Here is a 60,948-nt window from a genome sequence, read left to right on the forward strand (position 1 = left end):
TGGAAATAGGATAGGGCTTCAGTGAACCCTTGTGGCATTGGAGTCCAGGTATATTATTGGTTTTTTCAAGTGAAAGCAAATAAATACTGATTTTCCTTGTCAACTGGAATGCTATAGAAAGCAAAGATCCACTGCTGTGAGTTGTTTTGAGTGTGTAGATGCATCAGATAGCCAAGTATTGGGATTTGGACCTACATAAACTTAGTATCACAATTTTCTTTTTCTTTTTACTTTTATTTTCTTTGGCCCCACCGCATGGCTTGTAGGATCTTTGTTCCCCAATCAAGGATCGAACTTCTGCCCCCTGCAGTGGAAAAGCAGTCTTAACAGCAGTGCTGGGAAAGTCCCAATATCACAATTTTCTTTTCTTTTTTTTTTTAGGTCTGTTATGATTTTTGTTTCCCAACAATGACCAGGCTAATATAACATAATTTGCAAATATATTAGTTACAATTATAACTTCTAATATTCTGGGTATAACCTTTTTACATTTTATTTAACATTGCTCCACTTATTAGCTTTTTTCCTTGTTTTTTTTTTAATTATCAAAGATTACAACTGTACAATATTGAGAAGAATTCTTAATTGCCCTTAGATCATGAACAAATCGACAACCTTATCCATTTGGTTTGATCATGGGTAAGATCAGAGTGTTACCGGGACTAGTGCATGGAATTTCAAGTCCTTGTTTGTTAAGTCTTCTGCACTTGGCAGCCTCTGGATAGCTGAATTGGTAACTTCTGGTGCAGCTTCTCAGAGAAGGCAATGGCACCCCACTCTGGTACTCTTGCCTGGCAACTCCCGTGGACAGAGGAGCCTGGTAGGCTGCAGTCCATGGGGTCAGGAAGAGTCAGACACGACTGAGCGACTTCACTTTCACTTTTCACTTTCACGCATTGGAGAAGGAAATGGCAACCCACTCCAGTGTTCTTGCCTGGAGAATCCCAGGGACAGGGGAGCCTGGTAGGCTGCCGTCTATGGCGTTGCACAGAGTCGGACACGACTGAAGCGACTTAGCAGAAGCAGCAGCAGCAGTGCAGCTTCTGGCTTTAGCAGATGCTGAGGCCATTAGGCTAGTGTTTGAAATGATCTATTTGAATTCTTATGCATTCAGCACTCTTAATTCTGCCCATATCTGTTGAGGAAGAAATCCATAGGCATTCAGGAACCTTGGAAAGATTGAGCTTTCATGCATTAGAGCCTCAATTTCATCCATTCCTGCTTGCAGAGAGCAGAGCAGCTCAGGTTCAGGAAGGTCAGGAAATTCTATGACCATTTTCCCTCTGAGCTAAATTTTATATGACTCCTCAATTTAGAAAGCAAATCTCATCCTCACAGGTTTACTGGTGCAGGACCACATAGAGGGAAAGTATAGTTTTCCCAAAAATGGCCCTTGTGTTGTCCTGACTGGTTTAGACATGAATACACTAAATTTCATTAGAAACTCCCACTACAGAAAACCCCCATTCTCCGAACTCTGAGAGATCTGCCATTTTATGAAAATGGGGTTTAACATAGATAAAGTGGCTCCAATATTCATAATATTGTATAGGATTCCCCTTTTATTTTAAATCTTATTTTCCCTTTGCTATTTTAGAGATATCATGAGGAGGATCCCTCAGAGTCCAATCAATGTTACTTTTATTTCAGTAATCAAAATTTTTAAGACTTCCCCCAGGGAAAACCAGTCTGGATTAGTAGGTGGAGGTCTATTAAAGGGTGAGTTCAGTGGGGGAAATTCCCTTTCCCAGGACTCTGGTTGTTTACAGTGAAGGCAGACACTTCAGGCTACACGTTTTCTGAATGGAAGACCTCTGGGTCCTGGCTTGAAAAGTGTAGTGAAGGTCTCTCAGCCCTTGCAGCTGGTATAACTGCAGGATCATTTATGTTTATCAGCTTTTTGAATTTTACCTTGCTCCAGAGTTTTTTCAACATTCTCAGCTAGGATTATTCGTTCAGAAAGAGGGAGGGCTTCCCAGTCCAGCTCGTGTCTCTTTATAAGGCTCCCTAGTGTATTTTGGACAGGAGCCCACTCATGAATAAGGACATCAGGGCATTTGCTGTGCCTGCATTTAATAAAGAAAGCTTAGAATATTTCACACAAAAAAAGGTTTCCTGTCTGGTCTCACAGTCTAAGACTGGTTCATTCTTTTTTTTTGTTTGCAAGATTGAATGATAGACCAGTCAGTCTTCTGAGGAAATACTTTATCCATGCTCTCAATTAGGTGTTGGGTTATCTTTCTAGTGAATTTTGGGTCGTCCTTGGTGGAGTGGTTATTATGTGGGTCTTTAATGTCACTCCTGAGACCGTCCCACTTGGCTTCAGCCCTCCATTTTCAGGCCTCACCAGATTCTAATGCCACATGAATACATTGGGAGAGATCCAGGAGTCCCGGATCATAAACTCCAATTAGAATTCTAAACTCCTCATAAAATCTTTGAGGATTCTCTTTAGAGTTTGAAAAATCTTTGATGATGGACCTAAGTTCAGCCTTTGACCATGGAGAAAAGATGCTTACATCTGATTTTCCACACTTATTGAAAGACTTCACTTTTAAAAGCATTTGTTTAACCTCTGGCTCATCTTCAGTACGAAAGACAATTGAGTTAAGGGGATAATATAGTTCTGAATATTTAGGGGAAGGGAAAGGGAAAGAGCAGTCAGAGTGAAGTCAGTCAATGCACATGTCTTTTTAGATTCACCATTAAGCTTTTGCAAAGAATGTTTCAAGAGCCATTTTTTTTTTGTTTTGATTCATTTGGTTTCTTAAAGTTTTTGCGTACCACTAAAAAATGCATCCCATTGTTTTGGGGAAAATCAGAGCCCTGTTTTTTTTCTAGCAGTGAAGTGAAGTGAAAGTCGCTTGGTCATGTCCAACTGTTTTTGACCCCATGGACTATACAGTCCATGGAATTCTCCAGGCTGGAATACTAGAATGAGTAGCCTTTCCCTTCTCCAGGGGATCTTCCCAACCTAGGGATTTAACCCAGGTCTCTCGCATTACAGGCACATTCTTAATAGCTGAGCCACAAGGGAAGCCCAAGAAAATTGGAGTGGGTAGCCTGTCCCTTCTCCAGTGGATCTTCCTGACCCAGGAATCAAACCGAGGTCACCTGCATTACAGGAGGATTCTTTACCAACTGAGCTATCAACATCTCATAAATGGATAAGCTTATCTAGGTTAAAAGTGCCCCACTATGGCCACTGTAATTCTTGTATTAAAAATATTTATTTATTTGGCTGCAATGGGTCTTAGTTGTGGCATGCAGTATCTTTGATCTTCGTTTTGGCATGCAAGCTCTTAGTTGTGGCCTGTGGGATCTAGTTCCCTGACCAGGGATTGAATTTGGGTCCCCTGCATTGGGAGCACAGAGTCCTAGCCACTGGACCACCAGGGAGGGACATTCCAAGCCACTGTAATTCAAGGTTATCCTTGGTGAGGGTAGGGGCAGGAGAAAACAGAAGAATAAAACGAAAAGAGGGATGGAAAATGGAGGAAAGACAGGAGATCCCTGGGTCCCAGGTATTTGCTAAGCTCCAGAAGTTGGTGATGGACAGGGAAGCTTGGCATGCTGCTGACCATGGGGTCGCAAAGAGTTGTACACGACTGAGCGACTGATCTGAACTGAACTGAACTGAACTTGAAAGGCAGCAGCTCTATTTGGTCAGTGACCTAGAGCCTTTGATTGTGTGGATCACAACAAACTGGAAAATTCTTCAAGAGATAAGAATACCAGACCACCTTACCTGCCTCCTGTGAAACCTGTACGCAGGTCAAGATGCAACAGTTAAAACCAGACATGGAACAACAGACTGATTCTAAATTGGGAAAGGAGTATATCAAGGCTGTATATTGTCACCCTGTTTATTTAACTTATATGCAGAGTACATTATGTGAAATGCCAGGATGGATGAAGCACAAGCTGGAATCAAGATTGCCAGAAGACATATCAATAACCTCAGATATGCAGATGACACCACCCTTATGGCAGAAAGCGAAGAGGAACTGAAGAGCCTCTTGATGAAAGTGAAAAGGAGAGTGTAGAAGCTGGCTTAAAACTCAATATTCAAAAAAACAAAGATCATGGCATCTGGTCCCATCACTTCATGGTAAATAGATGGGGAAACAATGGAAACAGTGACAGAGTTTATTTTCTTGGGCTCCAAAATCACTGCAGATGGTGACTACAGCCATGAAATAAAAAGATGCTTGTTCCTTGAAAGAAAAGCTATGACTAACCTAGACAGCATATTAAAAAGCAGAGATATTAATTTGCCAACAAAGGTCCATCTAGTCAAAGCTATGGTTTTTCCAGGAGTCATGTATGGATGTGAGAGTTGGACCATAAAGAAGGCTGAGTGCTGAAGAATTGGTGCTTTTGAACTGCATTGTTGGAGAAGACTTTTGAGAGTCCCATGAATTGCAAGGAGATCAAACCAGTCAATCCTAAAGAAATCAATCCTGAATCTTCATTGGAAGGACTGATGCTGAAGCTGAAGCTCCAACACTTTGGCCACCTAGTGCGAAGAGCCAACTCATTAGAAAAGACCCTGATGCTGGGAAAGATTGAAAGCAGGAAGAGAAGAGGACGACAGGGGATGTCTCATCTTGGTTGGATGGCATCACTGACTCAACGGACATGAGTTTGAGCAAGCTCCAGGAGATGGTGAAGGACAGGGAGGCCTGGCATGCTGCAGTCCATGGGGTTGCAAAGAGTTGGACATGACTGAGCTCAGTTCAGTTCAGTCGCTCAGTCATGTCCAACTCTTTGTGAACCCATGAACCGCAGCATGCCAGGCCTCCCTGTCCATCACCAACTTCCAGAGTCCATGAAAACCCATGTCCATCGAGTCGATGATGCCATCCAACCATCTCATCTTCTGTCGTCCCCTTCTCCTCCTGCCCTCATTCTTTCCCATTCTTTCAGGGTCTTTTCCAGTGAGTCAGTTTTTCCCATCAGGTGGCCAAAGTATTGGAGCTTCAGCCTCAACATCAGCTGAACAAAAATAACTAGAGATCAGACATCAGAGATTGACCCCGGCTGTGCAAACCCTCAATAGACTGATGAATACGTCAGAATATCATAAGTTCATTAGTTCCAGAGAAAAGCATGACTTCTGAGAAAACCAGAATCTCATGTTCATGGGTGGGAGGCCAAGGTACAAGAGAAATGAATTATTTTCATCAGCAGCCTGCCTAGTAAGCACGGACTTCATGCCAGAGAGGAGCAGGATGATCTTAATGGCTCGTGTCGGTGAGTTATGATTGCCTGATGCTCCTGGTGTCTCTCGGGCCTGCCTCTCAAGCGGAGCGGATGTTTCTGTCAGCCAGAAGGGCCCCCTTGCTCTGAACAGTGCTGGAAAAACACTGACAAATCGCTGTTCCTTGGGGTCCCCTTCCTCGAAACGATGCACAGACCACCCCCCTTTAGCTATCACATTTGTTTCCCAGACCAGGCATGTTGTGATCGATAGTATTTCACAATTGATTAGGTTTCCCCATCAGAGATGCTAAACTCCATTATGCATGGATTCATCTTACTAGTTTTTCTCTCAGAGGACAACCAAGTTCTGAAAAAAGGAAGAAAAAACAGAAACACTACTCTGACCTTTAAATTGATTATATCTTATTCTCAGGCATGTCACTGCTTTTGGTTCCCAAGTTGGTCATGACGCCCCATCCCAGGAAAAGATCCCATTTGTGTCCTCAGAGTGTGAACATACCAGGACTGGTTGGAAGAGGAGTGTCATGGCATGGGATTGAAACCATGCCTGGAGTGAGCAGGCAAATGTTGATTCCAGTGCAAAGGAATAAATTGTAATTAAAATTAAAAACAAACCAAGTTGAGTTATTAGTAGAGATATGGATGGACCTAGAGTCTGCCATACAGAGTGAAGTAAGTCAGAAGAGAAAAACAAATATTGTGTATTAATGTATATATGTGGAATCTAGAAAAACGATACAGATGAACCTATTTGCAAAGCAGAACTAGAGACCCAGATGTAGAGAACAGATATGTGATCATGGGGCGGAAGGACAGGGGTATGGGATGAATTGGGAGATTGAGATTGACATACATACACTCCCATGTGGAACATGGGCTTCCCTGGAGGCTCAGCTGGTAAAGAATCTGCCTGCAGTGCAGGAGATCTGAGTTCAGTTCCTGGGTCAGGAAGATCCCCTGGAGCAGGAAATGGCAACCCATCCCAGTATGCTTGCCTGAGAAATCCCATAAACAGAGGAGCCTCCAGTCCATGGAGTCACAAGAGTCAGACACGACTTAGTAACTAAACTACCGTGTGTAAAACAGATAGCTAGTGGGAAGCTGCTTGAAATCTCAGGAAGTTCAGCCCAGTGCTCTGTGATGACCTAGATGGGTAGGACAGAGGAGGGTGGGGGGGAGGGCCAAGGGGGAGGGGATGTATGTAAACATATGGCTGATTCACTCCATTGTACTGCAGAAACTAACACAAAGTTGTAAAGCAACTATATCCCAATTAAAATACACATAAATATATGACTTCACTTAAGCAAGTCTGCTTTAATCCTGGCTGCTCATGAAGGCCTTTGATAGGCTGCCTAGCTTTCTACGTATAGGATAAGACCCCCTTATCCACGGCAGAATTTTCCAATACCACTGCTAAGAGCATTATTTAAATTTACTGAACATCTTCTAAATTCTAGAGGCTGTGTCAAGCTGTTGCATGCATGTATTAGTTACTCATTTCTGAGAGACGAATTACCCCAAGACTTAGCAACACACATATTGTCTCACAGTTTCTGCCGGTCCAAGCGCAATTTAGCTGGGTCCACTAGCTCTCATAAGCCCACAGTCTCATCTCAAGGCTTGACTGGGTGAATTCACTTCCAATCTCACTCACGTGGTGGTTGTCAAGACTTAGTTCTTCTTTAGCTGTTGGACCCTACTGCTCCTGGAGTCTCAAGTGAGAGGCCTCCACAGTTCCTTACCATGTGGACCTCTCCATAGAGTATCTCATAACACGGCAGCTTGCTTCATCAGAGCAAGCAAGAGAGAGGGCAGGAGAGAGTACCAGCAAGGTAGACGTCATAGGCTTTTATATCTAATCATGGAAGTGGCGCCCATATTCTCCTGATTAGAATCACATCACTAGGTCCACACACACTCAAAGGGAGGGGATACACAGGAGGAAATACCAAGAGGTGGGGATAATTGGGAGCCATGCCAGAGGCACGTGATCTCTGACACACATGGTCTCAGTGCCTGGTCTCCTCAAGGTAACCTTATGAGATAGATGCTGTTGTTATCCTCTGTATTTCACAGATGGTGGAAGCTGAAACTCAGAGAGGTTCAGTAAGTTGTCCAGAGTCACACAGCTTATGGATGGTGGAAGCAGAACTCAAACACAAATACACTTCCATAACCATTCATTGGAATTCAGTGTGATCAGGGAGGTTTCTGGAATGACAGTGGTCCCAAGATCCTGCCCCTCTAAAAGACCAGCTATTCTATCATTGGGTAAAGCTGGCTACCTCTAATTTGAAGGGAACACAAATAGTGGCTTTAGTGTCAAGACCAAAACCTGAATTTTCCCGTTCTAGGCTTTTAATCCCAGACTTGCTGCAGAGATGCAGACTTGTTCACGGTCCTTCACCCCAGCTGTGCCTGCACGAGGCGGCACACTCTTGGTCACTGCCTGCTTTCCCTAACCTGTCATTACTGCTTGTGATTGTTCGTCAACTTATTGTCCTTGGCAACCTGCCTAATGACCTGACTTAGCTCAATAATATTTCATAAACATTTATTAACCGCTACTCTGTGCCAAGAACTGAGTGATGCAGAGAGAAATCAGACACCATGCATATTCTCCAGAAGTCCGCAGAATCTCTTGAATCTAGAGCTGTCTGTCCAGGACAGTAGCTACTGGCCACATATGGCTAGTGAGCCCTTGAAATGTGGTTGGTCTGAAATAAGATGTGCTATTACTGTAAAATAAAAGTGGGTTTCAAAGACTTACATGAAAAAAGTTTAAATAGTTCATTCAGTTCAGTTCAGTTCAGTCGCTCAGTCGTGTTCAACTCTTTGCGACCCCGTGAATCGAAGCATGCCAGGCCTCCCTGTCCATCACCAACTCCCGAAGTTCACTCAGACTAACGTCCATCGAGTTGGTGATGCCATCCAGCCATCTCATCCTCTGTCATCCCCTTCTCTTCCTGCCCCCAATTCCTCCCAGCATCAGAGTTTTTCCCAGTGAGTCAACTTTTCACATGAGGTGGCCAAAGTACTGGAGTTTCAGCTTTAGCATCATTCCTTCTGATGAACACCCAGGACTGATCTCCTTCAGAATGGACTGGTTGGATCTCCTTGCAGTCCAAGGGACTCTCAAGAGTCTTCTCCAACACCACAGTTCAAAAGCATCAATTCTTCGGCGCTCAGCTTTCTTCACAGTCCAACCCTCACATCCATACATGACCACTGGAAAAACCATAGCCTTGACTAGACGGACCTTTGTTGGCAAAGTAATGTCTCTGCTTTTCAATATGCTATCTAGGTTGGTCATAACTTTCCTTCCAAGGAGTAAGCGTCTTTTAATTTCATGGCTGCAGTCACCATCTGCAGTGATTTTGGAGCCCAAAAAAATAAAGTCTGACACTGTTTTCACTGTTTCCCCATCTATTTCCCACGAAGTGATGGGACCAGATGCCATGATCTTCGTTTTCTGAATGTTGAGCTTTAAGCCTACTTTTTCACTCTCCTCTTTCACTTTCATCAAGAGGCTTTTTAGTTCCTCTTCACTTTCTGCCATAAGGGTGGTGTCATCTGCATATCTGAGATTATTGATATTTCTCCCAGCAATCTTGATTCCAGCTTGTGCTTCTTCCAGCCCAGCGTTTCTCATGATGTACTCTGCATATAAGTTAAATAAGTAGGGTGACAATATACAGCCTTGACGTCCTCCTTTTCCTATTTGGAACCAGTCTGTTGTTCCATGTCCAGTCCTAACTGTTGCTGCCTGACCTGCATATAGGTTTCTCAAGAGACAGGTCAGGTGCTCTGGTACTCCCATCTCTTTCAGAACTTTCTACAGTTGTGATCCACACAGTCAAAGCTTCGGCATAGTCAGTAAAGTAGAAATAGATGTTTTTCTTGTACTCTCTTGCCTTTTTGATGATCCAGCGGATGTTGGCAATTTGTTCTCTGGTTCCTCTGCCTTTTCTAAAACCAGCTTGAATATCTGGAAGTTCATGGTTCATGTATTGCTGAAGCCTGGCTTGGAGAATTTTGAGCATTACTTTACTAGTGTGTGAGATGAGTGCAATTGTGCAGTAGTTTGAGCATTCTTTGGCATTGCCTTTCTTTGGGATGGGAATGAAAACTGATCTTTTCCAGTCCTGTGGCCACTGCTGAGTTTTCCAACTTTGCTGGCATACTGAGTGCAGCACTTTCACAGCATCATCTTTCAGGATTTGAAATGGCTCAACTGGAATTCCATCACCTCCACTAGCTTTGTTCGTAGTGATGCTTTCTAAGGCCCACTTGACTTCACATTCCAGGATGTCTGGCTCTAGGTCAGTGATCACACCATCGTGATTATCTTGGTCGTGAAGATCTTTTTTGTACAGTTCTTCTGTGTATTCTTGCCACCTCTTCTTAATACCTTCTGCTTCTGTTAGGTCCATACCATTTCTGTTCTTTATCGAGCCCATCTTTGCATGAAATGTTCCCTTGGTATCTCTAATTTTCTTGAAGAGATCTCTAGTCTTTCCCATTCTGTTGTTTTCCTCTATTTCTTTGTATTGGTCGTTGAGGAAGGCTTTCTTATCTCTTCTTGCTATTCTTTGGAACTCTGCATTCAGATGTGTATATCTTTCCTTTTCTCCTTTGCTTTTCGCTTCTCTTCTTTTCACAGCTATTTGTAAGGCCTCCTCAGACAGCCATTTTGCTTTTTTGCACTTCTTTTCCATGGGGATTGCCTTGATCCCTGTCTCCTGTACAATGTCACGAACCTCCGTCCATAGTTCACCAGGCACTCTATCTATCAGATCTAGTCCCTTAAATCTATATATCACTTCCACTGTATAGCTCATTAATCATGCTTATATTGATTAAATATAGATGACATTCTGAGTATATTGAATTAAATAGAACATACTACTGGAATCAGAGAAGGCAATGGCAACCCACTCCAGTACTCTTGCCTGGAAAATCCCATGGACGGAGGAGCCTGGTGGGCTGCAGTCCATGGGGTCACTAAGAGTCAGACACGACTGAGCAACTTCACTTTCACTTTTCACTTTCATGCATTGGAGAAGGAAATGGCAACCCACTCCAGTGTTCTTGCCTGGAGGATCCCAGGGACAGGGGAGCCTGGTGGGCTGCCGTCTATGGGGTCGCACAGAGTCGGACACAACTGAAGCAACTTAGCACTACTGAAATTAACTTCACTTTTTATCTATTTAATGTGGCTACAATGAAATTAAAAATTGCCTATGTGGCTCATATCTGTGGCTTCTGTTTTATTTCCAGTGGGTGGTGCTGGTCTAAGAGGTAAGGAGCCAGATAATAACAATCACGTGTGTAGCATGCTCTACCCATGCTCTACACCGGACCCAAGTCATTTTATTCAACCCTCATAGTAAACTCATGCAGTGGGGGTCATTATCCCTATTACAGATAAGGCAGTGACCCACGAGTGAAACCACCGGCCCAAAGTCTCAAAGTGAACAAAGTCCCCATTGGTGGTGAGGGCTGTAATGGCGGAACATGACCAGGTGGGGGCGCCCAAGAGAAAGCGGTCACCCCGCCCCGTAAGGCGAAGCAAACAGTCCAGATGGAGATGACTGATGCTTAGGCTGAGTGAGCCTGGAATAAAGACATCCACGTAGCCAACAAGCAGAAGGGGTTTCCTGAGCAGAGGAAGAGCAGGTGTGAAATCTGAGAAGCATGAAACTGCATGAAGTGTCCAGGGAATGGCCGAGGAGGAGACAGCTTGAGCTCCGGGAGCAAGTGGAGAGAGGAGTCAGCAGAGATAAGCAGGAGCTTTGCAGGGAGAGGCCTGCATGCCACACACAGAAGTTTGAACTTTATCATTTGGGTCAGCAGTCTCAAGAGCATTGTAAAGATACCAATGCTTCCCTGGGTCCAGAAGGAGAGTTCAAACAAATGGTTCTCTCTCTCTCTCTCTTTTTTTTTCCCCTTCTTTTTCCTTTTTTGTCTGTACCACAGGGCATGCGGAACTTCCTCAACCAGAGATCAAACCTGGGACCCCTGCAGACCACCCGGGGAAGTTCCCCCATTGCTTCTTAATCTCAACCCTCTGTTCACCGTACACAAGCTGCCTCTGACTTCCTTCCCTGTACTTTCCCTGGGCAGTCTACACAGTCTTCGTGTTCCCTGGCCTCTGTGGTTTTCTCCACCCTGTTTTTTGTTTTTGCCCCTCTGTCCTTTTCCTCACACTCCTCGCTGGGCCTGGAATGTACTCTTCCAGCCCACTCTTCTCCTGGGGAAATCCTGTCCCTCCCGCGGGCAGGGGCTCTGTAGGAGTCACTCCCAGATGGACACACCCTTCATCTCTACCCAGCCTCCAAGGGTTGTGAACCTCTCTTCCAGTTCTCATCTTTCCAGCCTTCTGTTACCCTTCTCCCAGGCTTGTCTGATCCCTGCTACTAGAAGCGAGGACCACATGGGATTCCCTTTGGTCTCCCTTTCAGACCCGAGGCCTGTTACCTGCTCTGTAACTAGCATGATGGTTTCCCCCCCAAATGTGTTTGAACACCATGGCTGCTTTTTCCGGACTAAGGCAAATGAGCTGGCCCTGCTGTGAACTGCACCATCACCTAGCTGTTCTATTCTGCTGCTCCCTTAGATGCCAGAAGAAGAATGAGGTTTTCCTGTCACTGGAGTGAATGTCGTTCGTTGAGTCAGCCAAAGGGCAAACCGGCACCACACAACTCTATCGGGAAAACATGTTTAATTGGGAGGGTGCAAAATCCTGTAGTCATTTGCGGAGCCTCCAAAACGGAGTTCTGAGAATGGATTTCAACTCTGCCTGGATACCTCGGACCTGGGATGTTTAGGCGGGGCCTGGATCAGGCTGGAGTTCTCGACCCTAATGGGCAGAATATCATTTTCTGTGTTTTCATGAAAAGAAGAGGCTGAAATGCCCCCTTTGGGGATGTCAAATTCCTAGACCCCTAGGGCCGAATGTCGTCAGTTTGATCCTATAAAAGCTTAGACTGTCATAGGGATAAGCACCAAATAAAGGGATTTGTAAGCAAAATGAGAGAGGATAATAAGAAGGAGTCCAGATATGAATGCGCTGGTTGAAAATTGTGATGAAAGGTTGTTCTGAGTTCAGACTCAGTGACATAGATGAGAGGGGCTGAGCATGGAGACAGGTCAGATCCACATGAACTGTGGCACAGGGGGCGATGGGATAGAGAGGAGGTGGATGGGCTTCTTACATGCTGAGAATGGGATGGATACGGTAGGGAAGCCAGGCTCTTTCCAAAAGCCCAAGTGAGGCTTCCTCAGTGTTTCCTCTCCTCCATCCTCCCAGAATCCTGACAGGTAGCCAAGCACAGATGAGCCTTATTCCAGGTCAATGTCCAAATGATGTGACAAAATCAGTCCTGTCTGGTTGACTCTATGTAAGGCCATGTTTGTGATGGATCCAGCTCTGGAAAAGCCCATTTATCATGAAGATTCAATGCTTAATGGCCCACTCTCTCTCTCTATATATATATATTTTTTTTTTTGCTTTATTCCCCAACACTAAATATGACTCCAGCCTCCCTCTACTTTTAAATGCCCAGTGTCCTGTCATATTTCCATGCTGAGTTTTGTCCCTGCTCTCTCAGCCTTCCTGGGCTGCAAACAGCCACATGGATCTTTTTGCCAGTTCTTTTTTTGTTCCTGTTACCACGGGCCCTTCTGCCCTCCCATCTCCTCTCTCAGCAGCTCAATGTCCTTTCCAATTTAAGCTGAAATCAGACTCCCTCTCCCTTGCTTTTGCTTCCCCACCTCCCGTGGCCTCTCTTGTCATTTATTATTTAACTCAGTCACCTCATTATATATGCACAGGAACCATTTCTGAATATGGCTGCAGTGAAAAAAAAAAAATTAGGATCCAAACCAGAAGCAAACTCACCTCTTCTCAACCTGCCTCCAAAACTCACTGTCATTCTGCTCCAGGCCTGAGCCAAGGCCCCCAGAAGGGCCAACCAGTGAGCACAGATCCGCTAGACAAACCCTCAAGCCCAGTTAACAACTACTTAGGTTGGACATAATGGAAAATTTCCAGATGGCTACTTGCAGTTATCCTTCAGTTTATGTAAGTGATGTCTTCCAGAAGGTGGATGTTTGAATGAAATTTCGTACTTAATTCCAAATATTATAATAAGGGAGGTGGACAACACACAAGATGATTGGTTCAGGGGCCCAGGTTCTATTCCTTAATGTCCACCATTACATCGCTCCTGGACCTTTAGCCTCTCTAAACCTCAGTTTCCCCATCTGTAAAACAAGAGAGTTAGACCAAGTTTCCTCAAGTTTCCAGCAGGGTGAAAATTCTCACATCATTTCTACCCAATGATCCACATGATTCGATTGGAGATCCATCCCTATAGTTGAAATTCAGTTCACTCGGAGTCAGTAGGTAATAAGGACACTGGCTATGCTGCTGCTCTTCAGGAAGAGGGACTTTAGATTAACCCCTGAACCTCTTCCTGTGTACAGATGAAGAAGCCGGAGCCCTGAGAGGAGAAGCAGCTAACCCAAGGTCATACAGCATGAGAAGAGTGAGACAAGAAGTCAGGACTCCTGGTTGCTTGGATGGTGATTTCAGCATGACTGCAAAGATTTTGCCCTCTTTCCATTGAGTGGGGTCTATGTTCCCACTCTTCATCCTGATGCATAGGGTGTATGGAAGTGATGCTACGTGATTTCCAAAGTGAGGATTAAAATGGCCATGCAGCTTCTGCCTTGCCTTCAGAGATCTCTCACTTGCTCTTTTATCCCTGAGCCTCCAGTTCAGCAATCCTGACAACTCCATGCCCAAGAGGCCACGTGGAGACATTAGCCAGCCCATCCCGAATGCCAGGTGTGTGCATGAAGAAACTAGATTTGAAGTGGTCCAGCCCCTCCAGTTGAAGGTGCCCTCACCATTTAAGTCCTCTTCCAAGACTCCAGACCCCACAGAGCAAAGAAGAGCCTCCCCCTGCCCTCTTCTGACTCCTGACCCACGGAGTCCAAGAGCATGATAAAACGGTGCTGTTTGCTACCCCTAAGCTTTGGAGTGGGTTTTTTACATAGCCATAGAGAATGCCAAGAACTGCTCAACTCTCACACTGGTTAACGACCGAGCTTGGGGGTCCCTGCCCCAAGTGACTGATCCTGTCTCCAACATAATCACTCGCACAGGCTTTCACCCCACTCGCCAGGCCAGGTTCTCTTCTGTCCTCCAGGAGTCCTTGTTCATGTGCATGTCAGACCAAACACACCGGACAGTAAGTGATTTATTAATGTCTCTTCTCTACACTGTGAGCTCTACAGGGCACGGCTGTGTTCTGCACATTTCCCCAGCCGGTGCCTCACACATACTGGGCAGGAAATCAAAGGCGTGTGGAGTGAAACTGGCAAGGACCACCACCAATCACGCTCCGGACCTCCGCCTCGTCCTCCTCCAGGGAGGGCGCAGTCCTTTCCTCTTCAGGGGGGCTCCCTCTGCTTCACATCAACCCTGCAGCAGAGAAGGGGGAAAGCCTTGTGCTGGAGCAGAGGACAAAGAGAACTCGGTCAGCTGGGACTGGGACCAGGGGAGAGCCAGCCATTCCAGAGAGCCAGACGCGTTTTGTCAGTTGTTGCCTTTATGAATGTACATGCCCTGAAACCCCGGTTAATTTTCTTGTTCAAACATTGGTTTAAAATTGTTGGCTCTGGGAGAGATACTGTCCTTCAGTAGGTTCTCTTATAAAGTTTGCCACTCCAAGGTCTGATTCAGCAGCAAACTGGAAAAGTTCCTGGTTGCTAAGAGACCAGAGAGCAAATTACCAGCTCACAAAAGATGTAGCTAAGGCCGGTAAGACAAAACAAAACAGAATAGGAAATAGGCCACCTCAAAATCAAAAATAAGGTAAATATACCGGCTGGGAAAATGTCTGATTGGAAAAGACAATTATAAATATTCTTCACGCTGAAAGGTAATGATGCGCTGTTGGTAGCTATGCGCTTTGTGGTTTGTCACTTCAAGGAAGCAGCAGGGGAGCCCCTTTCTGGCCCTGAAATTCTGAATCCTTGAGTCAGAGGGAAAAACAAACTGTCCCAGTTGATAAGGAGGCAGAAAAAAAAAAAAAAAACATGAATAAGGCTGCCTTTTTCATGAGCTCTGCTTGCCAGGTGGGTGAACCAGATGCCTGTGGCTGTGGCCCAGAAACATCCCTGCAAGAAAATAAAAACCTCCCTCCAGGAAAGGTTTCTGATCACTGCTGGTAAGGGGTCCCAGAACCACAACACAGGGTGCTGGCCCCCCAGGAGTAGGACAGACACTTGGGGATCCAACCTGGGCATATGACCAGGGCGAGCATTAGCTGGGACTGGCTCAAAGAAAAAAATACCCAATGGGTCCCAGGTATTTCTTTCCTTAAAGTGCTGTTCTAGCTATAATTTTTTTAGTCATTGCTTTTCTAGCCAAATGATTTAATAAAATATTAAAATGTCTTAGTAATGGTGAAAAGAAAATAGCATGCTAATCTCTCTCAGTGAACCTAGCTATGGCAGAAATTCAGCTCCTCAGGCAGAAAGACTTCCTAAGACCCCACTGTTCGGCTGGACAAATAGTAGAAAAATCTTATAAGTGGAAATTACCAGCCTTTTGAGAGAGGAGCTTGAAAATCTTAGATGACCATAGAAGAGTCACAGTCACCTGGGTTTTGGAACTGAGAGAAGAAATGAAGTGGGCAAAAAAAGGTAGGGGATCAGAGAAACAAGAATTAAGAGAAAACTAAGCCAGCCAGTAGGTGTATGTCAGGGAGTTCTGGAGTGATGTGGCTAACAGCTATGTGACCATACAGTTTCTACTCATCAATACTTGTTGAGCAGCAAAAGGATTTCAAACTATGATGGATCCAACAAGCATGAAATAATCTGTAGGGGAGAAAATACAATTCTCCACATGGCAGCCTCCTTCAGATCTTTTCTGACAATCTTTTTTGCCAGATTTCAAACGGCAGGCAACTGCTGTTTCAGGCAGAATTGGTAGCCACCCATGAAAGACTGTATTATTATCCCAAATATTGTGTCCCTCCCTGTGGGAGAAACACACACCTCCACTAGTTGCTAAGTCATGTCCGACTCTTTGTGACCCCATGAACTATAGCCACCAGGCTCCCCTGTCCACGGGATTATCCAGGCAAGAATACTGGAGTGGGTTACCATTTCCTTCTCCAAGGGATCATCTCAGCTAGGAGATCAAACCCGCATCTTCCACATTGGCAGGCAGATTCTTTACCACTGAGCCATCGGGAAAACCTGCCTGTTCACAGACGTGACCATGTGACTTGTAGCCCATGAAATGTGAGCATAAGTCCCGCATGTCACTTCTGGGTAAATTTTAAGAGCTAGCATGGGCTTTCTGGCTTTCCTTTCCCCTGCTGTCATGATGACCATTAATGTTCTAGAAAGTGCCTCATCCAACAGCTGCGGTCCCCAAGAGGAGAATGCATGGCACACAGCTGCAACTGGATTGCAATGGACATGTAGCCCAGGTGAAAAATAAGGCTCTGTCATAAGCCGCAGAGATTTGTGGTTATCTGTGCTGTGATTCCAGCAAAACCTAGCCTATCTGACTAATGGGCCACCCCTGGGACTGAAATGTGCCAAAATCATCCTCACCCAGACTTTCTCACCTACCTGGCCACAGTCCACCAGGAGGGGAAAGTCATTGGGAATTCCCAGAGGTCCAGTGGTTAAGACTCCACGTCTTCAGCAGGTTCAATCCCTGGTCAGGGAACTAAGATCAGTGTGGCCAAAAAAATAGTCATTATGTTCCCAATAGCCCACTTAGAATTCACATGTGGTGCCCAGCTGATTCTATGTTCTGGGAAAATAGGGCTGAAGGCTCTGAGGCCCTGCTGCTTAGCGTAGCTCAGAAACCACACAGAGCCCAAAAACAGTGTGTGGAGCTGAGTGGGAAGAACATAACTTCATGTATCTGAAACGCAGATGGGAGCAGGCTCGCCAGTTCTGGTTTAACACAAAACTAAACAAAACAACAAAATTACACCTTCTTGTTTGTCAACCTTTAGAACTCTAGAGGTTTTTGATTAAAAAAAAAAAAGTCTGGCTCCCAAAGTCATAGGAAATAACATGACATTTTTACTATATAGCACAGGGAACTCTGCTCAGTGTTATGTGGCAGCCTGGATGGGAGGGGAGTTTGGGGCAGAATGTATACATGTGTATGTGTGACTGAGTCCCTTTGCCATCCACCTGAACGCATCACATCATTATTAATTGTCTATACTCCTATACAAAATGAAAGAAAATTTTTACAAGGAAATAACATAAGGTTTTATTGAAGAAACTTGGATTTTCCCCTCAAAGCTTGTTCACCCCTCCAAAGCCCACAACACCCCACCCATCAGTGCTACTCTTTGCCCCAAGCTCTCTCTTCTCCCTCTTTCCCCCAAACTCCAGCCTGTGTCTCAAACCCCCAGCATCTATTTTCCCAACTCCTTTCTGCCATTCTCTTCCACATGTTATTAGATAAACATTCTTCCCATCTTCCTCACTCATTATCCCAATCTGCAGGTGAGGTCGCAGAAACCGGGCTTGTCCAACATACATGCCCCTCAGAGAGCTCCAGAGAGGAAAAGCTCTGAATTCTTCTCCTACTTTGTTTATAACAAACTTTTGCTTCCCACAGGGAAACCCAGGTAAGAAATTAACCTTAATAGCAGCAGAGAGGGAGTGACAAGAGATACTTGCTGGGAAACCGTGGAAAGGCAGGGGGCAAGCACGGCCACAGCTCTTCATATGGTTCCTGTGGCCACTTTAGGGAGCTGTACTGAGCCACCGGTTGGATGTGTCTTGGCAGACAGGTCCTGGGAAGGGGTCCTGGCCAAAGAGAAAGCTTGAACCCTTCATGGAGTTTTGAATGGGACTTTTTGAGCAAGTCAGAATTTCTGTTAACACCCCCAAAGTGGCAGACAGGAGGCAAAAGTGCTCCCACATTCTAAAGAGGAAGTGATCTGGGCGAACCTGCAGGATTTATTCAAAGCTGCATCACACAGTCTTGCCACCCCCACTTCCAGCACCCCAAGAGAAAGATGAGGAGTGTAGTCCCCTGAACTAGGGGCATTTCTAAGAGTAGGGAGTCATAGCCGAGTAGTGAGAAAGGCTGGGATGTTTCCCCATCCCACCCCTCCCCAGGGAGGGGCTTCTGCCAGCCTTCAGGGGAGGCAAGGGGGTCCGAGATCAGTTCAGAAGGTGGGAGGCCTTCAAACCAGAGAGTGAGTCCAACACCCAGCTGGCTGAGCCACAGAAACCAGTAGACTGACACAGTGTTCCCACAGGACAGGACTTGGGAGCCTGCTCGTCCTTGCCCTCCAAGCCCTAGAACAGGGAGGCTGGCAGCTGCTGCTTTCCCAGAGAACTATTAATATAAAGTGATGGCCTGAGATGGCAGAGATGCAGAAAGGACATGGGGGCAGCTTTCCCCTGATCAGCTGTAGTGACACCTGGGCCACAGGAGTGTGGTAAGTCCTCCACCCAAAGGGGAAGCCCAGAAGGTGGGGGGCGGTAAAAAGTAGGTTATTCCTCCTCCCCAAGGCAGGTCTCCAGCTCAGGAACAAGCTGCGGGGTGGGGAGAGGAGAAGCCTTGAGTTGGGTGTGAGATCAAAATTTTAATGTAGGCTGGGTTGGACCCTTCAATGCCTGAAAGAGATGAAACAGCCAAAATAAGGATAGTTATTAGAAATGATAAAGAATCCGCCTGCCAGTGAAGGAGAGTCAAGAGATGCAGGTTCAATCCCTGGATTGGGATGATCCCCTGGAGAAGGAAATGGCAACCCACTCCAGTATTTATGCCTGGGAAACTCCATGGACAGAGGAGCCTGGCAGGCTGCAGTCCATGGGGTCGCAAAGGGTTGAACATGACTATGGCACATTAGAGCTGAAAGTGCCCCCAAACTGTAACTTCTGCCTGAGACATCAAGGAAAGAGGAAGGAAACTGCAACGGAAAGCTTGAAAATGGAAGATGGAGAAAAAAATAAAGAAATAAAGCCATTTCCTGATTGTGAGTCCACAGTGAGTCAAATTGGTAAAAACAACAATAACACCAGGAGGGGAAGTTTACCAAACAGAGAAATGTTCTCCTTGAGCAATTATTGTTGAGAAGAACTGCCATAGAACATGCCATCCTCCATCCCATTAAAGCCTGCATTCTCAGGAACAGTAGGGCCCCCCAAGGGGGTGAAAATTGGCTCTTAGAGGGGAAGACCAAAAAACCAGATATTTCAAAGTTTTATGATTCTCCAAGGGTCAACTCTAGCCAGTAAATACTATCAGTTTGTCTTGTTGTCGTTCAGTTGTGTTCTCTTTGCAACCCTATGTACCACAGCACAGCAGGCTTCCCTGTCCTTCATTATCTCCTGGAGTTTGCTCAAACTCATGTCCATTGAGTCAGAGAAGCCATCCAACCGTCTCATCCTCTGTCGGTCCCTCCTCCTCCTGCCCTCAATCTTTTCCAGCATCAGGGTCTTTCCCAATGAGTCGGCTCTTCAAACCAGGTGGTCAAAATATTGGAGCTTCAGCTTTAGTATCAGTCCTTCCAATGAATATTCAGGACTGATTTCCTTTAGGATTGACTGGTTCGATCTCTTTGCTATCCAAGGGAGTCTAATGAACTGAAATAGGGTGGAATTGTGTACTTATGAGAGCGATAATGAGGAAAAGTTTTAGAAACATTGCGTTCTAGAGAACAGCCATGTTCTACCCCAATTTAGAGTTGGTGCTTAGATGTTTTTCAGACCCCAAGTAGAATTGTTTTCACTGACTTTGCTTTGATATTTCATTTTGAGGACTTCATCTCCTGCCTCATAAGCCTCCAAAGGAGAACTTTCTTTCGGGTCTCACTCTAAAGAAAAGCAGTGCTCCTACTGGATAAGTGGTTTGTCTTTTATGTATACGAAAAAAGCAAACTCAAATTAGGTCAAGTTTCCCTCTTTGCTTCAGCCACAAGGGAGCTCAGGGCAGCTCTTGCAAGATTTACGGAACTGGGTGATCTGCATGTCTGGGACTTCGTCTTAACTGTGCTGTTAGCATTTTTCTACTTGTAATTCTGCCACAATTCTATCAGCTGTGTTTTAACTCTTTTCCACTTCACGTTTTTTTATAAGCCCCTTAAAATCCTTTGTGGAGGAAGTGAAGTGCAAATACAGAAAGAGGAATACTTCTTCGCTCTTCTTCCAAAGCATTTTCTCCACCCATTGGCATTATTTTCTTAACTCAGGGTAGAACTGATATGTATTCCAGTAAGTTTGATTTTCATCCTAGTTTTCCAGATATCAAGATCCTCTTGGAATCTGATTCTGTGACCTGATGCATTCTCCACTCTTTCAGCTTTGTGTTTTCCACAGCGTCAAGCACACCTTCTTTGTTTTCATCCAAGTCATTGATAACAATGTTGAGTGGACAGAGCCAATGCAGACCCCTGTGGAATGCCACTAGAGACCTCTTTCCAGTCACTTCCACATATTAGTTACTGTTTTCCTTTGATGTGGTTGAATCAACCGTTAGTCCATCACATTCCTGTGATACCTGTGCATTGGAACAGCCAAGAGACTTAATCAAATGCCTCTCTGGACTCCAAAGAAGCTCTGCCCACACGGTCACCTATAATGCCTTCCAACAAAAGGAAGTAGATGAGGGGATCCCAGGGTGGTCCAGTGGCTAACACTCAGTGCTCCCAATGTGGCGGGCCTGGGTTTGATCTCTGGTCGGGAAACTAGATGCCACATACCTCAACTGAAAATCCCGTGTGCAGCAACTAAGACCCCACACAGCCAAATAAATTAATTAAATAAATATTTTTTTAAAAACTAAGGAAGTAGAGGGGCACTGGATGCTAGGGACTCAACTCTCTTGCAACTGTGCTTCTTTCCACCTCTGCCTTAAGTATTTGATATCATATCCCCAAAGCCAGAAGACTAGGCTGCCAGCAGCACCAGTGAAACAGTACCTGGTCCAGGGCTTTGCATTTGCTACTGAGTGGATGCCTCATGTAGGTTCTCCTGACTGGTGCAGCCCGAGTCACACACCTGGCCCCAGGCACAAAGGGAACTAAAAACCCCTGTTCTCTGGGTTCTGCCATGGGAACTCCGACAAGCCTTAGAACAGTATTCAACAGGCACCAAGCTATCAGACAACCTGACAAATGTACCTGGAGCTCCAATCCTGGAGTATGGCTGCTGTCCAGAGCCCAGGCTCCACCCTGCACTTCTGCTGCACGTTCCCAGGAGGGGAACCTGATTGGCTGACCTTGGATGGGATGCTTTGCCCAGGCTCGACCTCCCCGGCCGAGGCTGCGGGGTCAGGCTGTGCTCCTGGGGTGCAGCCCCCTGAGTCCGCCAGTGTCTGAGCCTCTGCCAGGGGCTGATCTCAGACTCCCTCCTGGGGCATCTCTTAATCACTGAGTGACCATACGAGGAGTAGACATCCTGCTGCTCCTCCCCCAATAAAGACAGTTCCAAAGTGAGACCTACACGGTGCACAGTGACCTTGGGACTTGCGCTAAACTCCCTTCTCTTCCCCATCCACTTCCTCGTGCCCTTACTGATTTTTTTCCTTGGGGACACTTCCTAACCCTTTCCTAACACTTTTACACAAACCCTCATCTCAGGGTCTGCTTCTGGGGAGCCCAGACTGAGACAGACAGACATGGCTGCCGGAGGTCAACAGTGGTAAAGAAGGAAGAATGAGAAAACCCTGAAGTGTCCACCTTCCCCCTGGTTTGACCTTTTCCAGACAGTCCTGGTTCTGCTCTCTCTCCTCTTCCCAGTTTTGTGCATAGTTGGCTGGATGTTAGTTCCCCAACCAGGGATTGTACCTGCACCCTCAGCAGTGAAAGCACAGAGTTCTAACCACTGGACCACCAGGGAATTCCCCCATCCTGGTTCTGAAAGTGAGAACATCTGCCAAACATCTGCCCCAGCCCTGCCCTAGTCAAGGACCAGAGCTGGGACTCAAAACCAACTCTCTTGAAGACACACACATCTTCTCGTAATCCTGGGGTGAGAACATCCCAGCCCATGTGCTGTGACTTCCAGAATTCTCTTTCCACTTTTTGAATGTCAAGAGCGCATATGCCTATCTCTTGTCTTTGAGTACAAATCTCCTCCTCTATAATTTATCAAAGATGAATGAAAGTGGCTCTGAAATCGCTTGTCAGGTCCCTCCAGGATGACAGGACATAACTCACCAGGCTCAGAGCCCCGAGTTCATTACAGCTGCTGTGCCTGGCTCTCCTGCCTCCTCACCTGCCCTTGACTTCAATCACCTCTTTGCAATGCTTTTCCCACCCTCTCCAGTGAAAGACCACTTCCCCCTCTGGAGAAGAAGGAGGTAAAACAGTAATTGAGCAGCAATGCTCTCACTTTGTCTTCAGCCCCGAACATTAAATCATTTTCTCTAAGCAATGCCTGCCCTTAATCTTTGCATGCTCCACAAAGATAAATAGGATTCTTCCCTAGAGTTCATAACTCTTAGCTATTTCAAGGCATCAGACTTCCTACCTTGGTTCTTACAGATGGGGACACACTGGTGAACTCCGCTTAGCTTGTGTCATTCATTCAGGGCCCTTTTGCACAAACCTAACCTCCATGTCTGAATCCCAGGCCAACTGTTTGGGAACCCAGCCTGCTGCTTGTTTTGCTGACAGCTGTTGCTCCTTCTTTATTCTTTCTCATCTCCCTCCTTAAGAGCCTGACTAAAAGGTTCTCAGTCATCTTCCTTGGCCCATACTTTCAATCTTCCTTGCTTTTTTTCCTGAGGGCAGAGTTCATGAAATCACCCTCTTCTTTCACTTTGAGAGGGGACCCACGTGATCTGTCCCCAGGAAACACTCTTTCCTGCAAGTGTGGCCTGCAGGCAGTTGTCTTTAGGGTCCTCTGAATGCTTGAGATGCTCTAGCCCTAGTGACCCCCTGGTTCCCAGCTTCTGCCTTATATGTCCCCCTGTTTCCTTTCCGTTTTTGTTTTGTTTTGTTTTTTGCCATACCAAGTCTTAGTTGCAGCACGTGGAAACTTAGCTCCCCAACCAAGGATCGAACCTGTGCTCCCTCCGATGGAAGTGCAGAACCTTAACCACTGCACCACCAGGGAAGTATTTTTCTTTCCATTTTTGTACTATTCTCTTTTAAACCTACACCCTAAGAGATTGGGGGCTTCCCAGCTGGCTCAGTGGTAAAGAATTCACCTGCAAACGTAAGAGATGCAGGAGACTAGAGTTCAATCCCTGGGTTGGTGAGTTTGATCCCTGGGTCAGGTAGGTCCCCTGGACTAGAGTAAGGAATGGCCCATATTCTTGCCTGGAAGAGTCAGTGGACAGAGGAGCCTGGCAGGCTTCAGTCCATGGGTTGCAAACAGTCATGACTAAGCAACTGAGCACACACAAACACTAAGAGATTCACCTCCTTCTTTGGCTAAAGTCCCTTTTTCCTCTTCAGCTAGATCAATGCTGTTTTAAAACAACGATGCCAGGAAGAGTAAATGAGAATCTAATGAAAATAGTTAGTTTCAGGAAGTGGGTAGAAATGCAGTGGAAGCGGTAATGATGAGACAGCCACATTTATACCTTTTTATGCATTTTTTATTTTATAATCATTTAGACGTTTTACTTGTTTCAAAAATTAAATCAACAGCTAGCTCTGTATTAAGACATATAGGAAAAACAATTATTTTGGACACTATTTCCTGACTATACATATATAGTGGACATAATCTAAAGAGAAAGAACTACACAGAAGCCTCAGACCTGATTTGATAGGTCTGCTGTTAGCAGGATTTCAGCTGTAGTAATTCTAAAATGACTTGCTTGTATTTTAGGATCGAGAAAATTAGTAAATATATTGACATTGCTTAGAAGCGGCTCTCACTGTGAGAGAAAGGAAGCATCAATATGGAATGTGGGGAGGGGAGGAAGAGCCTGTGGTGTTGGATTTGATTGGAAATATCAAAGTGAATTCAAGACTTGTTTTATTTGAAAAGAGGATTTCTTAGCTCTGTCCACTGAAAACGGCTAGAAACAACAATACTCCTACAATAATGAGCATACCAAGTCACCAGATTTTGGTTATCAAATACCATTCTCCATTAAAAGGAACCAGGCAGGGCCCCTTGGAGAAACGACTAATTCAATTCTGCAGCAGAGAAAGTGCAAGGTGAGCCCAGGGTATCAGGTTATACTAAAAATCAAGAAAGTGCTTAAATCCTAATTTAAGACGTGTCACAGGAACACAAGAACCAATCTGAAGGGGCTCCCACTGGCCAAATTTGGGACAATTTGAGCTTTAATATTTGTAATGAATTATGACACATTGAGTCTTTTTTTAAAGTCCTTGAGTTCATGGTGATATTCAAAAGAGTAGAGAAACTCTACAGAAGAAAGTCTGTTAATGAAGTAGAAGGAATGATAGAATTAGGAAAATTACCATGTACCATATTATAACGGTACTAATCCCCTCCGCTAAGGATCATCAGTGCACTCTGACAATTAGGTAAGAATTGGTAGGATATTCAGACAATCCAAGTTTAATCCCCCCAGATTACTTATTAATTAGACAGGTACAGTGGAGAAATACGGTGGCCACCACTTGACCAAAGGATCATCTAAGCATGATGAAGAGCAGGTTCAACTGACATGAAACGGCTCCCAGTGTGTGACAGTGGGGAGCACACCTCACCAGTGCAGTGTTCTTACCCAAATTTTTGCCTGAATTCAATCAGAGGTAACAACTGCAGAGACCCAGACTGTGGGAAACTCCACAATAGAAATTACATGGATTCTTCAAAAGTGTCCATGTCAAGAAGGACCAGAAAGTTGAAGGAAACTATTTCTCTCTTAGAAAAAGTGCATGATCTTAAAGAAAGGATTTCCGTTTGAGCAGAAAAGCCTAGAGCCAAAAGATCAAAGAAGAGAGGGAAAGGGGGAAGGAAGACAGTCTTTTACAGAGAGCTGGGTCACTCTCACTCACACGGAGCCTTTTTAGGTACAGATGCTACAGCTGTGCGGTGCCCACCATATCTCATGAAGTCCACCCAACAGCCCCCACCACACATAAGGCAGGTACTACTCTCCTCCTCATTTTATGCCATGAAATATGAGGCTCAGAAAAGTTAATTAACTTGTCCAACATCACACAGCTTCACCCCTAGTAATCTGGGACCAAAGTCCACAGCCTTAACCACTGTGCTGTCCCTTACTGCCTACATGGGGGCTTGAAGGGAAGGGACACAAGAACTGATATTTATCAAGCAGCTGCAAACTCGTTATCTTGTCGAGTTCTCTCTGCAGCCCCATGAAGTAGGTCTCATCTCCTTCTATTGAGGAAGCTCAGCAAATGGACTCTGAGATAAAGCTGATTGTGTTCCCTCATGTTGTTCAAGACTAAAAGGTGCCAGCGTCTGCATTGGGTTCTCTGAGTGAATAACACCCAGAATCTGCTGAGGCCCAGACACCTCCTCCCTGGGAGCTGTGCAATTCAGGACTGGAAGTGATGTGTCGAGGGTTACACAGCCAGGATTTGAAACCAAGGACTCTCAGACCCGAGCCCCCTTCCACTGCACTGCCTCCCTGGGAAAGTCCTGCTGCCCCTCAGCCTCCAAGGTAGTCAGACATCTCCTGCCAAGGATCAGAGCCCCCCTTTGTGCTGGGAGAGCGTTGTCAGAGGCGAGAGCTCTTCCACGCAGGTCTCTGCTGCAGAGGCAGAGGTTTCCAGAACTAACACCTGGCCTTGTCAGCGGCCCCTCAGCCAAGCTTCTCATGGTGGCGGCTGCTCAGTGTGATTTCAGAGGATGGGGAAACACACACACAATCTCAAAATGACCTCTTCCCCCACTGGCTCACCTCAGCCCCGGAAATTCCCCTGGCTTTGGTCCAGTGGAGATTTATGTAGTTGCTATTGTTTATTAGTATACACATGGCCCCTCTGGAAAGCTGGGAGTTAACCACTGGGGGTCTGGGACAAAGAGATCAGTTGCGCTGGGGGAGGGAGAGGGAGGCGGGAAGCTGAGTCTTGTCAGAGAAGAGGCAGCCTCGGTGGAGGATTGAGGGAGGGCAGGGGAGTTGTCTCTTGAAAAGGCGAAACAAACTAATCACAAACAGGGAAGGACTCAGAAAGGCCACCCTCTGCTCTCCCACACTGTGGTCTGGCGCAGTGATTGAGTGTGAAAGCAAGCAGCCAGGGCTCAAACCACAGCGGTGTCATTGCTGACTATGTGGTCTCGGGAAACTTACTCAATGCCACTGTCTTCATCTGCTGTGTGCTCTGCTGTGCTCAATCACGTCTGACTCTTTTGCAACCCCACAAGGCTCTTCTGTCCATGGAATTTTCCAGTCAAGAACACTGAAATGGGTTGCTATTTCCTACTCCAGGGGATCTTCCTGACCCAGGGATCGAACTTGTGTCTCTTGAGTCTCCTGCATTGGCAGGTGAATCCTTTACCAGTGCACCACCAGGGAAGCCCACGCCAACTTTGGAGATGTTTGGAAATCCAGGGAACAAACCCAGAACCTCACACGCCCCAGTCATTATCTCCATTTGTTATCCTTAAACAAGGACAATGACAGTTCCATCTTACAGGGTTTTCTGGAGGCTTCAGTGAAGCAATCCCTATGAAGTATTTAACCAGAGTTCCCAGCCCTGAATAAAGGCACAGTAAATGTTTAATATTATTATTAATGTTTAAGCCTGTAGCCTATCTCCACCACCAGTATCTCCAGCCGTGAGCTTCCTTTGGAGTCCGCCAAAGGTCCTAGGGTTCACTGATGCTCTGGAAGTGAATTGCTTGTAAACTGCAACTGTAGAAAAATAAGAAATGTCTATAAATTGATTGTGAAAAGATCTCAAGATCCATTGTCAAGTGAAAAAAAATAGCAGAGCACAAAAGAATACGGGGAAAGTGAAAAAAGTAATATACTCCCCTATGTAGTTAATATGCTTAGAATTAACTCTGAAAGAAAACTCAAGAAATGGCAATATTTTCTCTAAGGAAGCAAAACCAAGGGGCCAAAAGACAAGACAGTCACCGAGTTGCCTTTTATACATTTTGAATTTTAAACTGTTAAAAATATATAGACTTTTGTTTAAGAGCATTGGACTTGGAATCGAACAGACCTGTGTTCAAAACCCAAAGCCAATGGTTGTGATGTTGGGCAGGTCACTTCAATCTCTGAGCCTTGGTTTCCCCATATGTAAAACAAGGATAGGAATCACACCTGTATGGCAGAGTTATTGTGAAAACTCACTGAGAATGTGCCAAAAAAAACAAACAAAAACATGTGGAAGTAGCTATAACTAAGACGGCTTTCAATCACGTAAGCTGAATCTGAATGTATTTCCTCCTATGTGCCTAGGAGAGCATTGTAGGCTAGGTTAAGGACAGTAGATGGAATAAAAGATGTAAAAGTGTAGGAAGTGTCTTTCCTACAAGTTCTGGAGGACGGCAGGTCCCTTCACGCATGCGTGCTGTTCACAGCAGTGGACCATCTCCAACACCAGTCACTGGATCCTAAGGGTCCTGTGACATAAACAAGACAGAGATGCATAGCACCATTTTACAAGCTCCACTATCCCATGGACCTGCAGAGGGAGTTTCATGTTATTAATCAAGCAGACACGGAGAGAGGCAGCCTGTCAAAATTGAGAGTGCATTCGTTCTAGGGAACAAAACAGAAAAAGTTCTGGCTGGTCATCTAATCATGCTGAGCCTCAGTTTCTGCATCCACAGAATGGAAATTATCCCAATACCTACTTTGCAGAATGTTAAATGAATTAGATACAAAATGCCGGGCTGGATGAAGCACAAGCTGGAATCAAGATTGCCAAAATCAACTGTTGAGAAATATCAACAACTTCAGATATACAGATGATACCACTCTAATGGCAAAGAAGTGAAGAGGAATGTAAGAGACCCTTGATAAAGGTGAAAGAGGAGAGTTGAAAAGCTAACTTAAAACTCAACATTCAAAAAACTAAGATCATGGCATCCAGTCCCATGATTTCATGGCAAATCAATGGGGGAAAAGTGGAAACAGTGACAGATTTTATTTTCTTGGGCTCCAAAATCACTGCAGATGGTGACTGTAGCCATAAAATTAAAAGACAGTTACTCCTTGAAAGGAAAGCTTTGACAAACCTAGACAGCATATTAAAAATCAGAGACATCACTTTGCCAACAAAAGTTTGTATAGTCAAAGCTATGGTTTTCCAGTAGTCATGTATGGATGTGAGCGTTGGACCATGAAGAAGGCTGAGCACCAAAGAATTGGTGCTTTTGAACTGTGGTGCTGGAGAAGACTCTTGAGAGTCCCTTGGACTGCAAGGAGATCAAGCCAGTCAATCCTAAAGGAAATCAATGCTGAGTATTCATTGGAAGGACTTATGCTGAAGCTCCAATACTTTGGCTACCTGTTGCAAAGAACTGACTCACTTGCTCACTAGAAAAAAGCCTGATGCTGGGAAAGATTGAAGGCAAAAGGAGAAAGGGGTGGCAGAGGATGAGATGATTGGATAGTATCACTGACTCAATATACATGAACTTGAGCAAACTCCCGGAGATGGTGAAGGACAGGAGAGCCTCACGTGCTGCAGTCCATGGGGTCGCAAAGATTTGGACACAACCTAGAGACTGAAAAACAAAGTGAATTAGAGATTTAAGCACCATGACAAAAACATGGTTGCAGTTCAATGAGTAAAGTGAAAGTGAAAGTTGCATCCAACTCTGCGACCCCATGGACTGTACATGGACTATACTCCAAGCCAGGATACTAGAGTGGGTAGCCTTCCCCTTTGCCAAGGGACCTTCCCAACCAGGGATTGAACCCAGGTCTCCTGCATTGCAGGTGGATTCTTTACCTGCTGAGCCACAAGGGAAGCCCAAGAATACTGAAGTGAGTAGCCTATCCCTTCTCCAGCCAACCCAGGGATCTTGCCAACCCAGGGATCAAACCAGGGTCTCCTGCATTGCAGGCAGATTCTTTACCAACTGAACTATCAGGGAAGCCCTGAAATCCCACCATTATTTGTGTGGGATTTTTTAACTTTTTATTTTATGTTGGAGTATAGCCGATTAACAATGTTGTGACAGTTTCAGGTGGACAGCAAAGGGACTCAGCCATACATATGCATGTTTCTATTCTCCCTCAAACTTTTCTGCCATCCTGGTTGCCACATAACATTGAACAAAGTTCCTTGTGCTATACACTAGGTCCTTGTTGGTTATTCATTTTAAATATAGTGGTGTTACCTGTCAATTCCAAACTCCCTAACTACCCTTCTCCCCTTCCTTCCCCCGCCCCTCGGCAACCATAAGTTCATTCTCTAAGTGTGAGTCTTTTCGTAAATAAGTTCATTTGTACCATTTCTTTTTAAAGTGAGCAAATGAGGGATTTGTGTGGGATTATTATGAGGAAGGTTTGTGTTCATAGGCACCAGAAATGGGCCTGAGCAACTCAAAGAATCTTTGCCTTCCAAGAGCTCACAGTCTAATGAGAATAAGAGAGAGAGAAAAGAAGAAATAAGTGTCAATATGGGTATAGTCATCTCTCTCCATCCAAGTTCCCCTTAAATAAAGTCCTAGTTTGCACGTGTGTATTCCTATATGTGATGGTCTCATAAGTGCATGTAAGTTGCTCCCACTGGCCATGATTTTGAAATAAGAAGGTGAGGGTAAGAAGTAGGAGAAGGTGGTAAGGCAAGTGCAAAACAGACAAGAGGTTTTGCAAAGATACTTGGAAAGATAAAGGAAGGTCAGGATGAGTCAAACAGGGCTTCTGAGGAGCTACCCTTATAGGGCATCTGTGAGGAGAAGGTACAACGGGGTGGGTGATCAGGGACCCTGGCATAGGCTTGTCACAGGGCATCGCCTTGGGAAGGGGAGCTGACAAGTGTAGCCCCAGCAGGCTGAGTATGTCACATGCAAGTTCTCCTTATTTTTTTTTCTTTCTTATGAACCTTGATTATTCTAGAAGCTGAGTCAACAACCCTGAGTCATAAAGTCAAAAGGCAGTAACAGTAGGGTACTGGTAATACAGAACACCATGCACGTGCTCTGGTGGGAATGATCTCATTTCATCTTTGAGACAATCCAGAGAGCACGTGCTATTTCTATCATCCCCATCCTACAGATGGGGAAACAGGCTCGGGAAAACTGAGTTACCTTCCCTATCCAAGGTCCCACAGGTGCCCAGTGGAGAAGCCAGGATTCGGAGCCACGTCTGTCTGTTGACAACACTCCTGCTCTTCCTCCCTGCACTGTAGGTTTTTAACATATTTATTCCTGCTCTGAAGAAAAAGGTATTTAGATGTGGCAGTGGTGGTCTAGAAATCTATACATGTGATAAATGAGCCTAGAATTATGCCCAAAGACAAACCCCATAAATGAGCACCTGCAAAAGCCGGTGAAATCTGAGTAAGGTCTGTTATCTAATCCACCTGTTGACTGTATTGTGCCAATGGTACTTTTCTAATTTTCATGATTCCTGATAATTAGTAACATGCCACCACTGTGAGGATTGGGTGATGAGTTTATTATAGTTTCTGGATTCTTTATGCAATTTCAGATAAGTCTATGATTTGTTAACAGTGAAAATCTGAAAAAAAAAATATGTATATGAACATCCTGGGACTTCCCTGGTGGTCCAGTGGTTAAGAGTTCTCCTTCGAATGGAGGGAGTTTGGGTTCAACCCCTGGTCAAGAAGCTAAGATCCCACATGCTTGAGGCCACAAAACCAAAACACAAAACAGAAGCAATATTGTAACAAAGTCAATGAAGACCTTTTAAAAATGGTCCACATCAGAAAAAAAAAATCTTTAAAAAAAGAAAGGAAAGAAACACCCTGTTGAAAATATAGGGCCAGGGTAGGGGTGGGGAGATTCTAAAAAGTTACAAGCAAGGAAAGAACAGCCCAGGAATTTTAAGGTGCAGTAATGACCCTGAGATATGGCATCCGGTCCCATCACTTCATGGGAAATAGATGGGGAAACAGTGGAAACAGTGTCAGACTTTATTTTGGGGGGCTCCAAAATCACTGCAGATGGTGACTGCAGCCATGAAATTAAAAGACGCTTACCCCTTGGAAGGAAAGTTATGGCCAACCTAGATAGCATATTCAAAAGCAGAGACATTACTTTGCCAACAAAGGTCCGTCTAATCAAGGCTATGGTTTTTCCAGTGGTCATGTATGGATGTGAGAGTTGGACTGTGAAGAAAGCTGAGTGCCGAAGAATTGATGCTTTTGAACTGTGGTGTTGGAGAAGACTCTTGAGAGTCCCTTGGACTGCAAGGAGATCCAACCAGTCCATCCTAAAGGAGATCAGTCCTGGGTGTTCATTGGAAGGACTGATGCTAAAGCTGAAACTCCAATACTTTGGTCACCTCATGCGAAGAGTTGACTCATTGGAAAAGACCCTGATGCTTGGAGGGATTGAGGGCAGGAGGAGAAGGGGATGACAGAGGATGAGATGGCTGGATGGCATCACCGACTCGACGGACATGGGTTTGAGTGAAGTCTGGGAGTTGGTGATGGACAGGGAGGCCTGGCGTGCTGCGATTCACGGGGTCGCAAAGAGTCGGACATGACTGAGCGACTGAACTGAACTGAACTGAACAGAAGTGGCCCTGATTCTAAACGCAAGTATAAAACATGACAGCTCTCCCTTGACTGAGCAGACTCTTTTATTTTAGGGTAACTTTATTTTAGGGTAATCTAAGTTTGCCCATCTTACCTGTCTACACAGGGGCTCACATTTACATATGTCACCCATGTTTCACCAGCTTTTGCCCCTATCTGCTCTTTCAGAACTTCTGCTCCAGCCCACATCTCACCCGGTTATCACTGGGGACTTCTGAAGTTTCTGCCACGAGCCCGCAGGTCTTGCACTGTCTTCTGCCGCTCTCATCCCATCTGCAGGTGCCTTCTGCCCTCAGACACTCCAGAGAAGAGCCTCATCAGGGCCCCTCTCGCAGGTGGAGGTCACCAGGGCCAAGTTTCAAAAAGCTGCCTCCTGGGCTTCTCTGGTGTGGAAAGAATCCGCCTGCCAGTGCAGGAGACACATGTTCGAATCCTGATCTGGGAAGATCCCACATGCCGTGGTGCGACTAAGCCCGTGCACCACCACTGATGAGCCTGTGCTCACGTGCCACAACTGCTGAAGCCCACACACCCTAGCGTCCGTGCTCCACAAGAAGAGGAGCCAAGGCAATGAGAAGCCTGGGAGCCACAGCTACAGAGTAGCCTCCGCTCACCACAACTAGAGAAAAGCCCATGCAGCAGTGAAGACCCAGCATGGCCAAAAATAAAAATAAACAAAATTATTAAAAAAAAAAAAAAAAGAAGAAGAAGAAGAAAAGAAGTTACCTCCTGATACCGACAAACCCAACTAAGTCCACTGGTCTCCTCTGGCCTAAAGCCTCTCAGTGGTCCATGTGGCAGGCAGGCAGATGCCCGCTCCAGGCCAGGCTTGGTCACCTGGGCACTAGCACAGGCCAGCCCAGGTCCAACAGCGCCCTTTCGAAAAACTGCTCCTGAATTCTCCACTGAGAGCTGCTGCTGCTGCTGCTGCTAAGTCACTTCAGTCGTGTCCGACTCTGTGCGACCCCATAGATGGCAGCCCACCAGGCTCCCCCGTCCCTGGGATTCTCTAGGCAAGAACACTGGAGTGGGTTGCCATTTCCTTCTCCAATGCATGAAAGTGAAAAGTGAAAGTGAAGTCGCTCAGTCGTGTCCGACTCTTTTAGCGGCCCCATGGACTGCAGCCTACCAGGCTCCTCCGTCCATGGGATTTTCCAGGCAAGAGTACTGGAGTGGGGTGCCATCACCTTCTCCACTTCACTGAGAAACTTGGCGATAAATGCAAAGATCTGACCCTCAAATAGTGTCAAAGAGCTAACATTTACTGCGTTCCAGGCCGCGTGCCAACCAGTTCATGTGGTAAACATTTAATTCTGACAGATAGGTAGGCTGCTGTGACAAAGACATTCAACAATAACTCAGTGGCTTAAAAACGTTAGAAGTTTATTTCTCTTTCACGTAACATCTGAGGGAGTCTTCCTGGTCAGCGGGATGCTCTATTTCAGGCAGAGAGTCAGTGACCCTGGCTCTTTCCATCTTGTTTCTCTGTCGTCCCCCAAGATAGGGTCCTTGTCCTCCCAGGGGAAGCTGGGTCACCGTCAGGTCTGTCTGCAGCCAGCAGGGAAGAGAAAGGGGGTGTGGGGGAGCCATGCTGATTGCCCAAAGGCCCCAGGCCTGGGAGTCTCCTGCCACACCCCCTACTCACAGTCTGCTGGTGAGAACTTTGTCACCTGGCCTCACCTAACTGCAGGGAGGCCAAGAAGTGTATGCCCAGTGCAATTCCTTTACCTCGAAGAAGTGAGAAATGTGTTCTAAGAGACAACTGTCAACCACCTCATCTCAGTTATGCTCAGAGATGCTCATGTGGAGAAATGTTTGCCCCAGGTAACAGCCATCCCTCTGACAAACTAATTTTAGCCATTGAGGTAGAGCTGGATCCCCTTCAGAGAATATGTGTGTTTTGTATGTTTTATTAACAAATATCTAATGGCAACACAAGACTTAACCCAGAAGTACAGTCCTAACAGGAGGTGGGGATTTGGGCAGACCTTTTTGAGCAGTGTTATAATCCAGGTTTTAGAATGAAGAGGCTTGGGTTTGAGTCCAGGACCTTCACTGAGGAAAATCACTGGGAACTTCCCTGGCGGTCATGCGGTTAAGACTCTGCACTTCCACTGCCGGGGGCATGGGTTCGATCCCTGGTCAGGGAACTAAGATCTCACATGCCACTTGGCATGGCCAAATAAGTAATAAACACATTTTTAAAAAAAGAAAAGAAAATCACTGAACCTCTCAGCCATCTGTTCTCTATAGAAGACAATCCAGGAATACAACAGATGTCGCATGGCTATTACACTCAAAAGTGCTGTCACACGTCTGGGATTATTTTTGGTTGGAGGGGACCTGTGCATTCTACCACCAAAGCTGCCCTTGGGAAACCCTGTCCAAGCTCTGGGCTTCAGATGAGTAGATTTCCAAAGGTGAGCCTGGAGAAATGTGGCAGGAACGCCTGTGCTTCGGTGTGTGTGTGTGTGTGTGTGTGTGTGAATGCGTGTGTGTGTGTGTGTGTGCGTGTGCACGCACATGCATGCACGCTGCTTCAGCCACCTGGGCAGCTAGTCGTTTATCCACATGGATGACTTCATTTTTGATTGAGTTAACAAGTACTTATTGAACACAGTTTCCTGAAAGCCTGCTGTAAATTGGATGTTATACAGGAACCCTATAAATTTTTACAACCCCGCATTCTTCAAGAATTGGAATAGTACAAGCGATAACTGAGGAAGAAGGGGAGGACAGAGCAAACACTAGAGAAGCAAGAGGCTTCTTGCTTCCAAGTGCCAATGAGTGTGTTCACAATGAGACAAACCAATCCACTGTACAAATTTCTAAAATATATCATCTGTTTAGTCAGAGCTGATGCTCATTACAACAGCTCATATTTGGTGAGAGCTTACTGAGTGCCAGATACGAAGCTAAGTGTTTTCAAGACACTATCTCATTTAACCTTGACAACCTTGCAGACTGGTGTTCTTACTGTGGCACTGCCCTTAGTCCCATTTCCCAGATGCAGAAATAGAGGCAGACAGACATTAATCACCTCACTCAAGATCACACAACTTGTAAACAGCAGGCTCAGGTCATATTGCCAGTCTTCCAAGATTGGGCCTCAAGGGAATGGAACCACATTCTGCTTTGATAAAATTTAATAAATGTAAAGGCTCATCAAGGGAGCGAAATAAGGCTGCACTAAAGAGGTCACCCGATCTGCTCCCAAGGATGGAATGTACCTTAGTCATCTCTACCTATCTTGGCCCAGAAAGAAGAGGGCACTTTGGAAGAAAGGACAATATAGGCACACAAAGAAGGAGAGCTTCCAGAAACTGAAACTTTCCAAGGGCTCAGGCTGTGGCACCGAAAGTGGTCTGCTTCTGCCATCTAGCCACACGTGGCCTCTTCAGCCAGAACTCAAGAGGACCCAAGCAAGACATGGAGGTTTTCCTGGCAGATCTTCAGGATGACCAATGCCACTGGGTGCCCTTCTCTGTCACACACTCTCCTTACATTTTTCTTGAATTCCCAGGGGCAGGATGGCCAGCTACCCACCCTGGATCAAGTGTTAGACTCTTTGCAATTTCCATCTCCCTGTCTACCTAACTAAGGAATTTTCTTACAATCCCATCGATACTCACTTCAGCATTTCCTACAGATTATTGTAATTTTCAGATGGCATCTTTCCGAGTAAATAAAGGAGATGTTTTCCAAATAAGGAAAGCAAATCTATTCCCACTTGAGGGTTGAAGCTTGTGTAAAGTACATTCCTGTCCTCAGGCTAACGTCTTTATGACTTTACAACACTAACCAGTTAGTATTGATGACAGACTTTTTCTGGTCAACAGCCATAACAGTCTACCTACAAGAAACTGGCATAGATTAGAACAAAGCCAGTGTGAGAATGATTACCTGAAGATAAGAAAATAAATGAAGGATTCTAAGCAAATAATAAGTAGTCAAATATGTGCTGAGTAGATGAATAAACATACCTGTGCAAGGCTTTAAAAAGGATGAACGAGGATGACAGTTCTCATAAAAGAATGTTCCCCGGCTTTTGAATATCAAAGATCAATAAATTTATTTGTTTTGTTTTTTTAAATTCGGAAGGGGAAGATCAACATAGAATCACTACCTTTTTATTTTGCCAGGTAAGGACATTTTAATAAAACTATCATCTCCACTATTATCCTTTCATGAGATAATAGGCCCTTTGACACCAGCAAAGTAAAAAGGGTATGAACACGGAATAAAAGGCAGTCTTTACAGAGAAAAAATCATGGGCATTTTGGATAGGGGTCCTAGTTGTACATGATAGAGTCTCCCTCGAGCTAGTTTAAGTGGAAAGCAATAGATTATGGAGTCTAGAGAGTCCATGGAATCATTGGAAGGGCTGAAGGAATAGATAAGTAGGACTTCTAGTCCTGAGTCCCCGAACCCCATCTCAGCATCAGGCCACTGAGAGAGCTGCCAAGTCAGGAAGGTGCAGCCACAGCTGCTGGTTCCTGGACCACTTCCACTCCTCAAAATAATCACCACCCTCTTGCCCCATTCAACACCCTACATTACATTATTCAACACCAAGTCAAAGCCCCACCTGAGTTCAGCTGATCGGCAGAACTTAAGCACATCTAAAGGACTTCCCTTTTGCTCAAACAGTAATGAATCTGCCTACAATGCAGGAGACCTGGGTTCAATCCCTGGGTCAGGAAGATCCCCTGGAGAAGGGAATGGCAACCCACTCCAGCATTCTTGCCTGGAGAATTCCATGGACAGAGGAGCCTAGCTGGTTACAGTCCATGGAGTTGCAAAGAGTGGAACACGGCTGAGCAACTAACATACACATACAAGCACATCTAGATCCCTATTTGCAGCAAGTCTGGGAAGCGTAAGTTTAGTTTTCAGCCTCTGCATTACAGGAAGGCAAGAGGGGCTGGAGAAGTCGTTGAGTAAATCAGTTCACTATTGCTGGCAAGCTTTTGCTGCATGCTCATAAACCGTGTCCAGTCTGATCCTGGATTGTGCAGGGATCAGAGAGATGCCCCGAGGGATGTGTGCAGTCATGCTTTATTGAGAAGATTCTGCAAGTCAGGGAATAAGGCTAACACCTGCTGAGGGCATGACTCTTTTCAGGAGGAGAGTTTGCTCCCTGGAGCCACAGCATTAACCACACCCTGGCTATTGTGGACACCTGCCAGATTCACATTTTCCATCAACTTTGAGTAGCTTTTTCCATATTTGGGGATATCTGCATACAAGGAGTCCCTTCTTCCCAAAAGTAAAGTCAGAATTCAAATTTCCAAAGTCCTTTGTAGCTAAGATTCACCATGAGATCTGGGCTCTGACTCCCTGATGGCCCCCCTACACACACACATACAGACACACACACACCTGAGATCTGATTCAGAAATGGTTAGCAAGAAAAGGTGGGAAATGCATGGAGCTTCTGTTTTTGCTGACATGGATGGCAGCAGAGGCCTCAGCTTTCAGAGGTGATGGTAAGATCTGGTTCCTGACTCAGAAGTAGCAGAAGTGGTGGCAGAAGAGGTTGCACAAAGTTGAAATTCTGCTCTCTAGTGCTCAGTAGCAGCAGCCACAGTAACATCAGTTTCCTCCTCTTTGGCTGACGCTTCCACACCATTTAGGGCAACAGTCTGGAAGCTTAACTTCAATTATATTTCTCAGCCCTTCAAATGATCGTTTATTCTTCAGGGTAATGCCCCATCTGTAATCCCCAGTAAGAGTGGATTTTGTTGTCGGCAACTGAGAACCAATCTGATGTGTTGGAGCTGGTGAGCCAGGAATACCTGACTCTGAATCCATCCCTCAGTACCACACTGCCATCTGAGCCATTCTTACAACACAGTGTCTGCCTGGACCTAACTCTTACGTCCCTCTTGAGTCAGGTGCAGAGAGAGATAGAAGGCAAGTGCTCATCTCTGACTCCCACCATCCCAGGAGCTTCTAACAAACAAAAAGTGCTCTTCTTCATTGATTTTTTTATAACCAACACTTTGTACAGGGCAGGTGTCAACAAATGTTTGATGAATTAATGAATAGGCAAGTATACTATAAAGTTATTCCCAGCTGGATCCATAATCCAGATCTTCACTGTCCATCATGGTTCCCACTAGCCAGACATGCCTACCAAGCCCTTAAAATCTGGATAGTTATCAGAGAAATGCAAATCAAAACCACTATGAGATACCATTTCACACCAGTCAGAATGGCTGTGATCCAAAAGTCTACAAATAATAAATGCTGGAGAGGGTGTGGAGAAAAGGGAACCCTCTTACACTGTTGGTGGGAATGCAAACTAGTACAGCCACTATGGAGAACAGTGTGGAGATTCCTTAAAAAACTGGAAATAGAACTGCCTTATGATCCAGCAATCCCACTGCTGGGCATACACACTGAGGAAACCAGAAGGGAAAGAGACACATGTACCCCAATGTTCATCGCAGCACTGTTTATAATAGCCAGGACATGGAAGCAACCTAGATGTCCATCAGCAGATGAATGGATAAGAAAGCTATGGTACATATACACAATGGAGTATTACTCAGCCATTAAAAAGAATTCATTTGAATCAGTTCTAATGAGGTGGATGAAACTGGAGCCTATTATACAGAGTGAAGTAAGCCAGAAGGAAAAACACCAATACAGTATACTAACGCATATATATGGAATTTAGAAAGATGGTAACAATAACCCTGTGTACAAGACAGCAAAAGAGACACTGATGTATAGAAGTCTTATGAACTCTATGGGAGAGGGAGAGGGTGGGAAGATTTGGGAGAACGGCATTGAAACATGTAAAATATCATGTATGAAACGAGTTGCCAGTCCAGGTTCAATGCACGATACTGGATGCTTGGGGCTAGAGCACTGGGACAACCCAGAGGGATGGTATGGGGAGGGAGGAGGGAGGAGGGTTCAGGATGGGGAACACATGTATACTGGTGGCAGATTCATTTTGATATTTGGCAAAACTAATACAATTATGTAAAGTTTAAAAATAAAATAAAATTTAAAAAAAAAATCTGGATAGTGCCCCTGAGGAACTGAATTTTCATTTTATTTTAATTGTTTAAAAATTTTTAGTTCACACTTCATTTCATTTTTGGAAAACTTTCAGCTCACTTAACCTGCGTATGTAAATGTACTTTTTCAGCTGCAATTTTATGAAAGCTAAATACAGACCTGCCTCTTGAGAAACCTATATGCAGGTCAGGAAGCAACAGTTAGAACTGGACAAGGAACAACAGACTGGTTCCAAACAGGAAAAGGAGTACGTCAAGGCTGTATATTGTCACCCTGCTTATTTAACTTATATGCAGAGTACATCATGAGAAACGCTGGGCTGGAGGAAGCACAAGCTGGAATCAAGATTGCCGGGAGAAATATCAATAACCTCAGATATGCAGATGACACCACCCTTATGGCAGAAAGTGAAGAGGAACTCAAAAGCCTCTTGATGAAAGTGAAAGTGGAGAGTGAAAAAGTTGGCTTAAAGCTCAACATTCAGAAAACTAACATCATGACATCTAGTCCCATCACTTCATGGGAAATAGATGGGGAAACAGTGGAAACAGTGTCAGACTTTATTTTGGGGGGCTCCAAAATCACTGCAGATGGTGATTGCAGCCATGAAGTTAAAAGACACTTACTCCTTGGAAGGAAAGTTATGACCAACCTAGATAGCATATTAAAAAGCAGAGACATTACTTTGCCAACAAAGGTCCATCTAGTCAAGGTTATGGTTTTTCCAGTGGTCATGTATGGATGTGAGAGTTGGACTGTGAAGAAAGCTGAGTGCCGAAGAATTGATGCTTTTGAACTGTGGTGTTGGAGAAGACTCTTGAGAGTCCCTTGGACTGCAAGGAGATTCAACCAGTCCATTCTAAAGGAGATCAGTCCTGGGTGTTCATCAGAAGGACTGATGCTAAAGCTGAAACTCCAATACTTTGGCCACCTCATGCGAAGAGTTGACTCATTGGAAAAGACTCTGATTCTGGGAGGGATTGAGGGCAAGAGGAGAAGGAGACAACAGAAGATGAGACGGTTAGATGGCATCACTGACTTGATGGACATGAGTTTGGGTGAACTCTGGGAGTTGGTGATGGACAGGGAGGCCTGGCGTGCTTCCAATTCATGGGGTCGCAAAGAGTTGGACACGACTGAGCAACTGAACTGAACTGAAATACAGATCATATATTTCCAATGAAAATTTAGCACATTTTATATAAAATACATACCAGTTTCCAAATACTTTGTGAAACAAAAATGTAAAATATTCTATTAATAATTTTTATATTGATTACACATGGAAATTATACTATCCTAGATATATTAGGTTAAATGAAGTGAAGTGAAAGTCACTCAGTTGTGTCTGACTCTTTGTGACCCCATGGACTATAGCCCACCAGGTTCCTCTGCCCATAGGATTCTCCAGGCAAGAATACTGAAGTAGTTGCCATTCCCTTTTCCCGGTGATCTTCCCAACCCAGGGATTGAATCCAGGTGTCCTGCATTGCAGTCATATTCTTTATCTGAGCTACCAGGGAAGCCCAGGTTTAACAAAATATATTATTCAAACCTGACTTCATCAGTTTCTTTTTACCTTTTTTGATATGACTACTAGGAAATGTAGGCTTCACAGTATGTGGCTTTCACAGTATTCTGAGGGGCATCTTGAATCTGACCTTCGCATGAATGTCATTCTGCAGGCAGACAGGGAGCCAACGATGCGTGTTACTTCTGGGCACTGCAACCTCTAACCCTGCAGATGTGGACGTGACCTTTAGTTCATTCCCCTCCTGACTCTTAACCCAACAGGTGAAAGTTCAGGCATGGGCTTCTACAACATGCATAAGAGAAGTCACAAATTTGGTATTTTTAGAGACCAGAGAGGTAACCTACCAGGAAAGGGCCGGAGGTAAGTCCACAAGTAGTGACCAATTGCTCTACTTAAAGGCAATACACAAAGAAAAATCCCCAAGTGGATATTCCCTGGGTCTCCAGTGTGCCATCTCTGCACAGGACCATAAAACCCAAAGAGGCCCTTGGAGAGCCTTGAATATGGTTGCTTCATCCCAGTGCAGAGACTGAAGCCAGAGAGGGAAGAGCCAAGCTAATTAGCACTAGAATTGCTAAGTGTCCCAATGCCATCGGAACATGCCTTCTCTTGGCTTTAGGTATTGGTAAATATGTGCCAACTGGGTTTGATTTGAGAAAGGAAAGATCCACCCTACAGGCATCAGGCAGCTTGCCACCTACTTCAAGATTTCCAAGACTCCATTTCCCAGCACTGTGAGCCCATCCTGAAGGATTAAGGCTGAGGCCAGAAGGCAGTCTCCCCCATCCTAGAACCACCCTCCCCCACATCCCCCATGGCCTTTATTCACAATTCCACAAGACCTACAACCCCTAAAGTGATTTGTTCCAGGGTAGGGAGTAACACAAGACAAAGATGCCTTCGGCTGGTGTAGAAAACTAGGAAGAAACGAAAGGAGATGAGGGGGAAAGGGCACCAGACTCCATGTGAGAAAGACGCTCTTAGTCAATCCTGAGCCAAATGAAGACAGAGAAGGCCAAGGCACCAGCCTAGAGTAGCTGGCATCCCCCAATGGGGTAGGAGGACTAACCGGATGGATGGGGTTAGGGGAGGAGGGAGGCGGTGGGGTGGTAGGCAGTGGGAGGGTCCCAACCTGAAGGCATCTTCTAACAGAACGGAAAGCGAACCTCCCTATCTACCATTCCAGACCCAGATGACATTCATACTAGCAGTACAATCTACAAAACACTTCTCTCCAGTCTGCTCCCATTGGTACAGCTTTACCATGTAAAATCATTTCTATCCACATCTGAATTTACCAATCTAAGCAAAATACAGTTAGTAACAAAGAAAGGCAATTTTCATATTTTATTATACAATATTGTTCATCATAGAAAAAGCTGTAATATTTTTTAATTAAATACAGAAGCAAATTGTTAGTGTTGCCAGAGAGATCATTTGCCTGCTTTTGAAAAATTTAACAGCACCTATTTGCCAACCAAAGAATTGCTTGAATAGAGTCAAATCCTTTGTTCTCCTTTCAGGACCCAGCCTACTGATTTATTTTCTATACAGTGTCTAACACACAGTAGGTGCTGAATAAATAGTTTACTAAATGGGATGTTCTTTAATCCCTATCCTCTCTCTCCTGGCCCTAAACTGGATCCTGACTCACACAATAAATGACTTCCCTGGTGGCTCAGACAGTGACAAATCCAGCTGCAATGTGGAAGACCTGGGTTTGATCCCTGCGTCTGGAAGATCCCCTGGAGAAGAGAATGGCAACCCATTCCAGTATTCTGGTGTGGAGAGTTCCATGGACAGAGGAGCCTGGGGAGCTACAGTCCATAGGGTTTCAAAGAGCCAGATACAACCGAGTGACTAACGCTTTCTTCTTTCGCAAGATAAAACCCCCACCCATCCATTCCTAGGGCAGTCTGGTGTTAGGGGCCTTTCAGTAGCCTTGATACTTAACCATGGTCTCGAGACACTTGCCTGAGAGGAATGACTGAGGGTTTCAGAGAGAAAAAGAAACACACAAGGGCAAGCGCAGTAACTAGGCAGAAACAAAAAGATGCTCAGACAAGCAGTGACCAAGAGATTCAGGGATGGAGCCACTGCAGGGGCCAGCAACAGCAAAATGAGGTCAGAGAGACTTAAAATGCACACAGTTCGAGATAAAGAGATTAAAAGGTTGGGCAACAATAATAATCTTGAAAGTTTCTTTCCAGCTTTAATGTTTCATGGCAGAGATGATGGCAGAGAGAGAGGAAGACGAGGCAAGAATGAGAGGGTAGAGACAAAGGAAGTCAGGGGAGACAGGTGGATCAGCTGCTGTGACTGCCCATCTCTAGATGTGGCCTTGAACTCTGGTCCTGCCCTCACCTCACACTCACCAGGCTGGGCTCTTTGATGCCTCAGCACCCCACGTGCATTAGGCTAGGCTCCTACTGTAAGTCCAGTCACATCCCTGCCTTTCTCCACCTGAAGGTCTCTGAGCCACTCTGCAAACCATCTCTGCAACATCCTCCACAAGGCTTTCTCACTGCTCCAGCCCATACTGGCCCCCTCCCTTCCCAACTCCTTATGCTGGTACAGTTCATATGACATTCATATCCCTAACCACAGGGCAAGCGCTGGGAGTTTGCCCTCAGCTCCTACGAGGGCATCTTGGTTCCCCCAAGAGGGGTTTCAGTTCAGTTCAGTTCAGTTCAGCTGCTCAGTCGTGTCCGACTCTTTGCGACCTCATGGACTGTAATATGCCAGGCCTCCCTCTCCATCACCAGCTCCCGGAGTTTACCCAAACTCATGTCCATTGAGTGGGTGATGCCATCCAACTATCTCATCCTCTGTCGTCCCCTTCTCCTGGTCTTCAATCTTTCCCAGAGGGGTTTTGCAAGGGTCCAAACCCGACTTCATTTATTCCAGGAGTTCCCATGATACCCAGTCCAATGCTGAGTATCACGTAAATGCTCGGCGAATACTCTGCGGACTAACCAGTCCCCAAGGAGTGCCAACAGGGCAGTCTTAACAGCGCACTGGTCTATTAAACAGCTTCCCTGAGGCCGGCCAAGCTGGGGCCATCTCCTGGGCTCCTGCGCCCCCTGCCGGCCAGGAAGGGCTCTGCACACAGGACGAAGCGGGCCGGAAGGGCGGTCCCGAAAGGCGCGGGCTCACAGTGGCGTCCGGCCTCGCTGTGGCCCCGGGGGACCCACCCGAGGGTCCTGATGAGGTCGGTGGGTCCAGCCAGGAAGAGCAGCTGTTTTTCTTCCTGGGTGTCGGGGCACATCATCCACGGCCTCCCGGGGGACAGAGCCGCACCCTGCGCCGTAGCGGGGCGCTCAGAGCTTCTCGTCCAGCTCCAGGCCCTGGTTCTCCTGGGCGCCAGCGCGCAGCCGGGGTGGGCTGCCGCTTTGCGTCCCGTTCAGGTAGTTCTGGATAACGGAGGCGCAGTCCAGCCGCTCCATGAGGGTCATGAGGTAGTGCAGCTCCTGGAGGCTGCCATTCTGCTCCTCAAATAGCTCCAGGATGGCTGCCGCGGGGCTGCGCTGACAGGACATGAACCTGGCCGGGAGCGGGGCCAGGGTGAGAGGAGGGAGGGGGCCCTGCGTTGAGATCACCACCCACCTCCCCCCAGCTCTGGCCCTCATCATGCCTTCTTTCAGGGCACTCTAGATGGTGAGAGGACCCAGGACTTTGAAATCAGAGATTGCCTGGGTCACATCTGAGATTGCACTGGCTCAAAGTCTGCTCCTCTCTAGGCTTCAGCCTCCTCTTTTCTCACACCAGGGCTTGGATGAGAAGACCTCTGAGAATATCCAGCTGCAATGTTCTGTGTTTGCCTTCTCTGCGCCCTACCCCCACCGCGAACACTCCCCACCCTCCATCTCTCCCAGGCCACATCCTGCCCACCACCAGGCAAATAGTTCTTCCTACCCATGGCCCTCCCCTGCTCAAAACCCCTCCAGAGTCTCTTTCACCGGCTAACCAAGCCCACTCTCCTGACTTCCCTGCCCACCCACCATTTGGCCTTGCCCTGTTTTTCTGACCTTTTCTCCGGCTCCCATCCTGAACCTTCCTTCCCACCTTAAGCATATCAGATCTGCAGTTGACCGTCTGCCCCCCTCCCCAAGTTGATCCCCAACTTCCCTACCACCTGAAGCCCTTGTTCCCACCTCAGGTGGAGGAGACCATTCTGCACCCCTTAGTCCAGACTCCCATTAGGCTTTATTATTCTTTTTTATGTAATTGAGATATTTAGTTGACTCTCGAACATCACCGCTTTGAGCTGTGTGAGTCCACTTACATGCAGATTTTTTCCAACAGTAAATATTACAGTACTACGTGGTCCCTGGTTGGATCTGTGGAGGCTGAACTGTGGACGTGGAGGGGACCTGTAAGTTACACTAGGATTTCAACTGCATGGAGGGTCACCCCTCTAACCTCTACATTGTGCAGGTCAACTGTAATTGACCTAAGTCTTCATTATTCTCGCTTTAGCCATTTCATACCTGTTTTCAACTTGCCTCACAATATTGGGTACATAAAAATAATGTCAAAGGAACACATACCTTGATTTTTTTAAGCTCTCTGTATCCCTTAGTATAGAGTGACCTCCCTGGTGTTGGGACCATATTTTATTCATTCTGTATCCCAATGCTTAGTATAGCTTTTCCAGGACTTAGTAGGTACTTGATAAATGTTTAATAAAAGAGTGGTTTTATTTTTTTGCTTTTGAGGGAGAATTTTTATTTATTTATTTATGCCACACCCTATGGCATGCAGAATCTTAATTCCCTAGCCAGGGGTTGAACCCACACCCCCTGCAGTGGAAGCACAGAGTCTTAACCACTGAACCACCAGGGAAGTCTTTTAAGTGGGTGATTTTTAAATCTACCTTGTTTTAAGGATCCAGCTCTCATCCCATCTCCTGGGTGCGGTCTTTGACCACTGTTATCATCTGAGTGCTGGACTCAGCTCAGAATTGGTCTACTCATCTCTCTTCACAGAGACCATAGCTGCACCGCCTGTTTTGCCAATGTTTATTAAATTAACGTGTGCCATGCACTCAGCTACAGGCTTTACACACATTATCCTGTAGTCTTCCATTCTGCCCCGCAGGGCACAGCATGTCAAGCACTCAGTATGTACCAGTGACTTACATGTGAACTGATTCATTGTTAAATATTTACTGAGCCAATATTTATGTACTGAACACTGGCCATGATCCAGGCATCGCTCTAGGTACCAATAATACAGTGATAAACAGAAAGATGTCCAGAACCTTCGTATGGAGTCCCTTTGACTTCCCCTGGTCCTCTCCCCTGGCTTTTTCCTCTCTCACCTGTCATGTCCTCTTCTCTTTGAAGCCATGACAACGAGGAGTGCGGGACCCAAACCAGTGAGATCACTGCCAATGAAATCGATTCTCTTCTGGGAAGTAGGGTGGGGCGCAGCCATTCTCTGACTTTTAAGTCACTCTCCTGTGAATGGTCCAGTCTCCAAGGGGTCCTGAGAACCCCCACCAGTCCACCCTCCGCTCCCACGTGCAGACCTTATCCCTCTTACCGGATTTTCATACCGCAGAGCCCCAGGTGGGAGGCCAGTCGCCGCCAGTCATTGCCAGTGATGCTGTTTGGCTCCAATAACATCTGCAGCTGCTCAAAGAGCTCTGGGGGCAGCCTGAGGTAGAGGAAAGGGTGTCCTTGAAGCGGAGAATCAAAAGGCCCAGCCTGGCTCCACAGACACCTCAATGCCGTGCTCACCCTGCAAGCCCAGGAACAGCAATCCCAAACATCCTGCACCCCCTACAGCAGCCCAAGCAATCCCCACCTCACCTATTGCAGGCAGGTGGCTGGGTGACTGGGGGTGGGGCTGTCCAGGATTCCTCCTCCGATGCCTGGAACCTGAGGATTTCCATGTACTTGGTCTCCAAGCCCTGAGCCAACAGAGGGGCAGGGAACACACTTAGGGATCATGAGATGTCCCTTGAGCAAAAAGCCAGGGCACCCACCTCCATTCCTCCCATCTCTGCTTCAGCCAGGAGACACAGCCCCACCCTAACCAACACCCTCTACCCTCTGCTTCCCCGACCCCAGAGCCTTCGGCCTTGAGTTTGCTGACTGAGCTCTTTGGGACCTGGGACATGAAGACCAAACGAGGTACATCCTAGGGCACCAGGAGAAGTGCTAAGTGGGGTCAAGGGCAGGGGAGGTCATCTAACAATAGAAATGCTGAACTCAGGCATATGTGCCCCCTTCCTCCATTGTTCTTCTCCTTGGTTCCTCCTTCCCGAAGGATACCTTGAGGGGTATCTGCCTAGTCTCCAATAAGATGCCACATGGTTTCCCAAAGATTCCCCTGATTTCTTCGTGTCTTCCCGCAGGAGGCCGGGATCTCTAATTTCCATCCCACCTACTCAAGCCCCTCTTCCTCCTGGGTCACTCTCCACCTGAAGATACACAGCACTGTCTCCCAGATGCAGACAATCTGTCCAGAAAGAAAGCACTTCTCTCTGATGCCCAAGTTCCTCCAGGTTGGAAGAAACCCCTACAGGGTTCATGTAGGGTCTGGTTCTTTTACCCTCTGGCAGGATTCACCCATGGATGGACAGGAGAGTCAAAGATGGAGCGTCACTTGGAGGCCAGACAGTCTCTGCCCCTGGAAGAATGCCCTCTTTACCTCTTGACTGTGTGATCACAGCCATACTTGCTGCACACCAGACCCTGGTCTACCTCGTCCGCCACTCCCCCAGCCCTGCCCTTCCTCAGTCCCTCCGCTCCAACCCACATCTTGGAAGGTGTGCATCGTGACGATGATCTCATTGGTCAGCGCAGAGCAGTCCTCGTTGTCTTTGGCTACAAAAAAGGAGACGTAGCAGGTGAGGGAGGAACAGGCCCAGAAGAGGAGAGCAGGACAGCAAAACAGACTTCCACAGCAAGACTTTGGAACTCAGAAGCAGCTATGCCGGCCACCCCATCTTTCTCTCTGCAAAGATCTGCTGTGGCCCTATCTCTGCACGCGTGGCCGAATGAAGCGCTGCAGGGCTCCAGGGTGACCAGGAGGGGAGAGGGGAGGGAAGGAGGGGGACACAGGGCTCCCAGGCTACCTGCTTTTCTGCGGAAGCAGAAGGAGCGGAAGGGGCACTTCCCGTGCCAGATGTGCAGATGTGGCACGAGCTGACAGCTGCTGTCATCCACGTTCTCCCAACCTGCAGAGAGGAAAGGGCCTCAGAAGGGTGACCTTCGTTTAAGGGGAGGTAAGGGCAGGAGCCGAGGGGACGGGCAGGGCAGGAGCAAAGGCTGGAGGGTGACTCAGTCGGTGGTGGGTCCCAGGGCCTGGGCGGGGACCCTGTGAGTGGTCTTCCTTCTACCAGCACACAGACCCACCCCTCCGCCCCTCCACCTTCCCATCCAACCCACACCCTCCCATCCTCTAGAAGCAGCACCATTGCGCACCCTGTCCACACCCACACAACCACACCCTTGGCCCCATGGACAATTCCTGCAGCCAACGCACAAAGGAACGAAGGTGGAAAGGACTGGGCCTCCTCCTGTGACGTGGGCTTCAACCAGGCAGGACCATAGAAGCCTTCTCACCCCTCCCTGCCCCTGTGGAGGCAACACATCTTCTCCCGCTGCCCACTAGCATCATCTGCCCTCCCACGGAGGACCAGGGCTGAGTGCCGCAGAGGGAGGTATTGAGCAAAGCCTGGGGCTCCAGGAGGCAGCAGGAGGAGCCAGAAGCAAACCCCACTCCGGCCCCCCAAGGCTGCTGCATGCCCAGAAGTCTCAAAAAGAAACTTGAGGCACCCAGATTTCCACCTCAGAGAAGGCCCAGACCCCTCCCTCCATGGGGCTCCCAGATGCCCTGTCCCCCGGCCCGGCGTCCCTCACCCTCTGAGATGTATTTGAGTTTCAGGCACTGGTCCCCTCGGGCCCCAGTGAAGTCAAAGAGCTGGCAGGGCCCGCGCAGGCGTCCACCGTGTGGCTGCTCGTTGGTCACGGCCCACTGCAGGGCACAGGGCGTGTTGTTGAGGAAGTAGACACGCAGCTGCAGGTGGGACTGCCCCGGGGCCAGCGGCGAGCAGAACAGGGCCAGCTGCAGCCACTTTCGGGCTTCCCGGCCCACCGGCGCCTCCAGCACACAGGTGTAGAGGCTGCAGAGAGAGACGGTGGCAGGGACCACGTGTGATGGGACTGGGGAGGCTGGGACACCAGGCCACCTGCCACCCGGCTCCCACCACACCAGGGGCCTCTGTGGGGGGCCTCCGGAGAGGAAAGGAGAACATTCCAGGCCATGTAGGGAAGAACTAGGGTGGAGGGGTTGGCTAGAGGGACGGAATGTGAGTCATGTCAGTGACTGTCACTGTGTCAGTGTAGGAAAGATGGAAGCTGAGCTTCGGGCCACCATGCATGGCCCTGCTCTGGTCATGGGTGGCAAGGAGACTGGGAGGCAGAGGATCTAAGATCCTAGAAGGACAGAGCTAAGGACAGACATGACATGGGGTGGAGTCTTAAAGAACTGGAGGGGGGCAACGTGCCCTAGACAGCGGGGAGACAGTCCTGAGCCAGGGCACAGGGAAGGGACAGACAATATTAGAGACAGAGGTGGAGATGGGACAGGCCCCTCTAGACAGACGACCAGGGCTGAGCCAGACCTTTCTAGACAGACAGAGGGACCATGGGGGGATGCACAGTCCGAATGGGGTGGGAGCAAGATAAGCAGCCATAGGCACTGGAACAGAGGGAGTGGGGAAGGATGGGGGATACGGGCTTTGCAGGCCAGCTTGGACAGAATAAGAGGCAGTCCCCGCAGAGAGGTGAGGACGAGGCAGGCAGAGACAGGGGGCGGGAAGTCCAGGCCCACGGGTGGGTGCCCACCTGAAGTGGGAAAGGTGGATGCGACATTCATCCCGGGAGGTGTGGTCCCCCGGCCGCCCCAGCGGCTTCCAGGCCTTGGTGTCCAGCAGGGCAGTGTTGCTGCTGTAGGCGCGGGCCTGGCTGGGCTGCTGGGCACAGTGCTTGAAGGTGAGGGTGCAGGGCTTCAGGAAGGAGGCCCCGTGGGGGCCACACGCCACCACGGGGCTCACCAGCCCCTGAGCCCGGGACAGCGAGGGGGCATCCGTCAGGTCCCACACCAGGGTCAACGACACCCGCTCCTGGCGGCCCATGGACACAGCACCTGGGGAGGACGGAGAGCTGAGGGGGGCCTGGCAGGCAGGCACACCCCTGCTGCAAAGGAGGCCCAGCCAGAAAGGGAGAGGAGGTGGGCCGGGAGCCCAGGAGAGGGGGCACCGCAGGGCACATGGGGCGGGGGGCAGTGTGGAGGAGAACAAGAGGGTGGTGACTGACTTGGGATGGAACTGCGAGCAAGTCGTCCCCCTCCTCTGAGGGATGCTGCGAGCTCACTCAGGCCTTTGTGTGAATTTGCAAGTGTCTGGAGGCTCTTCCTCCAGACACTTTACTTCCCTTTTGGGGAGAACTGTCGTAACAGACTGTTCATTAGAACAAGGCCCTTTGCCTCCACCTGCCATGAAACTGTCATAAAAATGTGTCGTTTATCCATCTTTGGAGTCAAGAAAGACGTACACGAAACATACAATTTTCAAAATTATGAAGGTGTATCTGAATGGCGCTCTCTCGGGGTTGGCGCCCCTGTCTAATACGTAACATGAACAGCTGTAGGCTGAGAAGGGAGCTGGGTGCTGTTACCTGGCGGGATGAGCAGGGAAATGCCCGTATCCTGGAGCATCAGGCAGCCGCCGCGGTGGTCCACCTCTCGAGCGGAAAACACCAACAGTTTGTGCATCAGCTGCCGGATGACAGTCTGGCCTTGGGTGGGTGTGTGCAGTTCCTGATAGAAGGTGGCCACCTCCTGCAGCGTGGCTGGCAGGCCTGCCCTGGAGGACTCATCTTCCGGTAGGGGAGTGGGAGGGGGCGCTGGCTCCTCTTGGCTCTCCAGCTTCCAGCAGGAACCCAGCAGCCGGCGAGGACAGCGCCATCGAAGGCACTGGACCAGGAGCACTGCGCTCGCCAGCGGAACCCCCACCAGCAGTAGGAACTGGGCGGGCTGGAAGGAACTCTCATAGGAGCACATCCGCCTGGTCGCTTGATGCTGCCGGTTGCCCTGCACCCGAGGCCAAGGGCCTGGGGGAGAGAGTCAGTGTCAGGTGAGCCGTTGGAGGCTAAGACCTGGCTTCTAAGTGACTGCAGTGAGGAGGGAGCAAACTGTCTTCATCCCAGCATACCCCACGCACCCCGGTCAGATCAATTTCCTAAACAGAACTTCACCTATCTCTCCCTCCCTCCCTCCGTCTCTCTCTTTCCCTCTCTCTCCCTCAAGAACCTGCCGTGACTCCCCATGACCTAATTAATTTCACCTCTCACTAGACAGAAAGACCTTGGGTTTGGAGTTAGGAGTTGTGAGTTCACATGCCACCTTGGTCACTGCCTGAGTGAGCTTGTCCTATTGTTTAATGTACCTCAGTTTCTACCTCTGTCTAAATAGAGCCCTTGATCTCCATGGGCCGACAGAAAGTGAAAGAAAGAAAGTGAAGTTGCTCAGTCATGTCCGACTCTTTGGAATCCCATGGACTGTAGTCGACCAGGCTTATCTGTCCATGAGATTTTCCAGGCAAGAGTGCTGGAGTGGGGTGCCATTTCCTTCTCCAGGGGATCTTCCTGACTCAGGGATCAAACCCAGGTATCCTGCATTGCAGGCAGACGCTTTACCCTCTGAGCCACCAGAGAAGCCCATGGGCCGATGGAGGAAGGTCTTAAAATAGAAAAGCAAGGACTTTGCTGGTGGCACAGTGGGTAAGAATCTGCCTGCCAATGCAGGGGACATGAGTTTGATCCCTGATCCAAGAAGATCCTGAGCTCAAGCTCTAGAGCCCTCAGCTGCAACGAATGAGCCCTTGCACCACAACCACTGAAGCCCGTGCACCTACAGCCTGTGCTCAGAAACCAGAGAAGCCACTGCAATGAGAAGCCTGTGCACAGCAGCTGGAGTATCTCCCGGGCTCCACAACTAGCGAAAGCCCAAGCACAGCAATGAAGACCCAGCACAGCCAGAAATAAATACATGAATAAATAAAAAATAAATAGAGCAGTGTATACATGTCAAAAAAGACATATACATGCAAAAAGGATTTTTTTAATAGAAAATGAAGTCACAAAGGGCTACACATCCTCTGATCTCATTAATGTAGATAGCAAAACTAGATGAAGTGTAGGTATATATTTATGAGTGTGCATATGTAAGTTAGGAGAAGGCAATGGCACCCCACTCCGGTACTCTTGCCTGGAAAATCCCATGGACGGAGGAGCCTGGTAGGCTGCAGTCCATGGGGTCGCAAAGAGTCAGACACAACTGAGCGACTTCCCTTTCACTTTTCACTTTCATGCATTGGAGAAGGAAATGGCAACCGACTCCAGTATTCTTGCCTGGAGAATCCCAGAGACGGGGGAGCCTGGTGGGCTGCCATGGACACGACTGAAGTGACTTAGCAGCAGCAGCAGCATATGTAAGTGATGGGCTTCCCAGGTGGTAAAGAACCTGCCTGCCAATGCAAGAGACGTAAGAGACACAAGTTCGATCCCTGGGTTGGGAAGATCCCCTGGAAGAGGGCATGGAAACCCACTCCAGTGTTCTTGCCTGAAGAATCCCATGGACAGAAGAGTGTAGCAGGCTACAGGCTATAGGGTCGCACAGAGTCGGACACAACTGAAGTGACTTAACAGCATGCATGCATGCATATAAGTGATAGAGAAAGGTCTGGAGCAGAACTGTGTAATAAAAAATATAATGTGAGCCACAGATGTGCTTTTACACTTTCTACAGTCTACATTTAAATAAAGTAAAAAGAGCCAGGAGAAATTAATTTTTAATATATTTTATGTAACCCAATATATTCAAAATAATATCATGTTGACAGGTAATCAATGTAAATTTATTGCAATATTTTACATTCTTTTTTCATTACAAGTCTTTGAAGTCCGTGTGTATTTTACACTCACAGCACACTGCAACTGATATTCTGTCTACTTCAAGGACTCAGCAGCAACATGTTCTAGTGATTCCTGCCTTGGACATACAAGTCTGGGAGGACACACTCCAAACTATTCCTATTGGTTGTTACTGAAAGAGATGAGAAATTGGGGGAGCTGGAAGATGTGAAAGAGGACTTTCTATTTTCTTAAACCCTTTTTTCTGTAGTCTTTGAATTTTTCACATTCAAGCATGTCTTTCTATTAATCTTGTAATTCTTTTTAAAAACTATTAAAAGTGAAAAAAAGGCTCTCAGACTGATGATGAGGATGGCATGAGATCATGTGAAAATCACTTATAGATGATAAACCCTGTCCAAATATGTGTGTTTTATTTATGCCCCTCCTTCTGCTAGAAAGGTCAGAGGGTAACTCGCAGGGATATATTATATATATATATATATATATTTTCTACAAGAGTAACAAAAGTTAAAAGTGGAAGCAGAAAGAAAAAAGAAAACCCAAAGTGAGGGTCTCCAGGTGAGGTCCACCAGGTTCCCAGAGTCAGATGGGGGCCTGCTCTGTCTGGCAGCGTCCCCCTAAAGATACCAGCTCTTGGGATTTCCCTCGTGGTCCAGTGGTTAAGAACCTGCCTTGCACTGCAGGGGCTTGGGTTCGATCCCTGGTTGGGGAAACTAAAATCCCACATGCCACTGAGCCCACTAGGCCTGCGTGCCCCAACTGGAGAGCGTGAGTGCCCCAACTACAGAGGCACATGCTGCAGCTAAGACCTGATGCAGCCAAATAAACAAACAGATAATTTTTTTAAAAGATGCCATCTCTTCCCCAGGTCTTCTCCTCCGACTTATCCTCTTCCTCCCTTAATTTCCACCTTTGGCAAGACTGGGCTCTGCACACCTGGTGAAGTCTAAGCTTCGGCCTTTGTTCCTGCTATCCTCTGCTTCACGCTGTCCCCCTCTGCTCCTTCTCTCACCTGGACCACTCTTGCTTAATAGTGCCCCCTGCCAGCCCCCACTCACCAGCCCTTGACTGTTTCGCCCTCCCTGACCACCATCCTCCCACCATACTAAGTAACTGTTTATTTTTAATTTTTCTTGGCCATTCCGCATAGCATGTGGTATCTTAGTTCCCTGTCCCAGGGATCGAATACGCGTCCCCTGCATTGAAAGCTCGGAGACTTAACCGCTGGACCACCAGGGAAGTCCATACTGAGTAATTCTTGATCACATGCTCTCCGTGTGGATTTCCACTCAAATGAGCAATTTCTGAGCACCCACTGTGGCCCAGGCATTGTCCTGACACAATGACATCTTACTCGGCTCTCAAGGAGCTTCTGAGAGCATGGGATTCATTTACTCCAAGGTTGAGTTCTGTGAGACACCACATCCTCCTTCTGAGTCCCCAGGGTCCCTGTGGTTGATCCACTAGGATCTGCACTGGTGAATTATTCCCTCACTCACACCTCATGGCTCAGCTGGTAAAGAACCACCTATAATGTGGGAGACCTGGGTTCAATCTCTGGATTAGGAAGATCCCCTGGAAAAGGCAAAGGCTACCCACTCCAGTATTCTGGCCTGGAGAATTCCATGGACTGTATAGTTCATGGGGTTGCAAAGAGTTGGACACGACTGGGCAACTTTCACTTTCACTTCACATCCCTAACCCCGACCTGAGGCTGTGCCCCTAAGCGCCTGCTCCACCCTTACCCACCTTCTTTCTTCCTTCTCAAGACCCGTGAAACCTAAGCCCCCTTCCCAGCTCCCCCTGGCCATGGGCTGAAGGATGAAGCCCTGGGGTAGGATCTATTTCCCCCATGTTTTCATTGAAATTATAGACAAGAAGGGAAGGCATGACGTTGCTCCCTCGGCCTTAACATCTAACCTGCAGACGGTGGCCCTGGCAGGGCACATGAGTGGAGTAAGTGAGCTGGCGATGCCTGAATCTGGCAGAGATGCGGATCAGAGCCACAGGCTTCCCTTTACGTCCCGTTCAATCCTTGCAGTCCTTCCGCAGTAAAGATAATTGGAATTATAACTGTAATAATAATAGCTAACATCCACAGAGCCAGGGTATTACGGCGCTCTACGTGGCCCAGCTCATTTGATCCTCACAGCAGCTTTATGAGCTAGCTGTTATTTTTATCTCATTTCCCAGATAAGGAAGCCAAGTTTCCTCCCCCAGTGAGGGCAGAGGATGGATTATTAAGCTACAACTGAAGGCAGAAGGGAAGAATGAGCAAGGATGACAAGAGCTTCCAGAAACACTCCCTTTCTCTCCCTGCCCCTTCTTTTTCCCCGAGGTCTCTTCCTTTTCACTTCTAGAGGAGTTGAAGTTGAAAGAGAAAGAAATGAAAATAAATAGAAGGAAAAACAAACATAAGGAACTAAAGGCACATCCTTGGTGCCGCAGCAAGTGATGCTCTCGCCTACCCCCTGCTCACCGAGGCACCAGCAGTAGGAGATGGGCCAGCTGTAGGGAAAGAAAGGAGGGGCTCACTCTGTTTCTATAGCAACAGCTTTTCCAGGGCCTCCAAAGACCAGAGTCCAAATCCCCTCCACTCCATTGGGTGGTGCAGCAGAGTCCCCTTGTCCTACCTTCTAACCTAGAGGGCCTCTCACAGGAGCCAATTCATTACCTGGCCTGGAGCAGGTAACTCCTCCCTCCTCTCAGCCCCCTTTCTGCCAGGCTGACAGCTCTCCAGGCTGCGTTGGTCCTCACCCCATCCTTCTCTTTGCCCCCAGGAAGGGAAAGGGTCCCGAATATATAGCATAACAGCCTGGTACCTGCAGACTGGACCCTCTCAACCCCATGGCTGACCCTTTGGTACCCAGATCTCCAGTATGTCCTGCCCCAGACTCTGGATCATCCTGGGTAGCACTTTCCCAAGATGAGAGTCTTTTAGGATGCACCATCACCTGTCCCTAGGGAGTTGCTTCCTCCAGCACAAGGATCCAGGCTCCTGCTGCAAAGTTCTGCTCATATTCTTTAAGGAAACTCTCAACCCTTCTCCCACATCACTGCTTCTTATTGGGTCTACTGCTGAAAGATCTCCAATTATACGTAAACCATGTACCAGGATAGTGAGTCCCAGACTAAGTCATGGGCTGCATTCACCAAGTGCCTCCCCCGGTCCTCACACCCACTGGGCTGTGGCCCTCTGCCAAGCCCCTTCCTTCTCCCTCCTCCAGCACCAGGTGTCCACACCTGCCAGCCTCACCTGAGCTGGCCTGGCCCCTCCCCAGGGCCCCAGGTAGCCCCATCTTAATGCTCAGCCCACCCCCAGCTGCCCCAGGGGGTGCTCACCTTACCGTGTAGGTGACCCCAGAGGCTGCTGGCTTGTCCAGGAACAGCAGTTCCTTCTCTGAGAAACAGAGAAGTCAGCCAGACTCAGTCACCAAGCCAGCAGACAAGTGCAGGTGGGCGGGGAATTCAGGCAGGAGTGGCCTGGCGCTTCCCACTTCCTGGCAGTCCTGCCTCCCGGCCGCCCCAAAGAGGGGTGGGGAGTCTGTCCTGTATGCTGGCAAAGTCCAGACGAGGTGAGGGAGGATCCTAGAAGTCCGTGAACTTACCGTCTAGATCTGGAAGGGAAGGACAGAGGGAGACAACCTGGGTACAAGGTGAGGCTTCTCTAGACTGCCCTCTGCTGGTCAGTGGCTGCTGCAACAGTGCAAGGTAGGAGGAACCCTAACCAGGGCTTCTCAAATTGTAATGTGTACATGAACCGTCTGAGGGACCTTGTTAGAATGCAGGTTCTGATCCCATTGGTCTAAGGTGGGGCCTGGGATTCTCTATCTTAGAAGCCCCCAGGTGATGGCACTGTGGGCCTGCCCAGGGTGCTTCGTAGTGTCTTAGTTGCTGAGTCGTGCCCAACTCTTGTGACCCCATGGACTGTAGCCCACCAGGCTCCTCTGTCCATGGGATTTCCCAGGCAAGAATACTGGAGTGGGTTGCCATTTCCTTCTCCAGGGGGGTCTTACCAACCCGGGGATCAAACTCACATCTGCTTTGCAGGTGGATTCTTTACTGCTGAGCTTAGACAATGCCTAGTTCTAACCACTTCCTGCACAGATATGACAGTTGCTGGTGGCATTGGGGCACAACCGTATCCGCTCCCTAGCGAGGGCTCTTTCTACTGCCTACAGGGTTGCTGCCACTCTGGATGTTTGCCAGCCTGGTCCTTCCTTTGTCACTCTGCCACTGGGATGAAAGCTCCCTTCACAGAAGGAGGTTTTTCCAGCCATCTGCTCCATATCTTCAGCTCTAGGTAGAGCCCAATCAGTCCAAAGTACGTGTTTAATAAAGACCTGGGCGAAAGAGTGGGCCACCTGAGAGGAAAGAGGAAGCATTTTTGGATCCAGACTGCCAACACTGAACCCGGTGACCCACTTGCTGACTGTGTAATCACAGGTCAGTTGTTCAACCTTTCTGAGCCTCACTTCCTGGCCCGTCAAAAGCACATGATAATATTTACCTTGAGAGGGATAAAGATGGTCATTATTAAGCTAATAAATATAAAGCACACACCATGGCATGGTTACTCAGAAGTGGTAACCTGTCGCCATAGTCTGGCCTCCTGCAGCGGAGGTCTCTCCCAGCCCCACATTGATCATCGCCCGTAGAAAATGAGTAACTCCTGCCACTTTCATCTTAGCTAATGATTCTCTAGCTTCTTGTCCCAAACTGCAACCCCCACCCCTGCGCCGCCTTCCCTGGGAGGAGGGGATAGATACCTCCCAGGGGTGCCCAGGTCCCCAGGGTGGAGAGATGGGGCAAAGGAAGGGTGGAGAGTAGCCAACCTGGGGAGAGGACCGCCTGTCTAAAGCACAAGCAAGAAAGAGATGCTCAGGACTTTGGGGGATGAAGAGGGGAGCGGTTGGTCTTTGCTGAACAAAGCTCTGAGACACATAGGTGGCTGCCTTTTTCTCTGAGTCATGAGATTCCAGGGGCTTGTGAAACATCTGTCAAGTTCAATTCCAAGTCAGAATGGGCCATGCGAGCTAGCAGTCAATAACGAGGGGCTATGTCTTATGAGATCATTTCCAAAGCTGGGGCTTGTTTCACTGGGGACAGCCCCAGTTACATCTGAGGGTCCCTGCTACCCCTACGGACACAAAGCTGGTTCGTGCAAGGCAGAGACCACGATGCCAGGCATCAGAAGCCTGGCAGCCTGGGGCTCAGCTGTCTCAGGAGGTTCGGGTTGCACAGCACCAATGCCTCAATAGTTCCATCAAGGGGGCGGGCCCCTCCAGAGACTGGGTCTAGGAGACCAGGGGACCCTCTGCTGAGAGGAGGGTCCATGCAGGCAGCAACCTGGACTCCCCAGCTAACGCCATCAACCTTGTCACTGGAAGAGGGAGCCCCGCTCCACCCTTCTCCCTGTCCCCACCCTCCTCTGCCTTCCTCACATCACACATCACTGGCACTCAGTCTGGGAGGTGTGCTGCCTGAGGTAAGGGGAAACACAGGCCTGGGAATAAATAAGGAGGCACCAGCAGTTGGAGGAGAACTGGAAAAAAGCATTGGGGGTGGTGGGAGCGGGGAGACCTCCAACACTGGATAGAAAACTGGAAATGATAGAGAGACAGGAGGCAGAAGGTGAAGAAACAGACAGTGAGAAGCAGAGAATAAATAGAAAGACGCACAGGCCAGCAGGCTGGTCAGCCCTGTCCCCAGAACCTCCAGGACATGTTCATGGGCCCTTGACAGGAGAGGGTGGTGTAGACTGTCACTCCACACACTGAGAAAAATCACCTTTTTTCCCCTTCAAATTCTGTCAATCATGGGGACGAAGTTGAAATATCACAGGCAAATGAGAAGCATGATATTTGGTGGGGGATCTTGGTTGGAGGGACTACCCAGGTGGCTCAGAAGTAAAGAATCCACCTGCGATGCAGGAGACTCGGATTCCAACGCTGGGTTGGGAAGATCCCCTGGAGAAGAGCGTGGCTACCCACGCTGGCACTCTTGCCTAGGAAATCCCATGGACAGAGGAGCCTGGTGGGCTACAGTCTGTGGGTTTACAAGAGTAAGGCACGACTTAGCAACTAAACAATAACTTCCGTTGGAGGACGGTCTGTGCCTCACCCTGCTTGCAAAGGAAGACGCGGAACAAAATACAAGTGAGCATGGCAATGTTTTAATCAGAGACCGAGTGGTTGTTCCCTTGAGAGGTCAGGGTGCCCCTTGTGTGGCCCCGACCCTCTGGAAGTGGCGAGATGGAGGGGGAACCTCCCCCAGCCCCTCGGGGTAGATGAGAACTTCAGAGAAAGGAATCCATAGTGTTATTCAGCTGAGTCTGAATTTGGGTGGGAGCTCCGGCAGAGTGGACCCCTGGGGTTTTCCCAGTCTGGTATAGTGAGATAAGCCTGGGGCAGATGCACTGGTTGGTTCTGGACTGGAAAGGAAGCCCAGGGTTCTCTGGCTCCTGTCTTCCAAACGTGGTTCTTCCAAGTTGGCTTGGTTGAGTTTGATCTTAGACCCTGCCCTCCATCAAGGGCCTGCTATGTACCTGGCCAAGTGCCATCCATTGTGGGAGGCAGAAAAGATGGGCGATCCTGGACCTGAGATCCAGGAGTCAGACACACACTGGGGGAGAGGAGTCTTTCACTAAGAAGCAGTTGTCAGTCCTAGACGGGACACTCTTGAGTGCCACATGAGTGGTGTGGAGAAACTAAGTCCATGGAATGTGGAAAAGGGCGAAGGCAGCGTTGGCTCAGAGGAGGGGGCTGGGAGAAGACCCCAGGGGGTGTCCAGGACTAGACCTCCTATGGGAGGCTCAGGCCGGGGAAGAGTGTCAGGTAGGAGGAGACAGACAGGCAGATGCGGGGAACGCTACCATCAGCGTGTTCTCTGCCTCCCCAGATCGCACCTCCTCCAGGAGAATGTGGCCTCAAGGGGCCATCTTTGTGGCCCTGCCCCTCCTGGGGCCCACCCTTGTCTGGCTGCTCATCCATCACTCAATGTCTGACTGGTGTGACAGCCTGAGAAAGCTGCCCTGGTGCCCACCTCACAGAGTCTTGCTGCTGGTGTGGACAACCATCTACTCCATCACGGGGTGAGCACCCGCTTCTCATGCCTGGGCTGGGAGCAAGTCTCCCATCCCTGAATTGCTGCCGCACGCTGGTCTCTAAAGGGATGGGACCTCATCTTGCCTCTTTCAGGGTGTCTCCTCTGTACCCGCCTAGGATTCCAGCCCACCCTCCCTTACCTCCTCCCTGCCCTCAAAGGATATCTAGACCCACTTACCCGCTGTTTCAGCCCACAAAGGATTTTTTTTTGGCAACCACAAGGCCCCATTTACCATGAATCAGCCTCCTCTGAGCATTTCTGCCACCGTCTATCCACAGGTATGCCGCCTCCGAAGCAGGGAGCGAGGCACGGCCATCAGGTGCCGGCAGGTAGCGGTGGGGAGGGCTGCCCTGAGCTTCCACGGTGTGCGCAGAGCACCCAGAACTTGGCTCGCTGGCTCCAGGGTGCTGCAGAAAGGTCAAGGGCAATTCCCAGGGCAGCCCGCCTAACCGCCCTGCCCCCGCCCAGGCCCTGCTGCACCTGCTGCTGCTCTTTGGGCTGGTGATGAGCACGGCCCTGATCTGGCACCCCATCAACAAGCTGGCCACCCTGCTGCTGCTGGCCTACCTGGCCTGGCTCACCATGGGCGTTTCCATCACCTGCCACTTGTGGAGGGACAGCCTTTGTCCCGAGGACAGGCCCCCAAGGGGAGAGTAGGAGGCCAGGATCAGGGGAGAGGAGGGAGGCGGGGGTAGGGGCAGAGGAGACCACAGGCAGAGCTGTGGAGGGGAGGGTGGTGGCCAGAGGTTGCTGAGTCCCTGAAGGTGACTTGACCCAATGTGGCCACTGTCCTGGGTCCCCTGGTGTCACTTTCCACTGGGATTCAGAGACATGGGAGAGGGGGAAACAGTTCACATTTAATGTAAGGTAATAAATCCTGTACTAATAAGAATTAATTTAGTAGTGATAGCATCAGTGAGTAAAATCCTAACTACCTTTCTGGGTATGATGTGAAGTGTGTGAGGTTCAGGACAGCTGGGTGGGAATGGACATGTCTGTGTGTGTGTGTGTGTGTGTGTGTGCGTGCGCACGCGCGTGAGCGCACATGAATGAAGGTGTGAATGCCCTGCCAAGCCTCACTCAAAATTTGGGACTTAGATTTTTAATTACTTGAAAAACAAAGTTTTTGAAAAGCCACAGAAAGATAAAGTTAGAAAGGATACCAATTATCTTGTCAAACAATACATTTATTGCTTATTTTATACTGTGTATCATAATATATAAATATATATTATGTACCACCTATAAAATAATATATTCTATATTATATTAATCTTATTTAATTTATTTTAATTTTTTATATTGGCATATAGTTGATTAACAATATTGTATTAGTTTCAAGTGCTCAGCAAAGTGACTCACTTATACATATACATTTATCTATGCTTTTTTCAATTTCTATAATTAATTTATTTTAATTTAATTGTAT

At 47.6% G+C, this 60,948-nt stretch overlaps 2 protein-coding genes across 15 annotated transcripts; one reads left to right on the plus strand and one right to left on the minus strand.

Annotated features, from left to right (window-relative positions):
• Window positions 1-33,273: 33,273 nt before the first annotated feature.
• On the minus strand, window positions 33,274-59,915 carry UNC5CL (unc-5 family C-terminal like). Of its 14 annotated transcripts, none has more exons than XM_070777934.1 (12): window positions 55,755-56,319; window positions 54,333-54,455; window positions 52,085-52,229; window positions 50,154-50,588; window positions 49,323-49,623; window positions 48,336-48,598; window positions 47,549-47,650; window positions 47,230-47,297; window positions 46,278-46,378; window positions 46,009-46,122; window positions 40,507-40,606; window positions 38,945-39,897 (listed from the first exon to the last, which is right to left on the minus strand). In XM_070777934.1, exons 3-11 carry the CDS (start codon window positions 52,110-52,112, stop codon window positions 40,540-40,542), a joined length of 1,479 nt encoding a protein of 492 aa, XP_070634035.1. In that variant the 5' UTR covers window positions 52,113-52,229; window positions 54,333-54,455; window positions 55,755-56,319; the 3' UTR covers window positions 38,945-39,897; window positions 40,507-40,539. The 14 variants fall into 14 exon arrangements, with proteins under 14 accessions (XP_070634037.1, XP_070634035.1, XP_070634034.1 ...); XM_070777926.1 differs by lacking the exons at window positions 38,945-39,897; window positions 40,507-40,606 and adding exons at window positions 41,794-44,004; window positions 59,752-59,915 and having other exon boundaries at window positions 55,755-56,029; XM_070777927.1 differs by lacking the exons at window positions 38,945-39,897; window positions 40,507-40,606 and adding exons at window positions 41,794-44,004; window positions 56,592-56,858 and having other exon boundaries at window positions 55,755-56,029.
• On the plus strand, window positions 56,937-60,176 carry TSPO2 (translocator protein 2). The gene is made up of 3 exons (XM_070777607.1): window positions 56,937-59,505; window positions 59,798-59,838; window positions 59,875-60,176. The coding sequence occupies exons 1-3, from the start codon at window positions 59,135-59,137 to the stop codon at window positions 60,174-60,176; spliced, it is 714 nt and encodes a 237-aa protein (XP_070633708.1). The 5' UTR covers window positions 56,937-59,134.
• The last annotated feature ends 772 nt before the right edge of the window (window positions 60,177-60,948 follow it).

This window comes from Bos indicus, chromosome 23 (genome assembly GCF_029378745.1).
Source record: "Bos indicus isolate NIAB-ARS_2022 breed Sahiwal x Tharparkar chromosome 23, NIAB-ARS_B.indTharparkar_mat_pri_1.0, whole genome shotgun sequence".
Taxonomy (NCBI): Eukaryota; Metazoa; Chordata; class Mammalia; order Artiodactyla; family Bovidae; genus Bos; species Bos indicus.

Coding starts and splice junctions, on each gene's coding strand:
- UNC5CL (XM_070777926.1), bottom strand. CDS start 52,112: ATGGGATTCTTCAGGCAAGAACACTGGA. Junction 49,624..50,153: donor TTCCCTGCTCATCCCGCCAG/GTAACAGCACCC, acceptor CGTCCTCCCCAG/GTGCTGTGTCCATGGGCCGC. Junction 47,298..47,548: donor CTGCTTCCGCAGAAAAGCAG/GTAGCCTGGGAG, acceptor CCTTTTTTGTAG/CCAAAGACAACGAGGACTGC.
- TSPO2 (XM_070777607.1), top strand. CDS start 59,135: ATGTGGAAAAGGGCGAAGGCAGCGTTGGCTCAGAGGAGGGGGCTGGGA. Junction 59,506..59,797: donor ACCATCTACTCCATCACGGG/GTGAGCACCCGC, acceptor GTCTATCCACAG/GTATGCCGCCTCCGAAGCAG. Junction 59,839..59,874: donor GAGCGAGGCACGGCCATCAG/GTGCCGGCAGGT, acceptor GGCTGCCCTGAG/CTTCCACGGTGTGCGCAGAG.